At 27.8% G+C, this 50,604-nt stretch overlaps 2 protein-coding genes across 3 annotated transcripts; both read right to left on the reverse strand.

Annotated features, from left to right (window-relative positions):
- Nucleotides 1-10,843: 10,843 nt before the first annotated feature.
- On the reverse strand, nucleotides 10,844-14,766 carry LOC101490698 (protein IQ-DOMAIN 17-like). 2 transcript variants are annotated; one of them, XM_012720132.3, is made up of 5 exons: nucleotides 14,006-14,766; nucleotides 13,542-13,844; nucleotides 12,835-13,083; nucleotides 12,480-12,617; nucleotides 10,844-12,096 (listed from the first exon to the last, which is right to left on the reverse strand). In XM_012720132.3, the coding sequence occupies exons 1-5, from the start codon at nucleotides 14,132-14,134 to the stop codon at nucleotides 11,269-11,271; spliced, it is 1,647 nt and encodes a 548-aa protein (XP_012575586.1). In that variant the 5' UTR covers nucleotides 14,135-14,766; the 3' UTR covers nucleotides 10,844-11,268. The 2 variants fall into 2 exon arrangements, with proteins under 2 accessions (XP_012575586.1, XP_004514932.1); XM_004514875.4 differs by having other exon boundaries at nucleotides 13,542-13,847; nucleotides 14,006-14,760.
- Nucleotides 14,767-26,333: 11,567 nt separating this feature from the next.
- LOC101490376 (uncharacterized) lies at nucleotides 26,334-29,305 on the reverse strand. The gene is made up of 6 exons (XM_004514874.4): nucleotides 28,658-29,305; nucleotides 28,381-28,513; nucleotides 28,024-28,135; nucleotides 27,884-27,920; nucleotides 27,477-27,714; nucleotides 26,334-26,939 (listed from the first exon to the last, which is right to left on the reverse strand). Exons 1-6 carry the CDS (start codon nucleotides 28,865-28,867, stop codon nucleotides 26,827-26,829), a joined length of 843 nt encoding a protein of 280 aa, XP_004514931.1. The 5' UTR covers nucleotides 28,868-29,305; the 3' UTR covers nucleotides 26,334-26,826.
- Nucleotides 29,306-50,604: the final 21,299 nt, after the last annotated feature.

Here is a 50,604-nt window from a genome sequence, read left to right on the forward strand (position 1 = left end):
AACTTAACTTTGGTTTTTTCCTTTGCTACTACTACTCTTGTTTTTTCCTTCTTCTTTTACGGTGTTTTTTTCTTAGTATCCAATTTTTTTCTCCTTCTTTCTATGCGTTTTTTAGTGGTATTAATCTCAGATTTCTCCTCCTCAAAAAAAATGTCTCTCTCCCTTTGTAAAGAAAAACAGATGTATTTATAGAGTTTTTTTATCTGATTAGTTGTTTTCTTGGCTGTGTCTCTGTTCTATCTATTTCCTGTTTGATGTTTTTTTCCTTTGCTCATCATCTGCGTTTTTTCTACACCTCTGATGCATTCATGATTTTGATTTACTTGCTTTGATCTGTTCTATTGCTGAGCTTTAATTTGTCTTTTAGTTTCTTTTTTTTAAACTCTAAAGGTTGTCTCTTTGTTCTGCACAATGTGTACCAAGACTGATTTAAAAAATTATGTTTTTATGTTTCTCAATTCAGTTAAAACAGGAACAGATGTACCCATAAGCATGGCTTGTGCATCAATGGCAGTCATCATCAACATGGCAGAGTTTGGCAGTGAACAAAGTCAACATAGCAAGGCTGGCTTGATCTGATTTAAATTTTATTGTAATTTATTTTTGCCTTTATTTTAGTTTGTAATTTGATTTGGTTTTAAAACTCTAATTAGATTTGAAATTGTAAATTTAATATATAATGAAATTATTTATTGTAATTATTTTTATTTCCTTTTTTAAATACATATTTCTTTCTTATATTTGTTTTCAAAATGGACAAAATTAGGGTACTACAACACATATTTTCCCACCTTCATTTTACCATATTCATTATTGTGACATTCATTATTGTGTTATTAATAATTGTTGGGATACAAACAACGACAAATAAGATTGATTGACACCTAACAAATGAAATTGGAATTCGATGCGGTTGAGAGTTCGCTCTGTCACATATTCACATGTATCGGTAATTATTCGTCTTGATCAGTAAACGGTTCAAAATTGATTTTAATCAAACCATCGATTTTTTAAATAGGTGAATATATAGACTTCAACGATAGGGAAGTTGTATCCGGTATATGGAAAAAATCATGGGAGTAGTCCATAAAATAAGACCTTGATTCATTCCTATTTTTTGTGAGATAGTTTCATACTCTTTGAAATCTTAGAATCTCTCAAATGATTATTTCAAAAAAAATGTTTTAAAATTGTAGTGGCATTTGAAATTACGTGATATTTAATATTGTGGAAAAGTTATACTGACAAATTCAATGTGAAACTTATGATGAATTTGTTGTTTTAATCTAATATTTAATGGGTCAATAAGATATAATAAATTAACTTTAAATTTTATTCTATTAAAATTCAATTATCTTTAATTAAATATTTATTTTTGATTTTTAATTTATTTTTATGATTTATTTTTATGATTTATTTTTTATAAATAATAAATATTAGTTATTTTTTATCTTAATCATTTCAAACTGATGTATGATTACTAATATGAACTACTAAGTTGAATCTTATATCAATTCTAAAGTTAAGTATATATTCAAGAAGTGTTTTTTTAAGTGCAAATCTATTATTGGATTATATGAATATTTTTTTAAAGAGTATTATAATAGACATATATTGATAAGTTTTAGAAGAGATTACAATTATTTTGAAAAGTTTTAGAAGAGATTACAATTATCAGATGTTGTTATAACTTTTTGTGTGGTTGTGAAAATGACTAAAATAATCACTTACAAAAAATAAATGACAAAAATTAATAAACAAATAAAAAGATAAAGAATCCAAACGAATATTAAATAAAAAAATAAATAATTAAAATATAATTTAAAGAAATTGAGTTACCTCGCTTAGGTTTCTTCCAATAAGCATTTATTTTCTGTCACTACCTTAACAACTCATGGGATTAAGGTCACTAGAAACTATGGTGAACCTTTCTCTTGGAACCTCCCCTCCAAGATATGTCTTGAGCTACTTACCGTTCACTTTAAAGCTTCTCCAATAACTTTGTTCCATTAATTCTACTCTCTATGACAAAAAATCATCTTTAATCACAAAAGGACCCAATCATTTCAATTTTAATTTACCATGGAAGAGTCGTATTTGAGAATTAAAGAGTAAGATTTGTTTTCTTGGCTGGAGGTATTTTTGTTGGCCATTAGCATCATTTTCTCCAATTAGTTCAATTTATGCAACATTTCTCACCTACAGCTTAGCATCAAAATATAAAAATTTAATTGCCCATTCACTCTAGTTCAACTTGTATGTACCCTAGCCGATAAGGAGAGAATCCTAAAGATGCACTACGCCAAAAATGACATCTTATAGCGCGTCTTTTATAGCGCTTATTAAATATAAGCGTTGTTGTATGATATTTTAAAAATAACAGAGAATACAACAGCGCTTTGAAATAAGGAGATATTTTAAAAGACTTTTAAAAAATAAAATAAGGAGATATTTTACAGCGCTTTTGAACAAGCGCTTTAAAAGGCTTCTAAAAAAGCGCTGTAATAGGCTTTTAAAAAATAAAATAAGGAGGTCTTTTACATCGCTCTTTAAAAAAGCGTTGTAATAGACTTTAAAAACATAAAATAAAGAAGTCTTTTACAACGCTCTTTAAAAAAGCCCTGTAATATGCTTTAAAAAAAATAAAATAAGAAGGTCTTTTACAGCGTTCTTTAAAAAAGTGTTGTAATAGGCTTTTAAAAAATAAAATAAGGAGACTTTTTACAGCGCTCTTTAAAAAAGCGTTGTAATAGACTTTAAAAAAAATAAAATAAGGTGGTCTTTTACAGCGCTCTTTAAAAAAACGCTGTAATAGACTTTTAAAAAATAAAATAAGGTGGTCTTTTACAGTGCTCTTTAAAAAACCGTTGTAATAGGCTTTAAAAAATAAAATAAGGTGGTCTTTTACAGCGCTCTTTAAAAAAGCGTTGTAATAGGCTTTAAAAAAAAAAAAATAAGGTGGTCTTTTACAGCACTCTTTAAAAAAGCGTTGTAAAAGACATCCTTATTTTATTTTTTAAAAGCCTATTACATCGCTTTTTTAAAGAGCGCTCTAAAAGACCTCCTTATTTTTTTTTGAAGAACGCTGTATTAGGATTTTATATATAACATTAAACCCTTAAGCTTCTTCTTCATTACATAAACTTCACTACGCTTCAGTGTCCTTCTCATTGGGAACCCTACTGTCCCTACGAACCATATTGTTAAACATCTCCATTGCAAACCATCTTCATATTTGTTACTATCCCTACGAACATTATTACGTACTCTTTTCATTGCGAACCCTACTTTGTCCTACGAACCGTTCGTATTTCTGCGCATTCTCGCTGTTTCTTCTTAAATGAAACCGTAACCCTACGTATTTCTTCGCACTCTTCAGGTATTGTATTCATTTATTCATTTATTCATTTATTTCTTACATATATATATATATATATATATAATGTGTTTGTTAATACTAATAATCACATTTATTTGATAGTGCTTTACAAGTTTTTCGAGCTCAAATGGGTGTTACAGTGTCGAAGCAAAAGTCAAATAAATCACATGGATTCCAATAAAGGTTTGAAATATATGCCTTTAAAATTTCATTAACAATCAATGCACAAATATTTATTGACTTATATGTTTTATTTTATAGTGCCATCATCAAACTAACAACATAGACTGCGGATCATATATATTGCGATTCATGAAGGAGATTATTGATATAATCCTAGAAAGAGATCTAACTGAAATAAAGGAATGCACCTATTACATCGCTTTTTTTTAAAAAAGCGTTGTAAAACTAGTACAACAAGCAGCGCGTTTTTAGAAGGGATTTACAGCGCTTTTTTATTTTAAAGAGCGCTGTTGTATCATTTTACAGCGTTAGATTCTACAGCGTGTTTTTTTATTAAAAAAACACTATAAATAGCTTAAAAAAAGCGTTGTAAAATTCCATTTTTGGCGTAGTGATGTTCTGAAAGTTGTTTGATATGTCTAAAGAGGATCATTCAACTTCTTTAATCAACCTTCTATGAAGTACAAATGTTCATATAGAAACTCTTCCTTGATTTTTTTTATTAAGGAAGAGTTTTCTAACCTTGACAAATAATATGCAACCATATTTTCTACTGCATTTTTGTCTTTGATTTTCAGATCGAATTTCCATAAAAGCAAAATTCATCTAACTAGTCAAGGTTTCAACTCTCCTCTAGTTAGCAGATATTTTATGACAGCTTGGTCAATTAAAACAATAATTATTTACCCAATCCAATAGGAATTAAAATTTTCTAATCCAATCACTAGCAATTCTTTTTTGTTGTGACATAATTCACTTGCTTTTCATGAAGAACCATGTTAGCATAATAGATTGCATGGAAATTTCTCCGATCTCTTTCCCAACGCAACACAAACCGCATATAGCACAAAAATACATTAGTCGCTAGGCGCTAGACTTATGGTATCTTGGGGCGTTAGAGGTTACCTCTGGACATGCAAAATATTATCTAGAAACAAATTTCATAGGTTTTAATTCCTACTGTTTTGTCTCTTCATGGATTTAGTTAGAGATGTTTACATGATTATTGCATGATAATAATTAGGTTTTTTTTAGGCTCCTTTGAATAATTGTGGATAATATATTCAACATCTAATAAAAATTAACCACATTGGTAAATTTATAAGTGAATTCAATATTAGTTCGTAGATTTCACTTGTAAATTTACTTATACGGTTACTTTTTATTGGGTAGTGAATAAATTATCCATAATTTTTCAAAAATAATCTAAACCTCACTTAATAATTAATAAGTGAATAAACACAACTCTTGATCCCAAATCTAATTGTATAAGGATATGACCTTGATGAAATGGTGGTTTTCATATATGAAGTGATGTCTCTTGCTCCATAAAAAGTGCAACATATACATCATAGAAGTACATAAAATTGACAATTGTTGTATGTCATTTCTCTCTATTTTTCACTCTAAATCATCATTATTTTCTCTAATACATGAGAGTAAGTTTATGAAACATTTTTCTATGAACGAATATTGAAAGATAGGATTGTTGTCTTTGTACAAATCATGTCAAGATTTTTATAGTATCTTAAAAAGATTCGTAAATTATCTCATTTGCATCCAACATTCATAGATTATTGAGAATAAATTGAATACAAAGGTTAATGTATATTGCACACGCTTTGGAATTACTAAAATGCAATACTAACAATTATCATCTTCTTATTCTAATTATTTGCAGCATACTCCAACAAAAGTTCTATTTATTAGATATTAAAATAAAAAAATACAGAAACCACTAAACTACCCAAAAGTAAATTGCTCTTTACATTTGAGGATATAAAAGTTTCTTATATATACATTTGTCCCAAAATTATAAGATCATCTTAAGACTCTTTTGTCATTTGTAATAACTCTTTAACTCTTTTGTTATTATAATAAAAGTTAATTAGAAACTCTGATGGTTGCTTAGTTAAATAAATTAGAATCTCCAAATTGAGTATTCTAACCTAAAGGAAGGGTGGGAGAGGGAGAGGGGGATATATATAGACTCAACCCATCATATTTTAATTAATTAATTAAAGAAATTAATTTAATTAATTAAAGAAACCATATTTTTATAATATCTATAAAATTCTATCATTTGGGAAAGCATATTCATCAAACCTCATGAAAATTTAAATGAAGTTCATTACGAGAAAAATTAGAAAATTTCAAGTCAAGACTTAAGAAAAAATTTAGTTATATTGATGTTTAAGTTGAATTGTAATAATTAATGTGTTATTTAAATTAAATGGTATAAACCCATTTAATCGACTTATATTTAAATTTTTAGATCTTTTAGATATATAAACATTTTCCTTATAAATACTTTAGTAAGATTTTTAAAATAAATTACAAAAGTTTGTGAGTCTACTCACTTTGATATAGTCATTTTAACTATTCACTTTAAAAGAGTGAATTTCATTGTTTTAAACAGCTCATAATTCCACCAAAACATCTGATTATGAATTTCAGTGAAGAAAACAAAAAAAGGCTGGCATGGCCAGCTTGAGTGTGTGTAAGTTGTAACGGTGTGCAATAATGTATCTACTTTTTCAGGACCTTTCACAAAACGTTTTAGGACCGAACTAAGCTAAAGGGTCCTCTGCTAGAATAGAAGTAGTTGCATAAAAGTCCAATATAGTTTGTACAACAAAATAAAAGATTCTATGGTTTACATTTGATCATGTAAGCCACGTTCATCGTATATTCTCATTAAATGCTCAAATAGTGTCTATTTTTACCCCTTTTGGTGGTTGCAGGCCATTTAGTAGTATGAAGAAAACACCTGACCATATCATTCTATTCAATTCTTTGTTTTTAGATGTTAACTAATAAATTCTAAACATAAAGAAATTATTCGTTTTTTTTTAATTATCTTAAATATTTATTATTTATTTTAAAATTAATTATTAATTTATTCAATTTTATTTTCAAAAATAATAAATCAAAATAATCAAAATTACAAAGAGTAAATTTAATACGTAAAACAAAATAAAAATTTAAAGTCAATATTATTTGTCTTTTTACTATCCAAAAATAAATCTCAGTTGGTCACAATCTTATGCACTTGTCTCACAAATAAATCTAACATCAATACAAAAGTATTTTGGAGCCTCCAACTACACGATATCGTATTTTCTAGCATCTTAATCAACTAAGGTAGTGACGTATAACCCAAACAAATCAAAATTAAGGGTTACCAATCCGAAATTAACATATATACAACTACATGACAAATATAATATATATATATATATATTCATATTACATATTCTTTGACACTAAGACTTCAACTTAAATGTAATGCTTATATGTCATTGCAAATGATTCTATAATACCACATCGCAAGCGCATTGTGAGTCCTTCCAAGCATCCAAGCAAGATCATGTCACATACTCAAGGTCCCCACAAGTAGGGTTGTGCAAAAAATTCCGGTTATGAGACCGAAATCTAAAACTGGATCCAAATCCATTTTAAATATCCGGTTAAAATAATATGGTTATAATTCGGTTTATTTAGGAATCGATTGGATACTCACTTATGTTTTATATTTGGATTTGGTTTTAATCCACTCAACTCCAAAAAAGTCAACGATTATGATTAAATTTTTTTTCTCAAAAAAAATTGTAAGAAAAATTAAAAATTAAAAATAAAAAAATTATAAAAAACTTTTTATTAGAAAATAATCGAAATTTTTTTATAGGTGAACTTTAAGAAAAAAATAAAAAAAATTGAATTTTTTTTAAAAAAAGTGGGCGTATAAACAAGGATTCTACCCTGCCACCCCTCAATCAACATGAAAATACAATTTTACCCTCTATAAAAACTTCAACTTTTTTAACTTCTCATTTTTTCACCCCTCTTTTCAAAATATTTAAAAGTTTTTAAAGTTTCGAAATGACAATTTTTATAATTTTTGAAACTTTGAAACAATTCAAAACTTTCGAAATAGGAAAATTTGAAACTTTTCATATTTGAAAACTTTCGAAACTTTTTTATTGAGCTTTTATTTTGTAAAAATAATTAATTTTTAAATATGAATAATCGATTTTTTAAATAACCAGTTTTTAAATTATTAATAAATGATTTTTGAAAAAATAAATATTAAAAAATAATCAAATTTTAATCGGTTTTGAGAAAAAATCGATTTTAAAATTGAATTTTTCAAAACTGATTGTTTAACTAGAAATCGGTTATTTAACCATAACCAATTTTACAATTGGTTTTATAACCAGTTTTAAACCAAATAATAGATTGATTATAAATCCAAATATTGATTTTAAAATGGATATGGTTTAGTTTTAAAAAAAAAAACCAACAATGCACAGCCCTACTCACAAGAGTATATAGCTCCAATCGATTATAGACGCATCACTCAACTATGAATGCATAAATACAAACAACTTGTAAATTTATCTCCAATACTATGCAAAATTAAACTATTCATAACTGCATATTTATATTTTCAAAAATCATCACAACATGTAACACAGCAATTATAACAATGAGAACAATAATTATTCACAATGACATAATAACAAAAGCATGTATTTCAACAAAAATAAATAAACATTTCAGTATGTTATACACATAATAACATATATACAACAAAAAACAACACATAGTCATGCAAGGACATAAATGGAAAGGCGCCATTACCTTTTCGAACATTGTTCTTCAAATTCTTAACTATCGTCTTTTCTTCCATAGTTTGTTATGACATAATTATTTTTAACTTTTCAACCATCCCAAAAATATTTCATAATTTATTTGAGTCTAAAATAAACCCCTTTACCAACAACAAAAAAATCTTGAATTTCATTTTATTTCAAACTTAACCAAAAATAAAATTTTAGATTTGCAACTTTCAAAATTAATATCTAACAAAAATAATTATAATAACAATTTTCAACATATTTATTATTATTTTTTAAATTATTATTTTTAACATCAATAAGGTTTTTAAAATTTTTTCCAACATTAAATTATCACAACATAAAAATTTAATCAAATAAAAATTGAGTTTGTATCTAATAACGATTTTTATTGATTAAAATACAATTTAATCTTTATAACGACTTCAATTAGATAAAAAATGATTTTTGACGTAGATTAATGTTTTCTCTAATCAAAATAAATTTTTAAATCAATATCATAAGAAAATAAATTACATTTCACGATTTTGCGCATAGAATAAAATACCATGAAACTACTAAGAAACCATTAATCCATAAAACATGAAACTCGAGCCAATTAAGGCCATGAATAAAAAAATTTCAAAAAATTTTATTTAGAATCACTTTATGTTATAAAGCTCCAAATAAATTTTATAAAATAAAGAAAATTTAATTTTAAACATAATCAATATCATAAAAAAAACAAACAAATTAGTCACTCCAACCACAACGCAACAACCTACACAATTTTCTTTGAAGGAAATAAAATATTTCTCTTTTATTTTCTTTCTTTACAGCCCTAGAACAAAAAGATTAAAGAAATCAAGTCTTCAAATAGGTCATAATTTTAAAATGAAATAAAGTGATCATTTTAAAAGTAACAAAATAATAAGATTTTGCTTTTTGAATTAAAAAGGATTTATTACACAATAATAATAATAATAATAATAATAATAATAATAATAATAATAATAATATCAAACACCATCTTTAAAATTATTCTTCATCACAAAGTCATTTATTAAAAATTAATTTTTTATTAGTATCAACAATAAAATTTTTGCCATAAAAATTAATATTTTAATTTACAAACATAAATTTTATATCAAAAATCATTATTTCAAAATCAAATGATTGAATAAAATTGGAGCAAGTATATTGCACAACCATGGACTACCGAAACCAAATTTTCTTCCTTTATTCTATGTTTCATTTTGTGCACCATGCACTAGACTACTTTGTTTCTTTCTTGTTAACCTAATAATCTAAATTAATAAGTAACTAGAGATTTATAAAACTTTTTTGACAAACATATGGCCGTTTGACTAATCTAAAATATTTTTATTGGTTTTGTTTTCTAAAAATAATTAAATTGTATCATTGTTATAAGTATTTTTTTCAAATACTTCACAAGAAAATATTCTTTTAAAAAATAATTTTCATACAGTTTAACAAAATATTTAATCAAATTAAATAAACATATCATATACATATATATATTTCAAAAATAATAATTGAATAAAGAATAAAATAATAACAACCACATTATAAATTATTCAGAAAAAATATAAATATAATTTAACGCAGAAAAATCTTAATTTGATACTACTAATCTTCTTAATTAAAATAAATCATATCTCATATTTCATATATAAATAAGTATATACACATAATTAAAAAAATGTTCGTTGAAAATAATAAAGTAGTGACAATTATATACAAATTAAATCAAAGAAAAATATATTTCACAAAAATTGGTTCTTGCACTGATTCCTTAAACAATGAATATATAAGTGCTTAGTGTTGATCTCCTGAAAATAATAGCACTAGTTTTAGCGTTTTACGCATTACTCAATGTGTGTTTGGTTTTGGGAAAAAGTGAATTGAAGATAAATGATTTATATTGAGTTGCAAAATTGTGTTTGGATCTGCAATGTTTAAAAATTGATTTTGAATTAATTTATTTTAATCACAAGTGCATTGAATAAAAAAATAGTTTATATTTAGATTATTTATATAAAAATAAATTAAACAATAAATTTAAATCAAAATCGGATAAAAATTTATAAATCTTAACTTCAAATAAAAATTAATTCTCTAGACAAAATAAATTTCAACCGACATCTTCTAAACAAATCAAAATCGATTGTCTTTGAAATCATTCTGGTCCCCTCAACCGTAAAATCAAATTCATTTCTCCAATAAGAAACCAAACATAATTTTTGTACAGTGAAATCAATTCCAGCACTACTACCATACATTTAGTGTATTTGACCATGCAACCAAACATACTATTAGTCACATTTTAATCACTTTCAAATTTAGGGAAATAACAAGTCTTTATATACTTTTTTACCCTTTTTTTTTTTATCACATTACATGTTATATTTTTAACTATCTTTCCTAAGCCATCTTTGCTTGTCACCTCAATTACTCATGTTGGGTTAAAAAGTTCTAAGAATTTGACCCAAAAGATTAAACTTAGTGTATCCTAATTGTAAAGTATATCCATAATCATATTACTTTCTCTTGATAGAAACAGGTAACTGAGATAAGTAATATCAATTTGATTAAAATAACACAAGAAAAAGTTAAAGGGGTGGGGGTGTACATTTCAAACTAAAAGCAACCATAGTTAAAATTACATAATATTACATGTTATTGTGACAAGACATTCCATTTAAAGCCATTCAAGTGGTGTAGGCAATTGTTTCAACATCAAACAAAACATCCCAAGTGAGGTAGGCCACCACATAATCCTATCTTTTTATCTTGGCATCCTAACAAAAGTATATGGAAAAACAAATGATAAAAAACCAAAACACAATAAATTGTTCTCACCTTCCTAGCAACATAGTACCTTAGATTCATGTTCACCTTAAGTAACTTCCTTTCTTTTTTGGGTGAAAAGGGTTAATACTAAGAATAACACTAACATCACAAAATGTCTAAATAAAATAAGTGAGTGGTTGTTATAAACTAATGGGTCATAGTTGCAACATAATACTCAGTAGTCGTTGCAGAGCCGTTGGATCTAAGTGACAGTTATCTCAACCACCTTCTAAGGTCTCCGGTTGAAGAAGGCGAAACCTCGCCACCGAGACTCTCGGTACAACAAGAAGAGTAATTGGATTGTTGCTCCAAACCAAAATGTGATACTACATTCACACTCTTGAAACTTGGACTCCTTAAACTATGTCCATAATTTCCATAACTAACTCCTCCAACATTATAAGGATCCGGAGCGGGGAAAGAGAGCCTTTTCTTTACAGATCCAGCTCTATCCCTCTCCGGAGTCGATGGCCTTTGCCTTGGCGCACTCTGCGATCTAATTCGAGCCTTCGCAGACTCAGTTGCTTGCATGTAATTAGGCAATGTAGTAGTAGCAGCAGTAGTAGCAGCACTGTTACTTGTTCCTACCCTACTATTTTGATACAAGTTACCATTGTAATGGTAATTAGACCTCAAGCTTGGTGTTTGAGAAGTGTGGTAGCTTCTATCTTCTCTAACACATCGTGGACTCGATGATCGGACTTGGATAGGTCTCGATTTTGATGGAGATGGAGTAGTGACGGATTGGTGAATGGATCCATTTTGGTGTGTTCTATGGAGTGGTGAAGCAATGGAATGTCTTTGGGGTTGGTGGTGTGGATTGTATTGATAATTTGGATGTGATCTTCTGTAATTGGTTCCTAGATATGAATAAGGTTGAGATGTGTCAATTTCAACAGTCTTAATGGGGTCTCTTTGATCAGTTGAAGCTCTTCCTCTATTCTCCCATGGCTTTGTAGCCATCCATCTATCTAACCATTTTGGTCTCTCCTCAAGTTCATCTTCATTTCCTATTGATGATGTCCTTCCATTTCTCCAAATCTGTCACATTGTCAAAGCCAATTAGCCGAGAAAATTGGATAGACCGTGAGTTTGGCAGAATGACTATGCATGTTTCGATTAGTAGTGTGATTGACAGAATTATGATGTGCCACTATGATTTTAACAGAAGCTATAGTGCATGTTAGGAATCACGGCGAGTTTGACAAAATTACAGTGGCGCCGTGATTTTGTTAAAGCTTCAAAGTGTAGCTTTTGTCAAAATCACGGTAGGACACTGCCAAACTCACCATCAATTCAAGCATTCACATAGTCTCAGAAGCTACACTTTAAAACTTCAACAAACTCACTGTGATTCCAAACATGCACTAAATATCAGAAAACAACAAAATAGAGTGAAAGTAAAGAGAGGTTGAGACTGAAACCTGTTGTGAAAAAGCTTGAGACAATGACTTTTCCCTCTTCATAGCAGCTTCCTTCCTTTGTTGCAACATGGCCTTAACTTCTTCAACTGTATGTGGACGTTCATCCCAATCATCTGCAACACTACTTCCTTCTCTTGACTGTCAAAAGCGACCACACAAAAGATTCAAAATAACTAAAAAGTTCTAAACTGTTCAATTAGTTAAACAATTTGACAATGTGAACTGAACTATTCATTTGCTTTTGTAAGCAAAAAGTAGTTTTCTTTCCAAAAACATTGAAAAGAAAAGTACACAAAAAGTTTGATTACAAAATGATGCTGGTTTAATCAAAATCACAAAGATACATATGACTTACCATTGATTTCCTATCCGAAATGTCTTGAAGATACCGCGAATCCCAAACACTAGTAGTGTCACTAAAGGTTGATTTTCTACTTCCTTCATGTGAAGAAGATCTTACACGTTGGTCAAGAACTCTTGCTTGTACTCTAACAAGAGCTTGCATGCACCTAAGTGTCATCTTTGCTTGTTTTCTAACATTGTGTCCTCTCACTAAAGCTTGCAACTTTACCAAACCCTTAAGTGCACGAAGTGCTCTTCTAGCCTTCAAGTTTCACACACAAACACCAAGAAGAAGAAAAATGTACTTTTCAATTTCATTTCACATAAACTTGTTATAAGGAATAGAAAATTTAACACCAATGTGGTTGACAAAATTACGTTGACAATGTAGTTTTTTTTTAAGCTTCAGAGTGTAGTTTATACCAAAATCACAATGACACGCTGTAATTTGGCCAGACTCACATCTGATTTTGGTATCACGGTGGATTTGTGAATCATGGCGAACCGTTGTGATTTTACAAAAAGATTCATTTTAAAATTACAACGACTCACCATGGTTCTTACAAACCGCCGTGATACCAAAAATGCACTAAAAATCACACTGAGCCACTATGATTGTACACAAGCTACATTTTAAAATCATGATGGCTTACTATGATTCTGACAAACCACCCTGATACCAAACATGCACTAAGATTTAGATCTATTGTTTAAACTTACCAAATAACCTCTGAAAGAAGTTTGAATAACAACAGCAGCAAAATGCTCCCTAGCATGATTTGAAGGCTTAGTCAACCTTGCAACTTCAACAGCAGCTTGAGCAGTGGCTCTTGCTGCCTCAGCAGTAGCCATAGCAACAGCAAGAGCATGTTTTTGATCTTGATCTGTCCTTGAAACTCCACTTGTAGCAGTAACCACAACATCATTCTTCAACTTTGTTGGTGTTGTTGTACTTTGTGCACTGTTGTTGTTCACTGTTTCATGACTCACAGGTTTTCTAAAAATCCACCTTCTTTTTTCTCTCTTCTACAAAATCAATAAAAAGTTTCTTTTTTAGTAACAAAATTAAAAGGGTCATACAATATCAAAAAAGAATTAAAAGAGCCATACAATATAAATAAATAAAAATTAAAAGGGTCATAGAAAAAAGGAAAAATTAACATTATTTTAAATTTTTGAAGTACCTTTTCTTCATCTTCTTCTTGATCACAATCTTCTCTTCTTCTACCACTTTTTTTGTCACTATCTTTTGTTGGAGATCTGAATGCTCTTTTAACAGCATTTAACCATGAACTACTTCCTTTCTTCCCCATGTAAAACTTAACAGCATTTACAGCTTCAAAAAAATTACTACTAAAGAAAAAGATATCAGAAAATTGTGCAGAGTTAAAGACAGAAAGGTTCAACGCTTGTGTGTTTTAAAAGAGAAGGAGAAAAACAAGGAGAACCAAAGCTAACACTTATGGATCTTTGGTTCTTTCTTTGTTATTTTTTATCACACACACAAAAAGTACACATTCAACAATGTTAAAGAGTGTGAAATTGTCTTCATTATGGTTCTGTCTTGAATATCAAAAAAAACCCTTATTTGTGCAAATAAATGAATCATTCTTGCAGTGAAATTAATATCTAATATTATTAGCTGCCAAAATATTGAATATAACATGCTATTAATTAAATTATTCACTTTACTGTTTGTTCCATTGTTATGATAATAACTTAACGAATTAAATTATTTTGACTGAGATATAGTATATTTAATTAAAATCTTGCTTTAAGATTATGTTGAGTACTACAAGGTTCCAAAGTTTGTACACAAATTGATTTACTATATTGGTAGTCAGAGAAAGCATGTGGTTGAGTGAGAGGGGTAGCATAGAATATTAAATTTTTATGTATGTAGATTAATTTAAATGTGCAAAGCTTATGGATTTTTGTGGCATGAGGGTGGACAGCAGTGGAGTGTCAGAAGCTATACCTTAAGGTTTTAATGTTATGAATAATGAATAATAATAATTGAAAGTTGAATCAATAGATGTGTGAGATAAATAAATTACCTATAAAGAAAAGGGATGTGTGTGATAGAGAATGATGCCAAGGAGATTGAAACTAGAGAAGGGTGTAAAGCAAGTTGAGGGTGGCCTAGAGAAACCAAAAGTGGCTTTTTCTATAATGGAATCAGAAAAAGCTATTACTTCTTCTTTGGAGTTTGGATAAAGCTCCTTCCTTGTTTGTTAAAATAATATCAATTTTCAATTGTATATGACACAATATAGTTGAAAATTACTCTCACATATGTTAGCAATTTAGATAAATACATTTTTTACAGAGATGATTTCTATCATTTTTATAAATGTTATTACTTCAAATTATATCTATGATTGATAATATTTAAAAAATAATAATAGTTTATAATTTTCTTTATCTTTATGAATAAAAGGATGATCTTATTGATGTAAATTCAATACGATATATATATATATATATATATATATATATATATATATATATATATATATATATATATTATTGAATTAGTATTATTTAAGATATTATCTCAATCATAAAATAAAGATGACTATTAATGTCTATACCTAAAAGGCGATGTATGTAATCGTTGAAATTTTAAACATGTTCTAAAATGATCTATGGTGGACCATAGTCCATATTAGAATTTGTCTATATATCACTTGGAATTCTATTGAGAATTTTCGATGAAGTTGGTAGTTGTTTCTTCCATTCTATAAATGGGCGTCTTCTCTAATATAAATTTTGTATTGAGCCATATAATACAGGACTATAAGGTAGCATAAATGTTTTGATAGTTGTTGCATTCTCAAGTGTTGGATTCCGATGTTAATAGATAGTCTTATATCTACTATAAATTGACTAAATATTAGATATATAAGATATGTAATTCATACTTTCAATGTTTTTAGATTTTGGATGAAATGTTTATATCATTATTTTTTGGTGATCTTGATCATTAGTTTGTTGTTGTTTTGATGTTCTTCGTGTTTTTCCAACAAGTGATATCACATGTCTCGTTTGGTTCGACGGGGAGCATAAATGGATTATGATATCGAAAATCTTTTTGACAATATAGTCACGAGACATATTTAGTTAGTTACAATGACAGTTCAAATATTAGATGTGATAGACTTACACTATGAAAAATATTAGATGTGATAGACTTACACATCAATTATGAATGACTCATTATTGAATATATGAGAAATAACTAATATTTCTAATGTCTTAAAGTTTTTAGAGAAGGTATAGTATATCATGATCTCTTAGTGGTCTTGATCCTTAACTTGTTGCTGCTCCCAAAACTTCCATGACTCTCCAATATATCAAGGTTATATTTAAACTTGAGACCATTAATTAAATTGAAATATACTCCATCCAAAATAATTATAAACAAAAATACATTAAATTATATATATTAAGAAAGATAATTTACGATATTTAATCTATGCAATTTTGATTAAAAAAAGTTAAGTCTATTGTTTAAATTATCCTTCATAATAAAAAAAAAAATTAGATCATTGAAAATAAATAAACGTTAAATTAAATTAATGATATTTTAGAGATAGTATCGTTAAATAGGAGAAAGTTTATTGATGTTTCTTATATTTTATTTCAAAAATATCGACTGATTTTTTTGTATATATTTTATTTCAGAGGAAGTACTATAAGTATTTTCCCTAATTTGATAATAATTCTTCTAATCTCAAATCAAATCGGCCCAAGAGTAAGAACTTTAAAACAATCACTTTAAATCTAAAATAAAAATTATATATATATATATATATATATAACAAAAAGATTTTAAACCTAATAAAATATTGTCTAAAATTAGTATTGTTTTAAAAAAAACTATTAAATTAATTGATTTACTTATGAATTATAAAATATTATACAAATGGATTATATTAATTTAATACGCAATTTTTATTTTATTTTAAAGTATCTAAAAAATAATATTTCATAAACTTTTAAGTAATTTTATCAAAATGTTATTAGAATATTTAAGTAATTTTTAAGTTTTTTTTTTATATGCATGTAATATTTCTAGTTTTTTATTCTTTAATACAAGTGTCTTTAGGATATTTGTTAATAAAATATTTTATTTAATATATATTAGCTTTTTAAAGTTTGTAATTAAAGTATTTTTAAAATTGAAATAATATGATAAAAATAATGTCTTTGCAAAAGTTTAATCATAAAAAATTAACAATTTTTTAGAGATAGAAAAATTATTATTAATCAAAGTGGAACTAATTACCAATTTACAATTGTTTTGAGTTGAATTTAAACTTTGTCTACAATATAAAAATCTTACCATTTAACTCATACCTCATAGACATAAAATATTAACCATGATTTAAGTGAAAATTAAAAAAATTATAATCGTAGACTCTATTTTTATTAAAGTATATAAGTTATATGAGTAAAAAATATATATAAGTTATGTAGAAATTATTAAAATTATAATATATTTTCCTACACATTTTAATATGTTTCGAAACAATTCTCGTGAAAAATACATGCATGGATAACTATTAAGAGAAAAAGACACAAAAATCATTTATTATATTGACTAATTTTTATTTGTGCATTATGTACATCTTAAATATATGTGTCTATGCCGTAATAATAATAATAATAATAATAATAATAATAATAACAATAATAATAATAATAACAATAATAAAGGTGAAAAAATTGTATATTGATTATTTTTAATGTCTCAATAAACATTTAAAATTATTAAAATGTTTTATAAATAATACTGCCAATTTTTATTAAAATATTTTTTATTTCAATATTTATTTATTTTTGTTTAAACCTATTGAGATTGTCTATTTACAATTGATTATTGATTTTTAAGTTGTGATGATAATATTTTTATAAAATTTGCGGTCATTTAAGTTGTTTGTTACGTTATAATTATTAAAATATTGTGGTGTATATATTTATAATGAATTACCAAGAGTAATTTAATATGAAATTTAGTTTGTTATATTGTTATGTTTTTTTTATTGTTAGTCTCAATCATAGAGCTATGAAATATAAAATTAAATTGTGATGATTATGTTTTAATTATATATTTTGTGGTAATCTAAAATGGTTGTTACATTAATTAAAATAAAATTAAAATATTTTAATGTATTTATATATAATGAATTATCAATAATAATTTTATAAAAAATTAAGTTTGTAGTAATAATTATATTTTTATTATTAATTTTTTAATTATAGGAGGATCGATCCTTGGAATTTAAGTACTTTGGATGTATAAAAAAAATGATGTCTTTGTATTTACTTGAATGTTATTGTTTTTGTATTTTTTTTTTCATAATCATTAATGATTCAATTGTAATTAAGATTTTAAAAAAATCATTATTTGTTGAAAAAATCAATAGAAATCTAAACAAGTCTAACTAATTTATCATCTAAACACAAAAGTTGAATGAATAATCAACATTACTCTATAAGATGTGCACATATTAAGATAAAATAAATGTTTTCAAGTAGCTCAAGATGTATATAATTTGATTTTAATTCAATATTTTTTTAAAAGTTATCACATTTTCACATACTTCAAGATGCTTACAACATACTTTTAAATTATAATCAAATAATGATCAAATTTATAATACTATGCTAAATTGAAAATATTCTCATATATAGTATATAGTATGTTATGCTACTCAAATCTTCTATCAAGCGGGACATCTGCTAATTTTTTATTTGAATATAATTTTAGTTGTATTTTTTAATATTTTAATATGTATATATCCTAACAATCCTACCAAAATAAAAAAGATTTGGTGCCCTTTAATAACTGGAACCCTAGGGAGTCGCTTGTCTCAACTATTCTTAGAGCTACTACTGAATCATAGAGATGTATGTAAAGTTATGGTATAATGAAAAATAGAGAGTGATTATTTTTTTAGAGATAAGGTTAGATTTTTTGGTTTATCATAGGTTTTCTTCACGAGAAATCTTATTCAAAGCATGTCAGATTATAAGCATTGATAAATTGTATTTTCTTAATTGTTTGTCATTTATTTTTCTCGTTTTTGTTGGGGAGTTATCCTCACTATTTTTTAAATTTATTTATTATTATTTTTATACATGCATTAAGCCTAAAGAACATTGTCCAATGAGCTATTGGTGTGGACCGTAAACAAAATTGTGTAAAGTCATGTTCCCTTATATCATTGGATTAGTGCTTCTGACTGAACGGTTAGCCAAACAAATTTACTATGTTATTTGACATTGTAATCTCTTACCTAAAGTGAACTGTAGTATTTGTCTATATTCAATTATTTATTATATATAGTCAAACTATAAATATAAAATAAAGAAACTAAAAATGCCAAAATTCAGTTAAGAAAAATTATTTTGTGGTTTAAGAATTCAAAAGTTCAACAGACCCAAAATAATATTAGTTAAAAAAATGATTTGTATCCAAAAAAAATTGAGTTGTCTATATTAGATTAGAACTGAAAGACATAGATAAACAAAGAGGAAAAATAAAAGATGAGTGAAATTAAATGGAAAAAGAAAATGACTTAAGCATAAATTTTGATCCAGTTGATGAAGTCACCGAAGAGTTTACACAATCTCACATTTTTAATTGATATTTATGGTGAGAAACCATATTATATTAGAACTAAAAGACAGATAAAAGAAAAAGAGAAAAAAAAATAGATAAAATTATGCGGACAAAGAAAATTACATGAACATAAATTTTGACCCATATGAAGTCACCGAAGAGGTTACACAATATCACATTTTTCATTGATAATTCGATGAGAATTGAGAAACCCTGAAAAATTTAATGTAGTAAGACAAAACTTTGATCTAAAGTGTGATTTTCATCAAAGTACAAGAAGGAATCAAAAGAATAATTCTAAGAAATAATATTAGATATGATGTATTTTATTACTAACTAATCCGGACATGCAAAGTTATAAGTGAATGAACACTAAAAATTGATTGGAGTAAAAAAATAATAGAATTATTTTTATGAGGAGTTTTGTGTGTGAACTCTTAATATATGTATGTAATGATGTGTGTAATGTAAAATCTAAATTGAGAAATAAATGTGTGAGATGAATTATAAATATATGGAGAGTGTCACATAACAATATAAGTGATATGACACATAAAAGTATAATGTGTGATTCAATAAAATTAAAAATTTGTATTAATATATTATTATATAATAAATAGATAAATCATCACATTTTAACATTTATTTATTGTAATATTAAAAATATGTGGGTCCTTTATAATTTTATCTCCAACCACGTACCTATTTGGTACGTATACTTATGGAGTTAATCATTTTTTATTGCATATGGCGTAAGACACTTATTATATATTCTAAAATATAAATTTAATATTACAAAAACAAAAATTTACATTTTCAAAAACAAAAACAAACACAACTTTTAACATTTGCCTATTATTCAACTAATGGTGTCCACTTCGCTTCTTACTCCTTTGAAGGCTCAACAAGTGGTGATGTACTCGCACCAAAGACTGGTCAAACTCTTATAGATTCTCTTGGGACTTCACTTATATATTATTACTTGGTTTTTTATGCGCATGACTTGTCCTTTTACCACATGCACTAGCCATTAAAAGAGTTAGGAGAGAGGAAGAATTAAAATTCCATTCATTTTTCAAAGTATAGAAAAGAGTCACTTGTCATGCATTTAAGGTAGGACAAATTAGTTTCCTATTGATGAAGCAACATACTTCCATCATAAAAGACACAAGTAAAATATCACATTTTATTTAAAAATCAAAATTAAGAGAGAATGACATTTAGAAATAGTCATCATAAAGAAGAAAATGTTGTCCAAAAAAAAATTATAAATAAGATAATGTTACTGTATATTTTGTTTTTACTGCCAAAAAATTAATTAATTAATTAAAAATTGATCAATGAGATTCTTTTTATGAATTGAAATAAAAACAATCAAGTATGAGTTATTAATGTTTTAAATAAAACACTAGAATTAGTCAAATAATTGTCTATTGAAGCGTAATTGTTGTCAGGCAAATTATAGCGATCGATATCGGTTAGATTTAAATTTTTGTCTATAAATATCAAATATGCATAATATAAAAACATGTACTGTCAATACATACAACTATTACTTACTCACATTTATATTTTTCCAATTTATGTTTTTCTTTATATAATATCACTTTTTCACCCATCTTCTAGATTTAATGTGCTCTTAAATAGTTAATAAATTAATAATTAAATAATAGAGTTTCTTTTTTTAACGTAAATATCTAAAGATAAAGATCATCATTTTTAAACTCATTTATCTAATTCGATCTTGTGACTATCTTTTAAGTTCAACGACATATTATTTACTTAAAAGTTGTTTAATAACTTTGAAATAATAAGTTAATCACTATGTCTCATAATGAATTCTTCATTTGTTTGTTTTATATATATTAAGAAAAATGAAAGATGAAAAATTACTATTTTTACTCTTTTACTTTTGTCAACTATTGAAATATTCAATATTATCGGTAATACAAAGCAGAAGATAGTGAGTTAATAGTGATGCAATATTTTTAAGGGAAATGCTAATGCACATTTTAAGAAATTAAAAAAGAAAATATAATTTTAGAAGTTGTACATTCAATATAAAAAAAAACTTTAAAAAGTGATATTTTCAACCTAAAACTTTTTTGTTATTTCTTTTTCTACCTAAAAGTGATATTAGAACATTTATTAGAATGGCTCAATTTTTAATTAGATGATATAATTAAAAAAAAATTATATTACATTAAAAATTAAAAAAACTGGCATGAACTTTTTAATAAATTGTCGTTTATCGTAAAATATATTCAATATTAAGCGTTTGTTTTTTATGTTATATATATTTTTTTTTATCATATCATAACTATTAAAAATATGACATGATTGTTCTTAAATCCTAACTCAATTAGTAAATATTGATATTAAATTTTAAAAAAAAATTAGATGAATGAGTTTCGCAAAACTTTGTATTTATTCAATTTTTAGATGAATTAGATTCGCAAAGCTTTGTACAGGCTAAGAATTTTTTAGATGAATAAGTTAAAGTTACTTTCCAAGAAATAAAATAATTTTGATGATCCATGCCCTTCAATGTGCAAAAGATTATGATGGGCACATCTATATATATTGTTTAAAAAAAGTTGATTGGGCCAAGGGCTTACCCAATCCATACGTTTTTGAAGTCAAATTGGATTGGGCAAAAATGATTTAGGGCTCAAATTTTATCAACCTACTTCAAATTTTTTTATTAGACTAATTATGTTGAGTGAATTTTCATATGCTCTCCATTTTTTTACTTTCATGGTCTCAAATTATCAGAAGTTAGGATCCATCCCGAAATTAGAATCTAATAAAAAAATTCAAAAAAATAGGGGACCGGATCAACATTCACTACTAAGTTGACCAATCAAATGGGTGTCATTTCAATTAAAATTAAAATTAGGGTGTCGCTTCACTTTCTTTTTTTACTACAAAACCTTCAATGTTCAAAAGATGAGATTAGTCTGGAGCTACTAATCCCGAAATTTTAAAATATTGATTATTTTAAAAAGTTATTTATTCCTAGTTCTCTCACTTTCTCTTATAAAGACTTACTATTCTAAATCCAGAGCTAATAGTCTATTCAACCATTTCCACTTTATCTTGGGAAAAAATTACTTCATTAATTCTTCAAATAATATCATCCTAAATACTCTCCCATTATTTGCCTTTTTTTTTCTTCTTCTCTATAATCTAGTTTTGTTCTGCATGTACGTATGAAATTTAGATCCTCTAAAGTGAGTAAATTGTAAAGTGAGAAAATTAAATGTTGTTATTCAAATAAGTTTATGATTGATTATGATGTACCTAAAATATTTTTATCTTTGATTTGTTATTGATTGATTATGATTATCTATTTTACTCTCTAAAGTGAGTTGTTCACTTTAGAGGAGTGAGGTCAATATTTTTTAGTGATATACATTTTTTTTTAAAATACTATACAAATATATACATCAAGACTTTTTTTTACGGGATATATACATCACGACTTTTTTTTACGTATATATACATCAAGACTTTTTTTTTAACAGATATATTATAAGGATTTGACTCCTCTAAAGTAAACAACCTATTTTTTATTATAAAAAATAATATTAACTATGAAAGATCAAACAAATGATTTATATTTTATTTACGTGCAGTTATCAATAGTGAGTGTTATGTCTTCTAAGTGCATCTCAAATAGTGTGAATAAAAATGGTGGTCAATGAACCTTATTTTGCTTAACTCCTCCACTGTTTTCTCCCATTTGGGCCCATTTGATAGATAATACAAGAATAAACTATTCTATCATATTTCAATTCAATATTTGATGAATCAATATGATATAATAAGTTAATTTATAATATTATTTTATTTTAAATGTTTAGTTAAAATTCATATCATAAATATGATTTGAGTTAAAAATTGACATGATAATATAAGAACAATAATTTACTCAGTTATCTTTAAAAAATATATAAATTAAAATTAAAATATAAATAAAAACAAAAACAAAAAAATTTGATATTAGACTTAAAAATAAAATATTAATAATTAATTTAAAAAATATGTATGAAGATGAGATATGTACTAAATATATGACAAGATAAAATAATGTTATCATATTTATTATTAATTGCACTTCAAATACGAAATATGATCATATTTATTATGTTATTATTTTATCATATCATTATTCAGCTTTATATTTTATCATATTGTGCCCATCAAATAGACATTTATTCTCTTCGTATAATTTTGTTTTTTTTTCTTCTAGAAAATAGCATCATAAATAACTAGATTTGTTTACAAATACAAGGTTAATCTAATTGAAAGAGAGTTTAAGGTTCATTTATTTTATTTTTATTTTTTTGTCTTACGAAAAATGGTAAATTCTACTATATATAATTCACACTATTGTGAGGTCCCATATTTGAATCCGAGACGAGACGTCCAACCTAGCAATATCGATATTTGCTAGTTGGAACTAAGATTTAAAGACTAAAAATCATCTATTTACATTGATTTAATTGAACTTATATACTAACATAAATATCTGAGAAAGACAAATTCATGTGTTACAATTCCATAAATATACTGTGAATTCATAAAATTTTGTTATTTTTACTTATGCTAAAAAATTCCGTTGTTAATCATATTTGAAGATTCATATGAACATTATTAATTCTTAATGTGAATATTATTAAAACCCCAAGATTAATACATCTGATTTATATCCCATGCTACTTTTAAATTTTTAAACGAAAATAAATAAAATAGTATAATAAATGAAAATAAATAAGAATTAAAATGTTCATGTAAAAATTCAATTTACAATAAATAGGAAAGTACAATTTATTTGTTTTGGTTTGAAGATTCATCTCAATGTGCTCGACTATAAGGTTATAACATTCTTCTCGTAAATTTATAACTTTGTTTTGGGTTATAGGTCAGATTTTCAACACTAGCCATTGTCTGGTCCGAAAATATAGATTTCGATTCATTTTTGTTTGTGGTACAAAAATTGTCCCAAAAGTTCAGATCAAATCGGAGACCAAAAAATCCTTGTAGCATTCTTATCATAAATTTAAAGATGATTTAAGCAAAAATTACATTTATCACTCTTAAAATACCCATTATACAAATCTCACAAGCGGATCACACAAAATTGTTTACTATATGAAAGTAAACAATCTACAAATAAAATAAATTTAATTGCAATACTTGCGAAAAATTATTGTGGTTGATAGAAATGGATGAAACAATTTTCAATATCATCTAAGTAACTAAAAGCATATAAAACTATTTTACCTAATATAATTATTGTGTACTAAATATGATAATCTCTATTATTTTGTTGTTGATCAAATTTCAATAAAAAATTAGTAAAATATAATTTATGGTTCTGTAAGTTATTTAATCATCTCAAATTAATTTTTTAGGAAAATAAATCTTATTTTATTTAAAATAGTGATTATTTGTTTCATGTACAGTTTGTATGAATTTTGAATTGTGTATTATATTATTTTTCACATTTTTATTTATGGAATATTATTCAAGAGATATATTAAAAATCAAATATATTTATGTTTTAATTAATTGTTTTGTGAATAATAAATTTTACTATTTAATGAGTGATAAATATATATTTTGTACATATTTATATAATAAATTATAATTAATATATTATAATATTTATATGTTTTTAATGGATTATTGACAGACTTATGTCTCGTGTGTGGTCTATACCATAAATTATAACTAATGTTTATATTTTTTATTTATAAGTTATTTTTACAACAATCAATATTAGTAATTGATATTTTTAAATTTTTTGCTGAGCGTGTAGATCATATCAACGATTTTATTATCATTTTATTCTCTAAGTACTCTTCCGTCTTAGCCATCAATCCAAACTTTTATCCTATATATTTTATCTATTATATCCTTGGATTTGGCCTAGTACCTGCCAATTTTTTTATTCAATGAAATTATTAGAATGTTGCAAATGATTAATGTATGCTACAAATAATATGTGGTATTTTAGAATATCAACATAATTAGAACATCAATTGTATGTTTTTAGTCTCAAATTGAATACTTGAGAAAAAATTTAAGAATCCTAAAATAGAGTACTAAAATTTAGAATTTAGAAATAGGAGGATTAAATTCATATTTGACCTTTGAGACAAAATAGGGGATACAAAATGCATTTGGATTTTTATTTTAAAATATTATTTCTTTTCTACATCAATTATTTCAAAAATTAATATTTCCAAAATAGAAATCATAGAAAAACGGATAATTACAAAAATCAAAGAAAAATAGTTGTACAATAAGAACATTTATTACTTCTACTATTTCCACAAACTAGACAATTTTTCTAAAATTGATCCAGATTCGAAAACCCATACTTTCCCTTAACCCATATGAACCTTTAATTCTACAAGCTATTTGCATTAAGACTAAAACCAATTAAGGAAAAGAAAAACAAAATTGAAACTCAATTCTACCCTTTGAATGTGATAGATTTCTCCCAAAAGTGCTAGACATATGCATTAACGACAATGAGGTCCATTATAATAAAGGCAATTTTTACATCACATTATATCCAAACAATAAACTTCACCTACCAAATCAATTTGGTCAACAAAATGATTTCAATAACCTTATCCACATATTAATACTAAGCTTTAAAAAGTAGTAGTAATAATCAAAAGGTACAAACAGCCATTGACACCCCACATGAAATTTCCCTTGGATTCCAAATACGTTTGCAGTTGTGTACATATACTAAAAGAGATTTAATTGTGGCAAAAAGAAGAATTATCTTTACCTATAATTAAAAATAAAAAATAAAGTGACAAGGAAAGGTGAATGGTAAAAAAAAACATCATTACATGTGAAAAAAGAAACAAACAAATAGACCTTAATATTTTCTTTTCAACTAATCCCATCTTATGGAATAAAAATATTATTCAAATCATGACTTACATGAATTTGAAAAATAAAATACATACCACAAAATTAACTTATTGAGCTACCTAAGCTCAATTTTGTTGCCTAATTAATAAAGGGTTCAAAGATATAAAATCAATCTTTTGAACCGATCCACTAAAAATATAAACAAAAGGACAATTATGTCATTGGATACTCCCAACACCCAAGACATAATAAATGGTTGAATTACTCTAGAAGGTAGAATCCAAAGCTCAAATAATTAGATTCTACCACCCAATGCTTAATACATGAAGGAATAGTAATATGATCTTCCCTACTTCTAACAATAAACAAAATCCTATTTTCCTACAACAATGATGATGGTGAATTTTGTCATCAAGATTTTGATGTGTTAGCCTTGTAAGACAGCATGTATCTTCTTTATCATTGTAGACATCAAGATGTAGAATGTTGTTGTTCAGAAGATGTTCCAGAAGCTTGTGAATTATCAACCTCTGTTACTTCCACAACTGTTGATATTGTACTAGTTGTTGGTGCAATTACCGTTACTGAAAATTGTTACAATTTAGTCTTTAATATAAATTCAAAATAATTGAATCAATAATTTAACTTAAAAAATTATAGAGGAAAAATAAATTGGCACGTAGTTCAAGAACGTGTAAAGGTTAGAGCGTTGAAGATGTTTCAAAGTTCATGGTTTGATTTTTGACGATAATAATTTTTCTATTTATTAAATAATTACTTACCGCTAACATTTATGTATAAAAATAAATGGCACGTAAAATTAATATAATTTTAAAGACTAATTTATTTGACCTCTATGATTTTATAATTTTTAATGATTAACATAATCTCTAAAATTTAATTTTTCATATTATATTAGTCTTTTGGCCCGGCCAATTTTATTTCTAACATTGTTTGAAATCACTAATTGGATTATAACAAATCAAATCATAATTTTAAAATTTCGTTAATTTTCCTAACATCTATAATTGTATATACTAAATGTATGATTTACACTTTATTTCAAGAATTTCTAAACCATGAAGAGACAAAAAAAAAAACTATGGATTAGACATTGTCACCTGCACTAGTGGTTGGCATTGCTACTGAAGAAGGAAATGACAATATTCCTGTGGAACCATATTGCTGAGGCAAAATTGGAATCTGTGTAATTTGGGGGTATTGAATTCCAAAACCATGACTTTGGATATTTTGTGCATATTGCCCATAGAAAGGGTACATATTTTGGACCAACCCCATTGCCCCAGCAGATGGGTAGTAAGGTGACATTTGTTGAACTCCATACACATTGTAATACCCCTGCATTAATTAAACACAAAAGAGTATACAAAAATAATAATACATAAAAATATATTTATATAATTACTTTGGAATTACAACAACTATAAAATGTAATTTTTGTCAAAATCATAATAACATGATTTAGTCAAATTCATGTGTGTAAGCAATTTATTACATTAACACTTACCGGAGGATACAAGGTATCGTGTGAATATCCAGAATATCTGTCAGATTGATTTCATAGAATGGACATCAAAGAAAAGGACAGACAATGAGTATATAAAAAATGTAAATAGAAAATGACTAGATCAAAATAAAAAGTGTTACCCATAAGCTGAATAAGGAAATGTATATTGTCTAGTAGGTTGATTGAAAATTGTAGATGAAGAACCATTATAAGGAACTGATGCTACCACTCCATGTGCTGGCCTAAACCTTCCTGCACCATTTCAATATTATTTTTTTAAATCTTATCAAACATAATCATATTTTGTTTTAAATTTATTAAATGATAATCAACCATAAAAGGTGGTAGTTTTTTTATATAAAAATTGCATGCAGGACCAATTAAAAACAAAATAAAAATTTTTTCTAGTAAAAAAGAAACAATAAAATTTTTTTAAATAAAAATTAATTAAACAAAACAGAGTAGATAAAATAAAAGAGAAGGAAAGGATTAAAAACCATGGTGAAGAGTTAGTGGTCTATTTTTGTTTGCACCAAGAGAAGCAATATTGCAATTTGCTCTCCTACCATCAATTACTGGAGATGGATTCTGACATGCTCTTATAGCTGCTTCTGGATCCTTAAATGTGACCTATAAAAACAACAAATTATAAATACATTATTGAAGATCATATAAATATATAACCATAAAAAATTAAATAATATAAAACTATACACAAATGTGAAATAAATAAATAAATAAATAAATAAATAAATAAAAGGAAAATAGACTTACAAAACCATAACCTTTGTATCTCCCAGTGTACTTATCTGTGATAACAACAGCTTCTAAGATCTCTCCAAATTGCTCAAAATACATTCTCATTGTGTCCCTTTGTGTCTCCCAAGCTAACCCTCCAACAAAAATTTTGGTAAATGTTGTGTCATTATATTGGTCTTGGTTGTTGTTAACACTCACCATTTGAGGTTGTCTTTGTTGAGACATTTGTGAAATTAATATCAAATACAAGAAAAACCCAAAAGAATCAAACAGCCTTAAAATCCCAATATAAAATAAAAAAAAAAAGCTAGTAGAATGAAGAAAATAACAAAACAATCACTAAAAACAAGGAAAATATGAGAGGATGAAGAGGGAAAAGAAAAGGGTTAATAAAGGGTGAAAAAAAATGAAGCTATTTTTATTGTTTTCTTCTAAAAACCCATTGATGAAAACACTCGTGCACTAATGATTCTGTTTTGTGCTAGTCCTTCTCACTTTTTTCTACATTCAAAAAAACAAACTCTTCCTAAGATTCCACAACATTAGTACCCTTAACAGAAAGGAAATCATTACTGTCTAAGCAATATTGAAAGGAAATAAAGAAGACCCTTTTGGTGAAATTTTTTATATACAACAAAAGAACCTTGCTTGCTTGATGGGGGTGTTATGGAGTGAAGAAGAGAGAGTGTATATATTATAATAATAATGCTCTTGCTAATAAGTGTCTAATTGCATCAAAAAAATAAAAATAAAATCTTTAAGTTGATAAAAACCGTTCTAAAGTATTCTTTTTATTTTTAATTATACAAATTTTAAAATTTTATTTTTAATTTGTTAATATCTTTCTTTACGATATTTGTTAACATTTTTATATATAAAAATTGTTATTAATCTTAAATGATATTTTTGGTCTAGAAACATGATTAATTTAATCCATTATTTTTATTGTAAACAGAATAAAAATCTATAACTTGATTGTATTATCGGTTTTTCTATATTCCGTTATTCTATTTTCATAAACTGTTGTATATCAATAATTATAGTTTTTTTTAAGTTTTAAATATTATTTTTGTTCAAATAATTAACATTTCAAAATTTTCTTTTTCATGCATTACACTCATATAATAAAGATTGAGTCTAAGAACTAATTTTCTTAATGCTCCATCTATTTTAAAATGACTATCATCTTAAAATTATTTTCATTTTTTATTTTTAATGTAATTATAATATTTTTTTCAATTGTACTCTACAATTATTATTATCTATATTACTTTTAAAATATCAATTTCATTATATATTTATGATAATAGAAAAATACTTAATATTATTAAAAATAATTTGATAAAATAACTATAATATTCTTTTTCTTTTAATTATTTTGTTTTATTAATAACTACTGCTATATTAAAACCTTAAACGACGTATTTTAAAAGGGAGAGAGTAATAATCAACACTTTTAAAATTAGCAGACAAAAAAGCTGCTAGTGGGTCCCACACAAAATTGCAGATAGGCACATAGGCTGTATCCAATGAAATGTCAAAAGACCAGAAGACCAACTTTCTTGTTGTAACCCACTTTCTCTTCTATATTGTTAAAATCAATTTTAATGGTGTAGAAATGATCTGATTTGTTTGGATATTATAGTGTAGCAGAAATAATTTTAATTTAAATCAAGAATTTATATTTTAGAATTTAAATGTGATTTTTTTTAAATTAATTAATTGAAATTAATTTTAGTCATTGTAGAATCAAAAATCCGTTAATGAATACCGTATATATTTATAGTAATTCAATTATTTGATCATATTAAAAAGTATTATAAATAAAAAATATAATATACTTTTTTATAAATTATTTTTATCAAATATTAATATACAATATCATAAATACACAATGAAAAGATATTACATTAAATGTGATATCAATAATATTAATTAAAAAATATAATAAAAATATATTAAAAATTAAAAAAGTACTCATTTGAGATGATTTATTTCTTACAAATGATTACTTTTTATTGTGGAAAGGATGGAGTATGGTAGATTTATGGTCCGGATGAAATCAAGCTATTTTGATCCCTATTCGACCTCATCTTCTTATAGGCTCCAACCTGTCTTCCAAATCTATGACATTGTTGTGCAGCACTCAATAGCCAACCACATTAACCTCGGAATCTCAGAAATTAAAAAAAAAATATTTTAAGATTTTCTTTTTAAAAATAATCTAAAGATGTTATGTAATCAAAGTGAGTATTCGCGATTGGCCTACTATAGCTTAGAAAATTGATTCCCTGTAAGTAAATAGAATGATTGCTAGTAATCAATAAATTAATTTTATATTAATTTTTAATTTGTATAGTCTAATCTAATAAAAAAAAATATAGTTTTGGTTTTTAAACTTCGTGACTTACAAATTGATATTAGTAAGTTGAATATATTGTTTTAAATTTGAATTTAACATCTCATAATATGATTTAATTATGATAAAATTTATTAAATTTCTAGTAATAATAAACCGTCGATCCAAATTCTAAGAATTGTCTAATTTAATGGATGTTAAATTAATAGACTATGATAATAATTTGATGGTTAAAATCATTTGTCAAATTCACGATACTAGACAACTAATCTTACATAAATGCGGTGGTAATTCTGCTAAATGTGTGACTAGAAATAATTTTTTGTTTTGTTTAATAAAATTACCACCATAAACTTGTACATAATTGCGATATCTCAAATTTAAATCTTAAATAAGATAGTCAACCTAATAATATTAGTATTTATTCGTTTGAACTAAGACTAAAGAACCGACTCTAAACAATTTAATTAAATCCTAAACTTGCATTGCCTGCTTAATTAATTAATTGATTAGTCCTTTTCTGCGTTCCCAAAAAGGAAAAAGAGAAGCTTCTTTGCTTAGTTTAATAAAAAGAGTAGGAGAGTTCTGTATCATACTTTAGTTATGGTCCTATCTTCTTCTGCTATGCATATGCTACTACTTTTGTCGCAGTGTTTTGTTACTGGTCAACAATGAGAGCTACCTTCATTCTTCCCCTGTCAAAATGCAAGGCTAAAGTAGAACACTTATCATGTATTTACAGCTAAGTTGCTGTAAAGTAAAATCATCAACAAAAACTCTCGAGACCAAAAAATACTAATTGATACCAAATGAAACAGTAACACAAATACATAAGCATACACTATATTGATTAATTCACATGATAATAATTTGAGAAAATGAATTAATTCAAATATAATAGTATTGTGTCAGTGTCAGATACTGACATATGTTGAATCCGAAATACATTTATAATCAGAAATATCGACGTTGTAGAGAGGAGTACATAATATTCCAATAGAGCTCAAACTTCTTATGGAACTAAACAATATCCAGTTGAAAAATCTCGCATGCAGTGGCACATTGCCGAATATCTAATTAATATAGAAAAATTCAAATTTCAATCAGTCAATTTTTACTTTTTACTTTGATTATAAAATTAAAATATAAAAAATCTTATTTTGATCATACGCCTCACAGTATGCCACTGTGTCAAATGTTTAATTTCCCTATCAGCATGACATAATTTTGATGTTCTGTGGTTTCAATTCAACCTTGATTTTTCAACTGTCTTAATTTATGAGTCAAATCATATAAGGGATTTTTTTTTTTTACTGTTGGAATGGATCTGCAATTGTTATAAATAAATGTTGGAAAGTAGAAATTAGAAATGTGAAGGGAGATATGGTACCGAAACGTTGAGAAAAAATTACAAAAAAATAATTACAATGAAGCACCCTCATCTTTCATAAATACTCATGTTAAAAACAACACACTATATTTTTTTTTATTAGATTAGACGATTCATATTAAAAATTAAAATAAATATAATTTATTGGTTACTAGCAATCATTTTATTTACTTCAGGGAATCAATTTTCCAAGCTATAGTAGGCCAATCGCAAATGCTCGCTTTGATTATATAACATCTTTAGATTATTTTTAAAAAGAAAATATTAAAAAAAAAATTTGTATGACCCGTTTTGCAGTCGGTACTGATTTGTTTCCTCCGTTTCCGACCCGTTTTGTAGTAGGTACCAATTTGTTTCCTCCATTTCCGGCGCACTTCTGCCTCTATATTTCCAGTGTGATTCTGCTCTTGTGTTTCCGGCGTGGTTCTGTTTTTCTATTTTCGGCGTGATTTTGTTTGGTTCTTACTAACTCTGCTGCTGACAAGTTATCCTTAATTTATTTTGTCTCAGTGATTGTGTTTGTCTATTTTCTTGTCATTATTTATTATGGCTGGTGCTAAGGATAATTCTCTTCAAGCTGTTAGTGTTCACCTCAATAGACAAAATTACTCTTATTAGAGTTATGTGATGAATTTTTTTTTGATTGGAAAAGATATGTAGAGTTTTTTTTTATGGAACTTATGTTGAACCTACAGATAAAAAAGATGAAACTCAATATGCAAAAGATCTGAAAACATAGAATGTTAGTAATTCAAAATTATTACTTGGATTCATAATTCTGTTGAGTTGTCTATTGGAGTGCAACTAGCAAAATATGATACTGCTAAAGAGATTTGGGATCACTTGAAACATTTGTATGTTGAGTCTAACTTTGTAAAACGTTATCAATTGGAAAGTGATATTAGAGTCTTTAAGCAGAACAATATGACCATTCAGGAATTCTATTCGATAACGACTAATCTGTCGGATCAATTGGCTCTTATGGAGTCACCTGAGTTGAAAGTTGTCAAAGCATACACTGATCAACGAGAGGAGCAACATTTGGTTTGGTTTCTGATGGCTCTTCGTGATGATTTTGAGGGTCTTTGTGGGGGTATTTTGCATCGTTCCCCTCTTCCTAATGTTGAATCGGTAGTTAGTGAATTGTTGGTAGAATAAATCAGACTTAAGACTCATTCTGGTGTGTTAGATAAGGGAATTCTCTCAACTCCTCCATCTGTTTTTGTTGCTCTTATTCAAAAAGGAAAATCTCAAGGGAGGGTTGGACTTGGTAATGATGAATGTGCATTTTGCAAAGAAAAATATCATTGGAAAGCACATTGTCCGAAATTGGGGAGAACACATAAGAAGAATTTTAGGGGGCCATCGTCCAATGTTGTTGCTTCTCTGCTCCTCCTACCATTGGCTCTAGTTCTGGTTCTATATACTCATCTGAGACTGCTTCCCAAATATCTGATATTGCATAACAACTTCAAAAACTTCTTTCCACTCAATCACATGTCATGTCTGCCACCTTTTCTAAAGGTTTGAACTTATCTGGTATGTCAGGTATATCTCTTTTCATGTGGATTCTTGATTCTGGAGCATCTCACCATTTGACATACGATGATAAATTTTTTGTGTCTATGAAACCTGCCTCGTTTGTGCCGGTTATGACCGCTGATGACACTCATATGCCACTAGCAGGCATTGGTTCTGTCTCCACACCTAACTTGTATCTTCTTGATGTTTATTATATTCCTAATCTTACTTTAAGTCTTGCTTCTGTTAGTCAAATATGTGATTTTTGTTATTCAGTTATATTTTCTTCCACTTCTTGTTGTGTGCAGGATCCACATTCCGGAAGGCTGGTTAGAAGATGCCATAGACAAGGGGACTTTATGTTTTGGATGAAAGATGAGGGTTTCATAGCATAGAATGAATCAAACTTAAGTTAATAGGGTTATAATGAGTATATATACAAAATAATATAAATGTCTAAAATACCCTTACTATTAATATATAAAAATATTATCTAACAAGTCACTCACTCAAGAGACTCATCAAATAGTTAGTTAGAGTAGTTTAGGATATTATGAAGTTAATTAGATTATACTCCCTCCAATTGTTTATATTTTATTCCATAGCAGTAAACTAATATAATCTACATACTAGTGCAAATTACGACCAATTATATATGGTTCTCTCTTTAGATTTAGAATAAATAAATCACTATATCACAATTTGTATTATTAGATCATTGAATATAATGTTTGATTCCAAAAACTCTCTCCTTCTTATTTTTCCAAGATGGTAAATCAAGTTCTGTTTCTGCATGCGTTATATGGAAGCTATCTGTTCGTCAACAATGGTGTGCAACACGAACAACAACAGTTCAGGCTCGAACAGCAACAATAACAATAGAAATGGAATAATGAATCCAGCTCAACATAAGGGCAAACAGAAACTGGGCGTTTTAATGTTTTTTAGACCAAATTCAAATCTAAAAAATTGAATCCTACTAAAAAATACAATTTTAAAAATTATAAATTATTTTAAAATATTATATTTTTTTCAAAAATACCAAAAACTTATCTAAATACAATTTAAACTAATATTAACCATCTTGTTATTTAAAAAGAGTCATACTTTTATTGCTTTTGAAGTAAATCGTTGATAGATCCAGTAAATCAGTATTGTGTTCTATTATAAATCTAATAATTCTAATAATAAATTAACTACACACAATCTAATAGATTAACAACAAGCGATCTAATAGATTACCAACAAATTACGATTATTAATACCATTGTAAATCATAAAATCAATAACGAATTACTAAAATTTAAAACCCTAAAATCATACTAAACTCTAAAATTAGTAAATCACGAAACTCTAAAATCAAGGTTCAATATTCTAACATTTGATGGTGGGTGCACTACAAGAAAACAGACATATACCTACATAAGCTTATAATGACAAAATTAAAAACTGTAGGTATAGACAATCTATCCCCACAGATAAATTAGTTTTTGTTGGTATAGGTGTCTTAAACCTTCAGTGACATAAATTTGTCACTAATTGTTATAGTTACACACTTAAATCTGTGGCTATAGACATCAAAATTGAAAAATATATATTTTTTAAAGGAGCCAAAATCTTAATTGTTTGTGAAAATAAAATTGTACAAAACTTTCACGATTTAAGTCAAAAAAATTTTAATGGAGGAAAAATCCTAATTTTTTTAATGCACCCAATTTCAATAGAGCCAAAATCTTAATTTTTTCAATGGAGGTAAAAAAAATTAAATTGAGATAAAATCCAAATTTTTTCAATGGAGCCAAAAACAAATTTTAATGGAGCCAAAATAAAAATTAATAGAGCCAAAACATAAATCAGTACCAAGTACCAACTAAACCCTTTCTCATCAAAACACCTAAAACGAATCCTAATTGTTGTCTTCTCCTTCTCGCCGTCAATCAATCAGCTGCACTCGCCGTCGAACCAGTCGCGCCGTCGAACCAGTCGCGCTGTCGAACCCGAGCTGCACTCACCGTCGTTCTCACTGTTCTCGCACCACTGGTAATTTCTCGAACCACCATTTTGTACTGTTTTGAACCTGTTTTGAACCATTCTGTACTGTTTTGAATTTCGCACAACCTGAACCTGTGATGAGAATGTTCTGTTATGTTATGTTCTGTTCTGAATGCTAAATAGCCCAAGTTTGTTTATATATCTTTAGCTACAAGTTGAAAATAGTGGATTGATGGTTAATCTAGCTAGCTTCATGTACTGATACTTTGAGCGCTAGATTGAGTTCTGATAAGTGACTGCTGTAGAGACTAGCCTAGTTCATAATCATATTATGTAGATACTGGTCTTGATCATCCATATTTATCAACATTGCAACAAATGTTCAATTTGACTAATGTGATTTTTTCACCTAAAAACAATCACTTTGTTTAGGAAAATATTTTTGCTACGTGTGTAGTTGATATGCTAATCTCCTTAAAATTTAGAACAACAAATAAAAGAAAAGAAAAAATGTCACGTTTGAAACAGGTAGTGTGAGAGAGAACTGAGTGTTTTGATATTATTAGAACAATTTCGCCAAAAGAGGAACATTTATAAATTTTGCTTGGTGATGAGTCTTCAAACAATTGAAACAAGTAGTCTTGGTTACGTATTGTTATGGTCTTCATGTATATTTTCTAGCAAAATGGAATTTTTCCACCTTTGATATGGTAGAGAATTACGGTCAAATGTAGTTAATGTAACTTCAATCACAATTGACCTTTATTTAAAATATTGATTTTCATAATTTATACATACATACAAACATTTATGTTTCCTTGTTGTCAACCTTAAAAGTCTTATCATTGTAGATCCCACCTAGAAATGTGGTTAGAATAAAACTTACTGCGAAAAATCTGAGTCCAGGAAATTGAAAACCTATAAGCATCCATTCCCATGTCCTTCATAATATGTACGTCTCCCAATGTTCTGTTATGTTCTGATGTTGTTGTTGACGACCTAACCTCTTGTTGTTGATGACCTGATGTTGTTGTTGAATACCATGTTGTTGACAAATTTTTTGTTCATTATAAAAAAAAACAAGAATTTTTTTGACCCTTTTATGTTGAATACCATGATCTGATGTTGTTGTTGAATACCATGTTCTTCATTTGAATTTTCAGATTGTTAATTTTTTAGGACTTGCATCATCCATTTTCAGTTAATTTTTCCAAATGGCTTATAGAGAATGGATGTGTGATCCATAAAAAAAAAAAGTGAAGAATATATTTGAGGAGTTAATGAATTTCTTGAATTTTCTTTTCAAAATTCACAAATCAATGGAAAAATAATGTGCTCTTGTACAAAATGTGCCAATTGCCACTCTTATTCTCGCGTATGTGTTTATGAACACTTAACAGATCCACACCGTGGATTTCTTAGAGGCTATAGACAATGGATATATCATGGTGAAAAACCTAGAACTTCAAGTAGCGCTACTAAACAAAATGTAGAAATGGAGCATGACATAGATGGATTAGTTCATGATGTATTTGGAATTCATTCTACAGAAGAGCCAATTTGTGGTGAAGGTGAAAGAATTCCCGAAGTTAGAGAAAACTCTAAATTTTACGAATTTGTAAAGGAGAATGAGCAAATGCTTTACCCCAATTGTAAGAAGTATAGCAAGCTATCATTTATGGTACATTTGTATCATTTAAAGTGTCTTCATGGGTAGAGTGACAAGTCATTCTCCATGTTGCTTGATTTACTAAGAGATGCTTTACCAGAAGAAAATGTTTTGCCAAAGTCATATTATGAAACTAAAAAGATTGTTTCAGGATTAGGTTTGGGGTATGAGAAGATCCATGCTTGTCCCAATGATTGCATATTATATTGGGATAAATATGCCAAATATGAAGTATGTCCAAAGTGTAGTACGTCAAGGTGGAAAACAACAAATGAAGACGTACATGGTAATGGAATGGAGACTTCTGAGAGGCGAAAGAAGATACCAGCAAAGATCCTTTGATGGTTTCCATTGAAACCAAGGTTGCAAAGGTTATACATGTCCTCTAAAGTTGCAGAATCAATGAGATGGCACCATGAGAGTAGATTGAATGATGGTTCTCTTAGGCATCCAACTGATTCCCTTGCTTGGAAGAATTTTGACGCTCGGTATCCAACCAAGGAGTAAGGAAACATTGTTTGTTCCATTGAGGAAGCCAATGACATTTATCAGCTATCAGTGGATGCCTTGCAAAGTTCTCTGCTTGTTCATGAGCAAAAGTTCAAAGGAAGTGGAGAAGATGAGCATGCTTTGAAGGTAACTCATGAAGAAAGATATGGTGGAAGGGGATGAGGAAGAGCTGCTTTCCGAGGAGGTCGGGGACAAGGCATAGGCAGGGGTAGCCAACCAAGGAGTAAGGAAACAGTTGAGTGTTACAAGTGTCATAAGCTTGGACACTTCCAGTACGAGTGCCAAGCAAACTATGCTGGTTTGGAGGAATCAGAAGAGATGGTGCTAATGGCGTATGTTGACACACTTGAAGAGGATCGAAATGTTGAGTGGTACATTGACTCTGGGTGCAGTAATCACATGTGTGGTGATTCATCACTCTTCTGTGAGTTAGAAGAAGGGTTCAATAAGGTGGTCAGATTTGGGAATTATGCAAGTATGAACGTTGTTGGAAAAGGAAGTGTTCGGTTGACTGTAAAAGGAGTAAATCACCTTGTACGTGATGTCTATTATGTACCCGGTTTGAAGAATAATCTTCTCAGTGTTGGGCAGCTGCAAGAAAGAGGTTTGGCTGTACTAATGAAGTCAAATGAATGTAGAATTTATCATGACACAAAAGGTTTGGTGTTCCAAACCAACATGACAGCAAATCGAATGTTCGTGTTGTTATCAAGCATTCAATCAGCCAAAAAGGAAAGCAAGGAAGAATGCCTCCAAGCAACCACTGAAGATGTAGCTCACCTCTGGCACCGAAGATTCGGTCATCTCAGCTACAAAGGATTGAAGACTATGCAAACAAAAGACATGGTGAGAGGCTTGCCAAGCTTCTCTGAAGGTGAAATTGTGTGCACTAATTGATTGAAAGGGAAGCAGCATCGAGAAGTAATCTCAAGGAGAAGTACATGGAGAGCATCAGCAAAATTGGAGCTGGTTCACGCTGATATTTGCGGCCCAATTTCTCCATGTTCTGAGGGAAACAAGAGGTATTTCATTTGCTTCATTGATGACTATAGTAGGAAGGCGTGGGTGTATTTTCTTGCTTATAAGTCAGATGCATTCACCACTTTTAAGCTATTTAAAGCTCTTGTTGAAAAAGAAACGGGCTTGTCTATTAAATGTCTAAGAACAGATCGTGGAGGTGAATTCACTTCAGATGAATTCAAGGAATTTTGTAAAATGAATGGAATCAAGAGACAATTAACTACTGCATATACACCGCAGCAGAACGGAGTCGCCGAGCGGAAGAATAGAACCGTGATGAATATGGCGAGGAGCTTATTGGTTGAGAAAGATGTTCCAAGAAAATTCTGGGCAGAAGCGGTAAACTGGGCATTTTATGTTCTTAATAGATGTCCAACATCAGCAGTGAAGGAAACGACGCCAGTGGAAGCTTGGTGTGGGGTGAAGCCTTCAGTCCGTCACTTGAGAGTCTTTGGTTGTATAGCATATGCCCATGTACCGGATGCTCGATGAACAAAACTTGAAGATAAGAGTCGTTGTTGTATTTTTTTTGGTGTAAGTGAAGAATCAAAAGCATACCGACTATATGATCCTACCTCCAAGAGGATTATTATCAGCCGGGATGTTGTCTTTGAAGAAGACAAGCAATGGAATTGGGAGAAGAACTCTGAAGAAGATAACACATTTGATATGGAATAGGAAGATGAGAAAAATGAAGAAAGGGAGGAATCAAGTGATGGTAATGAAGAAGAAAATGCAGCTAATGGTAATGAAGAAGAGGATGCAGTTGTTCCAGTGACAGAACCCCGAAATAGAAGAGCACCAAGGTGGATGTATGATTATGTTTCTGGTGAAGGTCTTTCTGATGAAGAGGAAGAGGCACAAACACACTTAGCCTTGTTTACTCATGTCGTTCATTCTGATCCTACTTCATTTGATGTAGCAGTAAAGGAAGAGAATTGGAGGGCAGCCATGGATGCAGAAATGAAATCAATTGAGAAGAATGGAACGTGGGATCTCACGGAGCTGCCCAAAGGAGCAAAAAAAATAGGAGTCAAATGGGTGTACAAAACAAAGTTGAATGAGCTGGGAGAAGTAGAAAAATATAAGGCTCGTTTGGTTGCCAAAGGGTATGCTCAAGAATACGGAGTTGATTATGAAGAAGTACACGCTCCTGTAGCTCGTATGGACACGGTTCGAATGATTTTGGCACTTGCTGCACAAAGAGCTTGGTGTGTGTTTCAGCTGGATGTGAAGTCAACCTATCTTCATGGGAAGTTAGTTGAGAATGTGTACATGGAGCAGCCAAGGGGTTATGAAATAAAGGATGAGGAGCATAAGGTATATAAGCTTAGCAAAGCTTTGTACGGACTCAAGCAAGCACCACGAGCATGGTTCAGTCGGATTGAATCATACTTCAGAAAGGAAGGCTTTGAGAAGGAAGATAGTGAGCAAACTTTATTTACCAAAGTCAAACAAGGTAAATACTTGATCATTAGCTTGTATGTTGATGATTTAATTTATACTGGAGATGATGAAAGAATGATGTATGAATTCAAAAAATCCATGATGAAGGAATTTGATATGTCAGATTTGGGTAAGATGAGGTATTTTCTTGGTATTGAGGTAGTTTAGTTTGATGGCGGCATATTCATCAGTCAACAAAAGTATGTGACAGAAGTATTGAGCAGATTTGGAATGGAGCATAGTAATTCTGTTGAAAATCCAATGGTCTCAGGATTTAAAATCTCCAAAGACGAAAATGGTGTTGAGATGGATGGTTCATTTTTCAAACAGCTGATTGGAAGCTTGATGTACTTGACTGCTACGAGGCCGGACATAATGTATGTAGTTAGCTTATTGAGCAGGTATATGTCAAGACCTACAAAAGTTCATTATTCAGCGGCGAAGAGAATTCTACGTTACTTGCAAGGTACTGTAAAGTTTGGCATTTTTTACAAAAGGGAAGGAAATTCAGAATTGGTTGGCTTTACTGATAGTGACTATGTCGTATCGGTGGAAGATAGAAGAAGTACTTCAGGTTATGTTTTTTTGCTAAGTGGAGCTGCAGTAGCTTGGTCTTCTCGAAAGCAACCGATAGTAACGTTGAGCACGACAGAAGCTGAATTTGTAGCAGCTGCAGGAAGTAGTTGTCAGGCAATATGGATGCAAAGGGTGCTGAAGAAGATAGGCTACAAGGGCAGTGAAAGTACTGTCATCTTTTGTGACAATAGCTCAACAATTAAGTTGTCAAGGAACCCGGTGATGCATGGCAAGAGCAAGCACATTGATGTGCGCTACCATTTCTTAAGGGAGCTTGTGAATGATGGAGTTGTACAGCTTCAGTTTTGTGGTACAAGGCATTAGTTAGCAGACATCCTCACCAAACCGCTGAAATTAGAGTCATTTCGGGAGCTGAGATGGAAGCTTGGAGTTTGTGATTTTTCAGAAGTTAACTAGCTGAAAATACAGTCTAGTTCAAAGGAGGGAATGATAAGGCTTAGTTTAAAGTGTCCTGGTTTTTAGCATTGTTTGTTATTTGATTTGGTTAAGTTTGTAGTCTAAGTTTGTTTCCTTAATTCTAGCTAGAACGTGGGCTGTATGACACATTTGTTTTTCTATTTATTAGTTGCACTTTCACAAGGAATAAATGAGTAATTCCCAGAACTGTTATCTTTGCTTTCTCTTGAACTCTTGTTGCATCCAACAATAATAAAGAGAATTCAAAAATATATGTTGAGGTTCCAATAGAGACTAAAACTTCTTGTATAATAATTATGTAGAGACTAAAAAATGTTATATATTTTTTTACAAAACAAAAATAATTTTTTTTTAAAATTTTATTACGATTAAAAATTTATTTAACTATTTATAATTATTTAGTCAACTTTATATTTGTTACTGTTAAAATTTTAAAATTACTTTTTATGCAACTCTCTAGCAGAACTAAACTGTACATTTTTGGAGCTTTTTTGGACTTAAAAAAATGGAAGAAATGAAACACATTTGCATTTTATTTGGATATGGAAAACTGAATTTTGTATCTCTATATTTAGATTTATACTTCCACCATTGTAATTTTTGTTTATGAACTTTCCAAAATATTGTTGTGGTCAATACTAAAAATAAAAAAGAATTAGAAAATTTGGATAATTCAGAAAATACAAAATCTAGAAAAAGTAACATTTTTTTCTGAAACTTTTGAATTAAAATGTTTATTTTTTTTTAATTTTTCTGTAGTTATGTTCTACTTGAAAATTTCAATTTCATATTTTTCGATTAACAAAATAACTATAAAAAAATTTAAAAAATAAATTTTCTAATTGAAAATTACTAACTGTCAGCATTTATTTTATAAATTTTTCAGTTTCAGAAATAACCATCGGAATTTTTTTTTTTTATATATTAATAATTTCGAAAACAAAAGAATTTGGTAGATAAATTTTTTTTTCTCAATTTTGTTTTTGCCTGTTGAAAATTTGGTATGCAAAAGTTTTTCTAAATTTTTTTATTGAACGAAAATTTCAAAACGGAAAATTTTAATTTGTAAAAATGGATCTAAAAAACTCCAATGAGAGAGAAAAAATTATAGAGATAAAATTGAGTTTTTAAAAACTATGGGGTAGAAGTCAAAGTAACAGGTATCAAATCTAATTTTTCATATATTGACACTAGAGCCCAATTCGATTTTGACCAAAAAATTAAGAGCCCAATTTGATTTTGACCGAAAAAGTAAGAGCCCGATTCGATTTTGACCATAAAAGTAAAAGCCCAATTGAGTTGGACCAACTAAGCCCAAAAAAACTTATGGACTTTCAAACCCTTAATAATTAAGAAGTCATTATTGAACCCTGGAGAAGCATTTATCTCGACTTCAAAGAATTGGATCCCTTATTCACCTCTAAAATTTACGAATGATATCCTATTTGTGTCTCTAATTATAAATATTATTTTCAAATTTTTTTTTTTAAATATAACTATATCTTCAATTTATTAGATGTATTTATTATTTTTTTATTCAAATATATCCCTTATTAATACTATTAATTTCATTTTGGAATATGAAAGATTAAGTTTAATACATTCAAATATACAAATATTAATTTAAAAATATTAATACATAAAATGAATACATTAACTATTCTACCAACTTCTTTTAAGAGTTAAAATAGCAGCAAGTGCTTATAATAAGGACAGAGAGTATATTATATTTCTTTTACATGTTGCTTTGTTTATTTTTTGTTTTTGTTGAAGGATACATGTTCTTAGTTGTGAATTGTTAATTTTTTTTTTTCAATTAAATACATTTAGGAATGCAATGAAAGTTATTACTCTAGCTAAGTGATATATATATATACTTCAGTTATTTTTTGGTAAAAGTTATTAGGAATGCAATGAAAGTTATTATTTTTTATAATTAAATACATTCAGTGAGAGCCTAAGTGATATATATACTCTAGCTAGAAAGTGAATACTACCATTTACCGAGTGCCTAGCAAAAATAAGGATCTACACTCATTCACTATAAATCCATTTTCTCTAAGTTTAGATTTAGAATTAACCATTTCATCAACCATTTGTTTACACTCCATCTTAAAGACCACGTATGAAAGACCAAAATATGTTTTCCACGACCTCCTATGCCACCACCTCCAATGAATTGTTGCTGCTAACACGTTCCTATGTGATTTCTCCAACATAAGCCCATCCTAATAAATGCTTCATCCTTGAAAAATGCTGCTTCACTGTTACATTTCACACATACTCGGGCATATGAGCATGCCAATTAACCAATTAACTAATGATGTCGTAGGGACATGTTGCTTTCTTGACAATTGTTTTGCATGAGTAACTACATGGTCAATTAAGGTTGCACAAAATAACTAAATTTTTAACTAAACTACATCCATATTTAGAATTGATTTTTAAAAATTGGATATTTAAATTACAGTTTTTTAATTCATCCATATACTTTAGATATGATTATCTACTTTTTTAAACCATTTTGTATATGTATATATATAAAATAGATATGTTTATCTATTTTTTTAACCGTTTGTTACTTTATAAATATTCTATGTAATTATTTCGTAACAAAATTATTTGTATTTTTTTAGGTAAAAATTTCCCTAAACAACAATGGAAATATCTTCCAAATGATTTTCTTTTAGAAATTTTTTTGAATGTTTTCTCAAACAATTATTTTATAAAAAAAATCTCAATTATTTTAAAAATATTGATTGTTAACCCTAGTCAATTATGTCCCTAGTGTTATCTCAAAGTAACAAATTTCTATTCTTTCAAATGCCTCAAGTTATAGTACATAAAATTGCAATTTAAATACATCATCTAAACATTCAGCCTCTAACATATATAAAAATAATTCATGTAGGGTCACAAAAATTTGAACACTTTTTTTGAGTTAAGTTTATGTCTCACGTATTTTTTTCTTCTTTTTTTTTTAATTTTTTTTTCATTTATAAAAAATATAAATTATTAATATAAAGCTTTTAACATAAGATAAATAATTATCAAATATAACAATTAATAAATTAAATTTATATTTATTATTGAGGTAAAAAAATTTATAGGGGATGATGAAAACCTGAGATCAAATCCAAGAACGAGGACAATCTTGAATTACATAAGACTAACCTAAAGACAAGTTTTTTGTTTTTGTTTTTGTGCATATCACCATCTATGTGCAAAAGTATAATCTAATCCCTTTGAAAATCTATAGAGTTAAGAGCACGCTTTTGGTTCTCTTCAAGGTGGTTTCTTAGTTTTTGATATTTGGTTTTAATTTATTTAGAAAATAGTTTTTTTTTCTATAACTCAAAAATACAAATAAATTTTATAAGTTTTGTTTTTGTTTTAACTCTAGCATGTCTCCACTAGTGTTGTCAATCACTTCTTTGACCACTTTCGATCACCAATATCAGCAATCACTCTACCACAGTCGACCACCAATTTAAGCATTGCTGACCATTGCACCAACCATTTGACCAGATCCATTGACCACTACTCTTACCCTCACTAACCACTACTTTGACTGCAATCGACAACCCCTTTGACCTTAGATGGCCAGCACAATTACCCGTTTCGACTACCAGCTCTAGCATAATGACTACCAATTTGATATATGTCGATTATCGCATTTTTCAATCCCCGTTTTAACCACTTTTATTAAAATTACATAGCATTATACTAAATCATAAAATGACTTATTTATGCTTTTGATCCTTGTAATTTACGGCCATTTTGAATTTAGTCCCTACAAATTTTTCTTTAACGCTGACTCATCAATGTCTAGTCACTAGCTACTAATGTTAACTCATCACAACCTAACAATAATCTCCTTTTTCTTTTTTTACCAAAAATTGATATTCATACGTTGAAACTGATAGAAATTACATCGATTGAGAACATTACAATTCAAAGTCGCTATAATAAAAAATAATGAATCTACGAACAAATTTACCACATCCAAGTTAATAACATAATTTGGAAAAATATCTACAAATTTGATAAAATGAACCAAATAACAAAATTAATGTGTCCGAAATACTCATGCTTCCAGGACTGTAATGTTGAAGAAGCCAAAATTATTGATTGAATTTGCATTTGATCGAGGTTTATCTATCAATCTGAGCCATAGAACACCGCAACAAGACTGAAAAACAAAGCTCCGCATAAAGATAGTGAACAAACACAGTTCCACACAAAGATGACTAAATCGAGAAAGAAAAATTAAATATGTGTGATAATCATTTATTTAATAAAAGAGAATAAGAAACGGTTTAGAGATGTGATTTCATACCAAAATTTTGCCATAAACCACCCTTCATTGGGGAAAAAAAAGAGGAGCATAGGGGGCGATTAGGGTATTGTTTTGTTTCTAATCAACTTAATTAACTTAATTAATCAACTTTTCGATTATCATTATTAGACTTAAATGCACATTTTGGCCTCTCTATTTTGACCAAAATGAACTTTGGGTATTATTTCTAAAATCGTTTTTTTGGTCTCGTAATATCTAATTCTTAAGATATTTTTGGTCCCCTATGATTTTTTATGATGTACTACTTTGATTAATGACGAGACACTTAAATGACATTCGTGAGTTGGATAAAATATTTTTATATCATTATTTTTGTAATTAATTATATTTTAATATTAAAAATAAAACAAATAAATTTTAAATAATTTTTTATCTAAATTTTTTAAAATTTTAAATTATTGTTTATAAAATATAAATTTTAAATATTTTATTTTAATATTTTAAGTTTTTATTTTAACTTGAACTTTCATTTTAAATATTATAATTTATAAATAAAATAAAATATATTTATTTTTAATATTTTAATGTATAATAAAATAAAGATTAAATATCATTAAAAATGTAATATATTTAATTATTAAAAATAATACTAAAAATAAATAAATATTTATATAAATACTATATTATAAATATATTTTAAATTTTTAACATTTGATTTAAATATTTAAAATTTAACTTTTTATTTCAATATTTTAATATATAAATAAAATATATATTTTTTATATTTAATTATATAAAAAAATTATTCAATATACAAATATTATCTAATTGTCATGTTATTAATGAGAGTGTCATATCATACAAAATAATGTGAGATCAAATAAATCTCAAAGACTTAGTTAAAAGGGATAAAAAAATAATCTTCAAACTAGAAGAATAAAAATTTATTTTAAATAAAATATAGATAAAAAAATGTATTTAAGTTTTATTATTATTGAAAACAAATAAAAATAAAACTTAAATTTAGGTTTGTCTCAATTAGAAACCAATAACACAGAAATCAACTCAAAACCAAATCATTTTTTCTTGCAAGGTTCACATATGCAAGCGTACGATTACGTATCCAACTCCACTTAAACTGTTTTTTAATAAAAAGAACTTTACTATATGTGTACTTTACCACTAGTTGAGTCTACATATATAATTAGGATCATATGTGTAGAGTGTAGATATATAATTAGGATCATATGTGTAGAGTGTAGAAGCACTTTGGTGAGGGACCCACGAGAAAGGAAGCACGCTCATAAAGGCAAAAATAACAAACAAATCCTGACATATACTGTTTCGATCCATATATACACTTTACCACTACTTCATGTTTTTGCTAATGTATGGCTAATATGATGATATGATATGATATTCATCATTTTCCTTTTTCTTACTTGTATTCTTTGTTTTATTCTTTTGTTGTTTGTTAAGGTACGTATATATGTACATGTTTCTATTATTGGCACATGGAAAATTGGAAAACTCGATCGATGTATATATCCCTATCCATTTCGTTGATGTATTATTTCCTATAAACACAAACCATGCATATGATAATACGTTTCTATATTCCAATCCACTCCTTTTAATATCCTTGATCAAAAAACCCCACATCCACTAGAAGTAAGTTCAACTAGATGCCTAGATTTGTTGTGTCCTTTTACTATTTTAATTCAAGATGTATATTCAATTTATTTTTTTGTTTTATTTAGTTGAGTGTCATGGATTAGGTTAAACACAATAGCCCGTCGACGTTTTGGACGGTAGCTAGTACTATAAGTGCTAACTACACAGAGGACAAGTATGTAGTGCTTGCTAGTGTTAAAATATGATTAAAGTTTGTTAGTATTGATTAGCCGGTTTGAGACCAGCTAGAGTTAGTAGCTATTAATTGGTAAGTTATAATTAGAGTTAGTTAGAGAAATTAATTAGAAAGATAGTATTCGCTAACTACTATACAAACAAATTTATTTCTCTTCATCGTTTTTCTCAATTGAGCTCTCAAGCTATTGACTTTTCTTTTTTTCATTTTTATATTTTTAATAGCTGACGCTACACAAAAATTGAAGTTTGGATCGGGCTAACTTGTTCTCTAATGACATTAAGCTCAGTAATTGTCCTGTGCAACCTGGGCCATTGCACATGGCCTCAAAATTATTAGGATTCCAATTTTTTTTACTTATAATAATTGTGACACGTTGATTAAAAAAATTCCATATAATTAAAGAGACACCAAAAGTCAATAAGAATTGATTTATCGTAGAGAAAATAGCTCATTGCACCATATTTTATTGGGATCAACAAGAATTTTTAGTTAGTGAATGAGTCAACAAAGAAAAAATATCATACGATTAAGAAGTTTGTTTTGACCAAAACAAATTATTAAGAATGTTGTTATTTGATTTTTCATTTGATATGTTATTTAGTAGCATCTTTGAAACTTATTAAATATGATTAAGAATGTGTGACTATTTTCTTTTGAAACGTGATTATTTGGTAGTATTTTTGAAAGTTATGAATTTGCTTCAAAATTGTTAGAATAATGACTCTTTTTAAATAGCTAGAAGATTAATATTAGCTTGAATTTGTATTTTAATGTTAATATACTTGTTTTAAAAAATTTAATCGAAGTAATTTAAGTTTTTGATGTTTCGATAAAAATATAATATTTTAAAATAATTCATAAATATAAATAAGGCGCCCATAGCATCGACATGCTAGCCAATTTTTGCCACAATTTTTATCGTTTCATATTTGTGACAAAAATTTGAGAGTAGAAAGGAAAGTAAGGTGCATTTTGTTTGTCTGAGAAAGCCAATAATTTTAGTCAGAAACAATTTGCAACCCATATTTGGTAGAATTGTTTTGTTTTTTTTCAAACTTTTTATGAATTAAGCAAATTAGTTTGTTGGTTTTTGTTACTAAGTAGTTAGTAAGAGCTATGTACTTGATCCATAATTGTTTTTTTCTTTGAATTAGTTACTGAGTTTTTGTGTGTGACTAAATTAGTTACTGAGTCACAGCTTTGTAATTAACGTATGTATTTTTGTAAGGGTTACTACAACATTTATGGTCTCTGGCAACATTTTTTTATGCAACATGTATAAAATGTTGCCTAAAAATAGATAAGACAACATTTTATGTTTGTTGTCATTATTGTTTTTGCAACACCGTATAAACGTTCTCTAAACTATTTTTGGGCACAATTTTAAAATGTCACTATGATAATTGTTCTCTTAGATATTTCTAGGAACATTTTTCGATTGTTACCTTATTTTGAATAAAATGCTACAATTATAAAATGTTATTTAAAAATTTAACATTCATGAAATTTTTAGCGGGAATAATTCCTTCCAAATATATTAATAACATATAATATAATATATATATATATATATATATATAATTAAATATTATATTATTTTTTATTATATAAAGTAATAGTAAACTAAAATGAAAAAGAAAAAGAAACTATACGTGTAACTAAACCTGCGTGGACACAGAAGATTAATTTTATAAGCAAATTACGTTAAACCATTTTAATTACTAATCCTAATTAAATTCCTAAATCCCAACACTGTAAGCATTATTTTACTAAATCCCTAAATCATCTCATGCATTGCGCCGGTTCCATTTCACCATCAACAAAGCGAACTCTTTCACCCACCCTCTCTGTCAACACACCGTCAACACAAACTCTCCTTCATTCACCCCCTCCATCAACGCGAACACTTTCACTCACCCACCGTCAACACAAGAGCATAGTTTGTCTTCGTCTCCTTTTCTCCGGTGTTCGTTTCCAATTCGTCGAAGTCGTGTACTGACAGGTTTGCATATCTTTGATCATTTTTTTCGTTTGCTTGTTTGTTGCTAGTGTATATGGGTTGCTCTGTACAATGTTTTGTTTAGGGTTCATCTTCTCTGTTTTTTTATTGTGTTTCTTTTTATTTTGATGTTTGCTTTGATTCGTTTTGTTTTGCTTATGTTTGTCGTTCACATCTTGAAAATTAATTTTCGTTTCTTGCTCTGATTCGTTTTATACATTACATTCTCTTATAGCGATTTTGTTTAGCACTGAAAATTATCTTTCTGTTTGTAAAAAAAAATGGTCCTTCCAACTTGATTGCAATTTTTATAATAAGATAAAATAGAAGTTTCATTTGTTTATTTGTTAGAACAAGATTTTTGATCTTTATAATGAAGGTTAAAATATAATGAGTCCAAATAAGAACCCTGCATTTTGTATCTATTCCCTTATATACTTATAGTAATAAATTAATATATTTTTAGTAAATCAAACATGATAAAGAAGGATTGGATGGACTTGCCTCCACATAGTCAAGGTTACAAGGATGGCGTTAATTACTTTTTGGATATTGCATTCACCAAAGGAATGGTTGAAGGAGACCATATTTTGTGCCCTTGTGCTTTGTGTTGCAATGATAGTTGGGAAAAAAGAGCCATAGTGTATGACCATTTGTGTAGCAAAGGGTTTATAAAGGGATACACAGAGTGGATTTACCATGGTGACGATAAAAGTCTTATGGATGTTGATGGTGATACTAATGATGATACATCATCTGATGATATTGATGGCTTGTTGTTTGAGACGTTTAGAGATGTTGCTGAAGTAGGTGGAGTACACGAAGGACCAAATGAAGATGCTAAGAAATTTTACAAACTCGTTGATGAT

This window comes from Cicer arietinum, chromosome 7 (assembly GCF_000331145.2).
Source record: "Cicer arietinum cultivar CDC Frontier isolate Library 1 chromosome 7, Cicar.CDCFrontier_v2.0, whole genome shotgun sequence".
NCBI lineage: Eukaryota > Viridiplantae > Streptophyta > Magnoliopsida > Fabales > Fabaceae > Cicer > Cicer arietinum.

Excerpts from the sequence above, each read along its gene's own strand:
- LOC101490376 (XM_004514874.4), bottom strand. The coding sequence starts at position 28,867 with ATGTCTCAACAAAGACAACCTCAAATGGTGAGTGTTAACAACAACCAA. Across the intron at positions 27,921-28,023 it reads TTTCCTTATTCAGCTTATGG|ATATTCTGGATATTCACACG; the intron begins GTAACACTTTTT and ends TCAATCTGACAG. Across the intron at positions 27,715-27,883 it reads ACGATACCTTGTATCCTCCG|GGGTATTACAATGTGTATGG; the intron begins GTAAGTGTTAAT and ends TAATTAATGCAG.
- LOC101490698 (XM_004514875.4), bottom strand. The coding sequence starts at position 14,134 with ATGGGGAAGAAAGGAAGTAGTTCATGGTTAAATGCTGTTAAAAGAGCA. Across the intron at positions 13,848-14,005 it reads AAGAAGAAGATGAAGAAAAG|AAGAGAGAAAAAAGAAGGTG; the intron begins GTACTTCAAAAA and ends TTGATTTTGTAG. Across the intron at positions 12,618-12,834 it reads TTTCGGATAGGAAATCAATG|TCAAGAGAAGGAAGTAGTGT; the intron begins GTAAGTCATATG and ends CGCTTTTGACAG.